Source organism: Micromys minutus (assembly GCF_963924665.1).
Source record: "Micromys minutus genome assembly, chromosome: 23".
Classification (NCBI taxonomy): domain Eukaryota; kingdom Metazoa; phylum Chordata; class Mammalia; order Rodentia; family Muridae; genus Micromys; species Micromys minutus.
The window spans coordinates 10529031-10600842 of NC_137958.1; the positions used below are offsets into that span (position 1 = coordinate 10529031).

General features: G+C 42.2%; 2 protein-coding genes and 1 pseudogene across 3 annotated transcripts; 2 read left to right on the plus strand and 1 right to left on the minus strand.

Moving 5' to 3' along the window:
* Positions 1-777: 777 nt before the first annotated feature.
* Positions 778-2486, plus strand: LOC308435594 (heat shock protein HSP 90-alpha-like). The gene has a single exon (XM_080936333.1). The coding sequence runs from the start codon at positions 913-915 to the stop codon at positions 1999-2001; it is 1089 nt and encodes a 362-aa protein (XP_080792459.1). The 5' UTR covers positions 778-912; the 3' UTR covers positions 2002-2486.
* Positions 2487-12221: 9735 nt separating this feature from the next.
* RHEB (Ras homolog, mTORC1 binding) lies at positions 12222-52834 on the plus strand. The gene is made up of 8 exons (XM_080936335.1): positions 12222-12649; positions 38015-38086; positions 42349-42416; positions 46265-46347; positions 48719-48775; positions 48870-48917; positions 49414-49495; positions 52333-52834. The coding sequence occupies exons 1-8, from the start codon at positions 12598-12600 to the stop codon at positions 52423-52425; spliced, it is 555 nt and encodes a 184-aa protein (XP_080792461.1). The 5' UTR covers positions 12222-12597; the 3' UTR covers positions 52426-52834.
* Positions 35688-36325, minus strand: LOC308435688 (eukaryotic translation initiation factor 4E-like; annotated as a pseudogene). Its single transcript has one exon. The product of its transcript is annotated as a eukaryotic translation initiation factor 4E-like (transcript).
* Positions 52835-71812: the final 18978 nt, after the last annotated feature.

The following is a 71812-nucleotide window of genomic DNA, read 5'->3' on the forward strand; positions in this document are numbered from 1 at the left end:
AGCAATGCCCAAACTCCAGTAGATGGCCTTATGACCTTGCACATGTGGACAGTACCTACCTATTGGATTCTGTGGGGTATAAAAAGAAGACACAAAATTGGGAGGGGACCAGGTCAAATGGGGGTCTGGGAGAAGCTGGAGCAGGAAGTAAAAAATATGATCAAAATACATTATATACATGTATGAAATTCTCAAGTAAATTTAAAGAATGAAAAATTAAACCTGATAGTAAAAAGCATATTTATATCCTTTAAACACCTTTAATCTTTCATAAAGCACAGTCATAAGTATAGAAGGTCACCAGTGTGTGGGAGCATCTTGCTAAAGAAGTAAGACATTAACTACAGTAAAGACCAGGGGAGGGGGGCTGGAACACTCACTGTTCTTCTGAAGGACCTAGATTCAGTTTCCTACAGCTGCATGGCTGCTCATAGTCATCTGTGACTCCAGACCTAGGGACTCTAACACCTTCTCCTGGCATCAGGCACAAACGTGGCACCCAGACGTGTGCACAGGTAAAATATCCATACATATAAAATTAAATAATATTATTAACAAATAAAATAATAATATCAGTTGCTTCAGTGTCCTGGTGTGGCTAGTCACGTTCGGTGCGCGCTCATTCAGCCAAGATGCCTGAGGAGATCCAAGAACATTGATCAAGAAGAACTCAACAAAACAAAGCCAATTTGGACCAGAAATCCTGATGACATTACTAATGAAGAATATGGAGAGTTCTACAAGAGCTTAACCAATGATTGGGAAGAACATTTGGCAGTAAAGCATTTTTCTGTTGAAGGACAGTTGGAATTCCGGGCCCTTCTTTTTGTCCCAAGACGTGCTCCTTTTGATCTGTTTGAAAACAGAAAGAAAAAGAACAACATCAAGTTGTATGTTCGCAGAGTTTTTATCATGGACAACTGTGAGGAGTTGATCCCTGAGTATCTGAATTTCATTAGAGGGGTGGTGGATTCTGAGGATCTCCCTCTAAATATTTCCCGTGAAATGCTACAACAAAGCAAAATTCTGAAAGTTATCAGAAAGAATTTGGTCAAGAAATGCTTAGAACTATTTACTGAACTGGCAGAAGACAAAGAGAACTACAAAAAATTTTATGAGCAGTTCTCAAAAAATATAAAGCTTGGAATTCATGAAGACTCCCAAAATAGGAAGAAGCTTTCAGAGCTGTTGCGATACTACACATCTGCTTCTGGGGATGAGATGGTTTCTCTGAAGGACTACTGCACCAGAATGAAGGAAAACCAGAAGCACATCTATTTTATCACAGGTGAGACCAAGGACCAGGTTGCTAACTCAGCCTTTGTGGAACGTCTCCGAAAGCACGGCTTAGAAGTAATCTATATGATTGAGCCCATTGATGAGTATTGTGTGCAACAGCTGAAGGAATTTGAGGGCAAGACCTTGGTGTCAGTTACCAAAGAAGGACTGGAACTTCCAGAAGATGAAGAGGAAAAGAAGAAACAGGAGGAGAAAAAGACAAAATTTGAGAACCTCTGCAAAATTATGAAAGATATTTTGGAGAAAAAGGTTGAAAAGGTGGTCGTGTCAAACCGATTGGTGACATCCCCATGCTGTATTGTCACAAGTACATATGGGTGGACAGCAAACATGGAGAGAATCATGAAAGCTCAAGCCCTCAGAGACAACTCAACAATGGGTTACATGGCAGCAAAGAAACACCTGGAGATAAACCCTGATCACTCCATTATTGAAACCTTAAGGCAAAAGGCAGAGGCTGACAAGAACAACAAGTCTGTGAAGGATCTGGTCATCTTGCTGTATGAAACTGCCCTCCTGTCTTCCGGCTTCAGTCTGGAAGATCCCCAGACCCATGCTAACAGGATCTACAGGATGATCAAGCTTGGTCTAGGTATTGATGAGGATGATCCTACTGTGGATGACACCAGTGCTGCTGTAACTGAAGAAATGCCACCCCTGGAAGGAGATGATGACACATCACGCATGGAAGAAGTAGACTAAGCTTCACCAGAACTATGTGTTTGAGGCTTACCTTCATTCCTTCTGATAATATATTTTCCATGATTTTGGTTTATTTTTGTTAACATTTAAAACATCTGTGTGGCATGAAAATTAAGGGGAAGATAAAATTTCTACATGTGATACTGTGATACTCTAGGTTGATAGAACGTTTGTTGTAAGACGTAACCTACTGTTAATGTTAACTTTGTGGTCTGAAGTGTTTAGCTGATGAGCTGGATTCCTTAATAGACCAAATTAAGATGGCTTAAGTTTCATCTTAATTTTTTTTTTCATTCCCTGTAGTTAATTCTGCATGTACTAGTCTCTTAGAAGTAAACACAAGTTAAAACAACTTGACAGGAATTCCCCAAGTGGCTTGTTTTCCAAAGTACCAAGAACAAAACCCTAAGTTTCCCTAGGTCTGTGACTCAGCAAGGCTTGTGAATGGATAAGTAAGTGCCCAATCACATTCTGCTTTAAACAGTAAATACAGATGAGATAAAAATAATAATAATATCAATTATTTAGAAAGAAAAAATAAGAGCACATGCTTCTCGTGCTGATCTCAACACGCATATTGTGTGAATCACAACAAATTGTAACTCAAATATAATTGTAATTCAAGTGTAACTCACGCTTCAGGTACTCCATCATTTTCTTCTGGCCTCTGCAGGCACCCACACTCACATGTACATACCCATACACAGATGTACATATATATAATTAAACAATAAAATATTTTTAAAATTAAAAATTTTTATTTGCCAGATTTAAGATCTGACTCTCCTGTCCTTAATCACATTTCAAGGCCTCCCCTCCTCTGTATGCTTGTAAAAACAATGCAAACCTGTACCAAAATTCACATAGCAATATTAAAATTATTTGAACCATGGGTTTTATATAGATAGAACCCTATTATTTGTCTTAAAATTTCCCCCTAGAAACATTCTGTGACAAATATTCTAATTAATAAAATTTCTCTTCTCAACTCTATGTTCCACCCTAGCTGCCTCCTGTTTTTCTATTCCTACTTACAACAAAACTCTCATGAACAGGTTCCTATCCTGTCTTCAAACCTTACTCCTGCCTGCCTTCTGGTCCCACCACTCAGTCAGACATCAGTGACCCCTGTATTAGACCCAGGGCCTTTGTCAATCTCTTTTCTGTTGTCTGCCAGCCTGGTCCCCCCTTGTCCTAGAACAATACTGTCTCTTTTCTTCCAGAACACTCTCTGTTTCCTCCTCCATCCTGGCCCCTCCTATTTTCTGACATCTCTCCAATTCCAGTGTCCTGCCTTAGAACCTTTCTCACTGTCTGTTATTTCTCCCGTGATGACCCTGTCTAGTTTTAGTTTGTGTCTACCAGCATAATGCTGACAATTCTAAACAATATTTAATTTCTCTGAACTCCTGGCTCCTATACCTGACATTTTTGAGCCTCTCCATTCAGATTTCAAATGGGAGTCTCAGACGTCTCCTGATCAAAATAAAACTGATATTTCCTACCCTACCCCAGCCCCCAGTTTCTGCCCCATCTGTTCTCCACTTCATAGTTTGTTTGACAATTTGATTTTAATGATTGGGTAGTATTTTTAAAGGATTATTCATAAAGATAGACATCTCAGATGGAAATTAAAGAACGCTTCTAAAAAAAAGCCATGTGTCAACAAAATCAAAGGAAATATAAGAACCATTGGGAGTTGAATGAAAATGAAAACACAGTAACTCATGCCATGCCACTGAAACAGCATCTAAAGCAACATCGGAGGTGTTTTTAGCACTAAATGCACACACAAACCTAAAGAAAGTTCCCAAACTAGTATCAGTTTTTGCTTTAAGAGAATAGAAAAGAGAGCAGATGAACCACAAAGTAACTAATAAAAAGAACAGTGCAGAAACCAATGACACAGCAATGCATGGTAAGCCCACTAGACACCAGCACAGGCTCACTCGCAAAGCCAAAAGGAAAGTCTTTATTGATGTCCAGGGGCTGCACAGAGAACTTAGCCAAATCCCGCAGCACCAAAGTTCACAGCTCTCTGTCTTTCATGCCCAAAAAACACATCTTGGTTGCTGCACCACAGTTAGTAAAAAATGGAACTACAGAAGCCAAAAAGTAATGCTAGTACATGTAGATATTTTTTATTCCGGGACCTTCCAGGAACCATGGGCTATGTCTCAGCTCCTGTTTTGGCAGGTGTTGGAGCCTACATGGGTTTTATGGCTGTAATGGTGCCTCTAACATGGCGTCAGTTTTTCTAGGTCTGAGGCCCATTACAATCTCCACTAGTTCGATGGGCATAGGTCAAATTGTGTACTTACCTATTGTATGGTCAGGTGATTATATTGTCCCCTCAGTGCTAACAATTTCACAGAATTCACTATTTGTATAGTTAAGTGGGCAGTTGAACAAGCAGAGTCCTATAGTGAGGGTTGGAAGCAAAAGTGTTAATGGCCCAGTAATGACCAGATATGCAGTAGTTAACTTAGGGGCCAGGAGAACAAGGACTGATACCAGTGTGGCTAAGAAAATAGGAGGCTTGGGTTTCTTTGGGCAATCTAGCTGGGCCGAAAGGATTTGTGTCCCCAACATGAGGGTCCAAGTCTTAAGCCAGCAGGGAACTCTGGTCAGAGTTGCAGGGGTGTGTTTGGTCACCATGTTCCAAACAGCCTGGATCATGTGGGAGTCCAGGGATCTATCACTGGGCCACCCAACCCCAAAAGAAAGCTAAACAACTTCACAGGAGGCTCAAGTTTTTTGGCTGAGAAACAGACACTGTGTTTGCCCTTGTTCATAAAACCTTCCTTAGAGTATTTAACACTCCAGTGGGGAGGGTCTTGGAACTTCTTACTCCCATCCCTATCTTAGATCTGTATCCCACAGCCAATGGAATGGACAGAAACACACAAAAAGACACAGGCAAACAAATGACAAAAACAGCCAGAGGTGAGCATCACGCACACTTAAACCATGAGTTCAAGTGACATCTCATGGAGCCCAAAAACTAGAGTTAGGACTGTATCTAGCCTTTCCTAAGGTTGTCCTTATTTCTTAAGGTGTCCTATTTGGAAGGTGCCATAAACAGACTTACCTCTGGAGGTGGCAAATTGGGGCAACTTTCTGTGGTTTCCCATTTTAGGGATGAGGCACTGGGAGCCTCTGGGACAGTAGGACTAGAGGCAGGAGAAGTTTCTGGGGTCCTGGAATATCTCAGGGTATGCATCTGATAAGAACTATGTGGTTTCCACACTATCAGCCCAGAGGCGATCTGAGAGCCCCAGTGTCCCAGTATCTCAGTTGCATTTTGGCAGGTGTCTGACCCTATGTGCTGGGGTTGAAGGTCATAATGTTGCTTTTAACATGGCATCAGCAGAGGTAAGATCTTAGGGATTATTACAACAGAAACTATAAAAACAAAGATCTGTGAAACCAAAAGTTAAAGTTTTTTGGAAGGTTAATAAGTTTGTTAAAGTCTAGATGGCCCAAATGAAGAAAAAAAAAAGAACTAAGAGGGTTCAATTCCTAATCCCTTTAGTGAGACAGATGCTACCAGCATGACTACAGTTCAAAGGGTAAGAAGGAGATAATCATAACTGAAGAAGAAGAAGAAGAAGAAGAAGAAGAAGAAGAAGAAGAAGAAGAAGAAGAAGAAGAAGAAGAAGAAGAAGAAGAAGAAGAAGAAGAAGAAACACTTTCCAATTCATTCCGTCAGCCCAGGATGACCCAGATACAAAACCAGACCAAAACAATTACAAGGAGAAAGCTGAGGAGAAGACTCAGTTGATAAAGTGCTGGTAGACACAGTGTGAGGACCTGTGTTCAGCTCCCCAGGCCCACATGAAAACTAGGTACAACACCACACTGTGACCCCAGCAACAGACAAGGAGTGGGAATGGAGACAGGTGGATCCCTGAGTTTGATAGCCAGCAAATTTAGCTCCAGGTTGGGTCAAAGACCCTTTATCAAAAAGTCAGGTAGCAAATGATTGACCTCTGGCCTCCACACCTACATACAGGAATACAAGCACACATCACAGAAAGAGGGAGTACATAAAGAGAAACAATAGCTAGATTAACAAAGGCAGATGCAGAAAACAGTAACAAATTGTAACAAACCTAACCCAACAAAAACAGCGTGTAAAAAACCAACAGACAAAACCAAATGAGGTCATAGAGGGAGAAAGATTAGATTCACTCAATCAGTGAAATCCAGGGGGAAACTGGGGTGGGAAAACCACACCATGGGATAATCTTGGTAACCTCTGAAAAACTCAGAAAATCTGTCATCTGTATAGAAATGAAACTAACTTATCTGTACACCAAAACCCAGTAGCTACCATTGTACAAAGTCATGAAATTTGGCCTTTTCTCACCCAGGATCCAGGGACGAAGAGGAAGTCTGCATTCATCCCTTGTTTCCAGTGTCATGGTGGAGTAAGTGAAAGTTGTATTCAGAGCATCCAAAATGAAAATCAGTAAGTAAAACCTATGTGATATCTACGAAGAAGGAATGAACAAAGGAGTAAAATAAATGAGCTTGAACAAACAAATTTTACTAAGTTGCCAGATTAAAAAAACGGTTATGTTTCGAGGTGCCAGTAAGGAATCAAAAAAATTTTAAAACTTAACTCTCATTCAAAATAGCATAAAATATTAAGTGCACATATACATATCCATGTAAAGTTCTAAGTAGTGCTGAGAAAAATTAAAGAAAATTAAACAAGTAGATGATTGTTATATGTTTATGAATAAGAAGATTTACGATTAGTACATTTAACTTTTTCCAAAAAATTGATTTGTAGGTTCAAATTAATTGTTGCAGTAAATATTAAAAAGGGCAGTCACATTTTGGTTAAGCCAGGCTGCAGATGCGACTCAATAGGTGAGAGTACCTGTGGGTCGTCCAGAGGACACAGACTCCATTCCCAGCATCACGTGGTGGCTCACAACCAACTGAAACTCCAGTTCAGGGGATCCAATGTCCTCTTCTAACTTCCAACAGCTCCAAGTTCACATGTGGTGCGCAGCATAAATGTAGACAAACACTCATATATAAAATCTTTTTCAAAAAATTCCTGGCAAGCATTTTCCTCCCAAATAAAATCCTAAAATTCATATGGGAGTGCAAAGGACCTAGGTTCAGCTAAAACATCTCTGGAGAAAAAAGGTTGGGGTCCTGGGTTTGATCCCTGACCACCAAAAAGAAAAAAAAAAAAAGATAAACTTATTTTTTTGTTTTCAATGTTCACTATGACTATAGTAATCTTTAGACACTGTATAAAGCAGACAAATGATCAATATTTCAGAAGAGCAGACAGAAACAGACCTGTTCATATTGAGCAATAATTATTTGTTCGTTTGAGGCAGGGTCTCCCGATATGGCCCAGGTGGGCCTTGATTTAAGCACCATTTTTATTTAAACCTCCACAGGCTGTAATTATGTTTTTTTTTTAATTATGGCTTTTGGTTTTGAAATAGTAACTGGAAATTTTTCCAGATCACATAAAACCAACAATTCAAAACGATGGAACCATGGACATTTAGCAAACATGGAGGTTAAGTACTCACTTTGTTTTACAAAGGGACAGTTAGGAAGTAAGATAGGGCTTTTCAGTGTTTAACCTGTGTTCTTAGACTTCCTCTGCTGCCAGAGATCTTGAAACTCCACTGAGGAGATCTCCAGCCATGTACCCAGAAGTCAAAGCAGAAGGGAAAAGACTGAAAACCATCAGCACTGGAGTTCAAGAGTCAAGAATATGTCAAAAAAGAGAGAAAGAAACTCCTAGAACACCAAAGAATCTTCTGTAGAAGACACCAAAGCAAAAATGTAAGCAAGTGTAGAAAAGGGTGGCTGGCTTCTCAGTGGGGAAGCTGGGAGTGCATCCTATTAACCATGGAGCCAGACCTCCAGACCTGAGGAGAAGACCTTCTGAAGAAAAAACAAAAGGCTAAGACTCTCTATATCTGAACTGTGGGTATGGTTCTATGGATCTACACCTATAGTAAGACTGAAAAAAGCATACACACACACACACACACACACACACACACAGGCACACACAGCAGAATGTAAAGCTAATGAGTTCTAAATATGACATAAGGAACTCAATCTTGATATTACCTATACTTAAACAATATGTGACATAAAGACACATACAGCCTTCCTGTGCTATTTCTTAGATTATATGTGAATCTATAACCTTATAAATGAAAGTCAAAGAAATAAAAGAAGATGCTTCCAGATAGAGAATATGTATCCAGGAGACTAAAAGAAACTCTAAAGGAAATTCTCCGGCAGAAGGAAATAACATAACAGCTTAGTTCCTGCCCCTTAAGAGAGGTTAAGCATGAGGCTCCCTTCTAAATAGTAAGAAAGAAAGAAACCGACTTTGTGCCTCAAGTGTTCCTTATAGTTTTCAATGGCTTATGAATAACTCCAACTAAATTCTACATTTAAGTCACATTTGAAGGATCTGGACCACAAGCTACCACCCGATTTACTGCAAGAAATCACTTCCTGACTTTTCCTGAACATTCCTAGTTCTTAGGAATAAGCTATGCCTTCTGTTCCAGTCATCTGACCTTCCATTGACCCAACAACCTCCATAGTTTACAGTGACTGCACAGCCTGTACCTGTCCCATGGTCCCTTGGTAAGACAGTGTTCTCTGGCACATGTGTCTTCCTCCAAGGACTTGGAACTCTGAGGCCCTGGTAAGAGAGGGTCAGATGAAAGTGACAGGACATGTCTTCTCCAAGATGACACTCATCCTGAAATGCTGAAGATAGGACCTTTTTTTTTTTTTTTCCCTGCTGAGGAGGCCTCTCTCTGGCCACAAGATAAGAGCTGACCCTCTGACTTCAACATTTTGTCCACATAATAGACTGGAGTGGAATGTTTCCCCAAATCTGCACTGCTTGATTTTGAACACTGTGGTGGTTTGAATATGCTTGGCCCATGGGAAGTGGCCTTCATATTAGAGGGGTTGCAACCTTGTTAGAGGAAGTGTGTCACTGTGGAGGCAGGTTTTGAGGTCTCTTATGTATGTTCAAGCTAGGACTAGTATGATCCAGAGCTTCCTCCTGGCTGTCCCCAGATGGGATCAAGATGTAGAACTCTCAGTTCCTTTTCTAGCACCATGTCTGCCTGGATGCTGCCATGCTCCCCACTGTGATGATAATAGACTGAATCTCTAAAACTCTAAGCCAGCCCCAGTTAAATGTTTTCCTTTATGAGAGTTACCTTGATCGGGCTGTTCCTTCACAGCAATGAAACCTGAAGACAGACACCTCTGAGACATGACAAAATAGTCAGATTTGACTTTGGCAAGATTAAGACAAATCTAGTTAATCTTCTCTCATCAAATATTTAAAACAAAACAATAAAACTTTTAGATACTTCAATTAAGGTCAAGATTTTCCATAAGAAACAATTTCACAATATTTTTTTTAATAAACAAGGAATTTTGTCTTCTTTTGATCCAATAATGGGGGTGGAGAGAGGTCACAGGAAGTCAAAAAATTACACTGTAGGCTGGTGAGATGGCTCCAGGAGTTGCAGTACTTGCTACCAAGCCTGATGACTTGAGTTTAAGTCTCAGGAATCCAGATGGTGGAAGGAGAGAAAGAGACTCCCAAAAGTTGTCCTCTAGCTTCCAAATTTACATTGTTATGTATACACACACATAAACACACATAAAAATAAATAAAGTATAAGAAAACTGTGTCACAACTGTAAGTCTGGTACTTTGCAAATGTTCAGAAAAAGTCAATGAGAGATATTACACTATAAGGCTGGTTGTTTTAAATAATAGCCACAAACCCCAGAAATACCAGCAAAGACTATCTGCCCAAGTCATGTGTTTGGCATGAGCTCCTCAAGGAACAATGATCATTAACTGAACTAATTATATTCTCTCTCTAGAGATTGAAATGAAAGACTTCAGAGTTTTAGGACTCGTAGGAAATGAACAATGTAAAAACATGAAGAAAAGGGACAGAATACTGAAACTGTATTAGCAGAACTTTGGGATGCTGACTGGAGACAGCTGCTCTTCCAGCTGCTTAAATAAGTTAAAGAGCTTTCTCAGCTGGTTGTGCCACTTTCGAGTCAAGCATTTCCCCTGGTGCTCCTGTCTGGTTATAGGCATTTCTATGAGTGCATACCAGTGGTATCTTAGGTAATCAGAGCCATGTTTGTCCTCACATGTATGTGTCTGTGTACCATGTGCCATGTAGTGCCCACAGAAGCCAGAAGTGGGTTCATATCCCCTAGAACTGGAGTTACAGCTGGTTATCAGCCATTATGTGGGTGCTAGAAAACAAACTGCCCTCTGAAAGAGCAGTGTGTGCTCTTAACCACTAAGACATCTCTCTAGGCCCCTGAGCCATCGTTGAAAGTGAATTCAATCCACTCTGGAATAACAGAATCTTCTAAATGTTCGAATCTGACATCTAAGAGCTTCAAGTCAGCAACTAGAAAGTCCTTGAACGTTATAACTACTTCTTTGATTACTAATATTCATAGCCTCAAGCAGTATTTTTAAACTTTTTGGGGGAACTCAAAGGAAGCTATTTCTGAGCAGATATCAGAACACAATACAGTAACATAAATGTATAAATATACCCAACACACATATAGACCTTCACTATGCATAGTATGTTGTTTGTATCCTGTTCTATTTAGTAGTAGTAGTAGTAGTAGTAGTGGTAGTAGTAGTAGTGTGCATAAAATAGGACGGATGTATTAGTCAAAGAACGAGTCAGTTCTTTTTCCATCTTGGTATACAGGGATCAAAGTCAGGCTGTGAGGCTTGTGTAGCAAGTGCTTTTACTGGCTGACACAACGTGTTGATCCCCCCTCCCCCGCCCTCCAAGGTAACCCTATACTACATTCACTGAGGAATTTAGTGCTATGGGCTCAAGATCAGTGGTGGATTGGGGGAATCTGCTGCATATACATTTACCTGAGTCTGTTTTAAAATACTTAAGATAGTACTAAGGGTAAGGCTCAGTTGTCTGAGTACTTCCCCAATGTTCATCCAATCCCTAGCACCGAATATACATGGTCTGGAGGCCGGTAATACCATCACTTGGACAAAGACCTGAGAATTGAAAGATCAAGGTAGCAGGAGAGCATTTAATCCCAGGACTTTGGAGGCAGAGGCGGGTGGATCTCTAAGAATTCCAGGCCAGCCTGGACTACATGAGATCCTATAAAAATAAGTCTACTGGGAAGGACAAAAAAATTAAGGACAAGCATGCTGTCCTCTCTTGGGATCTTTATTTCCAGGCCTAGCTTTTAACTTGGGCTTCCATTAACTAAACCTAGGGGCCGGCTTTCCTTCCTGTTCTTCAATATGAGGACATCCCAGCTCCTCTAGTTCTCGGAAACAAGGGTTCTCTGCCAGTACGCCTGTTGTAGAAAATATGACAGTCTTCCCTTTTCAGGCGTGGCCCGCCCACACCAGACAGCGAAGCCGCCTGCTTTTTCTCAGCGTTCTTGACAATGGCTGACTTTCACGTTTCTCCAGAAATAACCTCTCAAGGGTTCAGTATGAAAAGACGCGCTGATCCGGCTGCAGGATTCCCACGCGTGCGCCTTTCGGTGAGAGGTGCGCGCTACCCAGCGTGTTGCCTCTGAGTCCGCACCAGGACTGGCCAGCTCGCGCTGCTTTTAATGGGGTTTCTGACATTTGCGATCTGCACAGATTCCATTCTTCCCACAGTTCCTCAGCCACGAATAAAGCTTAGCCACCACCCACATTAAGCCCAGACTAAACCTAACATAGCAGGACGGTATTTAAAGTATAGACAAGAGGGAAGAGAGGTGACAGCCAACCTACAGTCAGTCAGCTAGGGCCACGCGCCTCGCGCCTTTTAAGGGCCGGTAGGCGCAAATCGGCCAACGGCTCGTCACTTCACCAATCACCGCGCTCCTCTCCTCTGGTTCCGCCTCCGCACATCACATCAGCCAATCACTGGGGTGTTGCTCGCCCGCCCACCTGCCGGTAGGACCACACTTTTGGACCACGCAGGCGCCCGGCGGTGCAAAAGAAGCTAGAATGTATTTTTAGCTCCTCGCTGAGCAGCACCCCTTCTAGGCTCCACCCCCTCCTGACCCCCAATAGAAGACGGAGTTTCCATTGCGTCATCGCGCGGCAGTCTGGAAGCCCTCCAGTCAGAGCTCGGGAAGGCGTGTCGTAATTAAAAAGCGGCGGAAGTAGGTGGGAGGGTCATGACGCAGCGAGTTTTGGTCGTGACTTTTCCGGGGGCTTTGGGGCGTCTCCGCTTTTTCCCTTTAAAGTAAAACGTTCCCCCGACGCACCCCCGCGCGTTCCGGGCCGGGAGGCGGTGGCGGGAGGCGACGCAGACTCGGCCGCGCGCGGTCACGTGGTTGTGTTGTTGGGGGAGGGCCCGCGCGTTCGGTTCCGGGCGGTTGAGCGAGCTTGAGAACGAGCGAGCGAGAGGCAGCCGCGCCCGCCGCCGCGCTCTGTATGCCGCGTTCCCCCGGCGCACCCGCCGCCGATAGTCTGAGCCGGAGGAGCCGCCGCCGCTGCGGTTGATGTGGTTGGGCCGGGGCTGAGCAGGCCACCAAGATGCCTCAGTCCAAGTCCCGGAAGATCGCCATCCTGGGCTACCGGTCTGTGGGTGAGTGGCGGCCCCGGCGATGCCTGGGTCTGAGCCCCTGGACGCGGACGCGCCTGCGAAGTTTGTGGCGGCGCGGCCATGTGGCGGGCGGGCGGGCGGCGCGCGTTTCATAACCTCCATTTTGAGTGGAGGCGGTGGCGCCTTCCCCTGTCCCCGGGCGCGGCGGACAGGTGGCGGGGCCGCAGGCCGAGGCGGCCGCGTCCTTTCTCGGCATGGGAGCCGTGGGCCACTGCACCGGAGTCCTGCGGCTCGGAGCAGTCTTTCGGATACCCGCATCTGTCCCGACTTCTCTGAGCACTGTCTGTCCCCACCCGTCTCCTCAATCCCACAAACCCTGAGCATTTCAACAAAGGAAACCTCTCCTTGTGACCTTTATCTGTAAAGAAGTTAAACCTTATAAAAAAAAAACGGGGAAACTTCCAAGACGTTTGGCCACCAAGTTTTCCGCCTCCAAGAAACCTAGACTGGACCCTTCGTGTGCCCGCTAGGTAGCAGCTGGAGGCCAGCACAGGGAAGGCGAGAAAGACATCTCCGAAGTCTCTTCGCTGTCCTATTTTCCCCCACTTTGAGGAGAAACAAGGCCAAGCACTTGGAACGAGGCTGTTAAAGTAATTCAAAAGCCCCTTTGTTTCCCCAACACCACCACGGAGCGATTGACATACATTTTAAGCTGCTCCTACTAGTCACCTTTTTGCCGAATAGAGGTGGGGTGGGGTGGGGAGGGAGCACGATGTCGAGACAGTATTCAGTCCATCCTGTGAAACAGGATGTATGAACTTAACCACGTTGCAGGGTGGGTGAGGCTTTGTTGTCTTTGACACACCGGAACCTGAGAGAATATCATGTTCATCTTTAAGTGCTGTTTGAAAGATGTAACTGTCTCCAGAAAATGTGCTATTGACAGAGGGACCACTGAGATGTGGTGAAGCTAGTGGGAGGTGGAGAAGGAGGTGGCAGTAGAAAGCTTTCCCCTCTGGACAGACTCCTTTTAGGCTTTTCATTCTGCGTTCTCGCCCCTGCTTTCCACTGCTGGTGCCAGGGTCTGTGCTCTTTGACCGAGATCAGTCTGGGCCTGCTTACTCATCCTTTTCACCATCTCTCCTCGAGAGCTGGTGCAAACCTTCAGGAAGGGAATGGAAGATCGGAGACAGTGTGAGAGGTGAAGGTGCCTAGGTAACACGTGCAGAGTGCACTGCTAAGTGAGGCGTTTATATTAGGAAAGTGTAGGTGCTTTTACAATTGCAACTCTAGAGTTAACATGCACAAAATTACCGTTTCAGTGTCTGTGACCATTTACTAAACACCAATATGGAACTCCTGGTGTAATCGGTGTTGGTTGTCTGGATCATCTGAATTCCCTCCAAATTTGGAGAATGAGACCATGATGTAACCTGGCTGTTGATTGAGTACCTTCTAATCAGATAAATAAACAGTGCTAACTAGTTGAAGATGGTAATCGTGAGTGTGAAAGGCATAAATAAGTCATAAGTAGGAAGGCTACCTATTTACAATCCAAGAGAATATTCTACAGGTCTGGACTTTACTCTTTTCTAATTTTTGAAATGGGTCTAGTGTTATGTCTCCTTTGCTAAAGAGCTTCTATCAATAGAAACCCATCTTGATTGTTTAGGCAAGGTCTTATGTAACCCAGGTAGTCCTGGACTCACTGTATAGCCTAGACTGGTCTTCCTGTGACAGCCCCACTAGAGCTGGGATAGGTGTGCCTGGCTACTCCTATCCTCACAGACATACACTCTAGGCTGCTGGTTGTAAGTGTAGTGCTAGCCAGCGGAGGGACACAGGATTATAGATCTATTTTCAGTGCCCCCAGTGTGCCACAGCCTGTTTCTCCATAGTTGTTTCCAAGTGTAATGCCTAAAGTAAGATACTGTGTTACTACTAATGTTGCATTTGCTTTCATTTGAGTAGAAGTATTTTATAGTTTATGAATTCTTTGCAGAGGAGTGGTTTGGTCTTTTGCCAGCATGATTGCATGCACTAGCCACTCTTCCGAGAATTACCTACTTCTCAGAACTTAAGAGATATGTGTGGTGCCAACATATAGAAATTTCAATGTTTCTAGATGTATGTGTGTGTGCACAGATGACATGGATTGGGGGAGAAGGAGAGATTTATTCGAAACTATGTCTTTTATATTCTCTTGAGTAAATGCTGTTTTTTTGTTTTGACTGGACTGCTGGGCATTGTTACTTGATCATGCCACAGACTTTTGTTTGCCTCCAGCAGAAACTGAAATGTGATTGTTTTATTAGGCTTTCAAGTTTTCATTTGCTTTTGAGACATTGATAAACCTATCAAAAGAGTTTAAAATGGTACAGTAAAATTTCCTTCTGCAGTACTCTCCCGATATTTGCAGTAGGGAAGCTTTTATGGACCTGTCACCTCAGTGTCACCTGTAATTCAGTCTGGCTTTTATAGAGGTCCTTTTTGTTCATTTTGGTGGTGGCCATATGCAGCAGCTTCCTAATGGTGCACTGTTGTTACTACAGCTGAGGATTCCTTAGTAAGGACTCCTCCAGTCAGAACTGTCAGAAAGTAAACTGTCTTCCATCTGGTAGTCTCTCTGGAATATCTTCCAGGGTGTTGGTAATCTAGTTTGCCATTAGATCATCTTTCAAAAAGCTTATTTGTGCGTAATCCTTATATTGCTAAAAGGGATGGGAATCACAGGAATTCGGAAGTTTATAAAATGAAATGGTTTGGTAAATGGCAGTTCAGCAAGAATAGATAAATTAAACCTTTTCAGAACACAGGTGATGCTGTTGGATTATTGATAGGTGTATGACATTTTTGATTGTTCCCAATAGAACATAATCACATTGGATTCTGACCCTTTCAGTTATCCTGTTCTTTCTGACATGATTTGTTTGAGAAATGTGAGGAATAGGAGGGAAGCTCAGTGAGTAGGGTGCTTTCTGTTTAACTGTGAATACCTGAGTTCCAGTGCCCAGAACCCACGTAAAGCTGTGCAAGGCAGTGTGGTGATGGGGACAGAGAAGTGGGGCTTGTTAACCACCTGCCTGTCTAGAAATGGAGATCTTCAGTCTCAAGGGAATCAGGTAGAGAGTGACAGAACACCAGACACCTCTTTCTGGTCTCTGCATGCCAACACACACCTGTACACATGTGAGTATTCCACACTCAAAAGAAGTTTAGTGCCTCTGTGTGTGTGTCTTTTTAAGAAATTTAAAAATTTTAAACATGACTTGCCATGTACTTCCCTACTAGTGTATGAAATTAGTGTGTGCTTAGTAGCATGCGCTATGTTACCTACCTCAGCAGAGTAGTTCAGTAGTGGCTATTTTTGTGAATCTTTACCAATCCTATTCATTGTTCTGTATAAGATTAAGCAGAGCTTCTTGTAACTTCACTGTATGATTACAGTCTTAGTGCATGTGCTGCTGAAATGAACATTACTATTTTATTAATTTGCTGGAAAGTTATGCATATCAGGCATGTGGCGGTCAGGACAGCTTTTGGGGATTGGTTACTTTCTTCCACCACATGGGTACTGGGAATTCAATTTTGATGTCCATGTGTACCAAAAAGAAGATCTGTGCTCATAGGTAGTTGTTACCAGTCAGACCCTGGCAACCACTATTTTGCCTTCTGTTTTTTATTGATTTACTTACTCTGAACATTTCATGTAAAGGCATCACACCTTGTTCCTGTTTGTGGCTAGATTAATATTTCATTAATGTGAGCTTATACTACATTTTCTTCTTAGATATATGAATTGTTTATACTAATTGTCTATTAAAAATAATGGTGCTATAAACATCCCTGTACAGACATTCCTTTGTTTTCATTTCTCTTGATTATTCCCTAGGAATGGAATTGCTGAGACATGAGGTACTCCTGTTTTTGACATTTTAAGGAACTGTCAAACTTTCTACAACCTCTCCCTTTATGTTTCTAATAACAATGTATTAGGCTTGGAATTGTCTCCATCTTTGCCAACTCTGTCTGCTTGGCTTTAGCCATCCTAGTAGGCTTCAAGGATATATCTGACTTATAAACAGTTTCTTCCATCTATGGTGGTGAAGTTGTGCTTCCATTTTTCTTAGCTTGGTACTCAGGATTCACTGTAGGGCTTTGCTTGAGGTCTAGTTTAATTGTTTCCCTTTTGCATTTTGTGCTTTTAGCATCATGTCCAGGGCACTCACAGCCTAGTGAGAAACAGTGTAGCTTTACTGCTGGTTCTTCTGAGTGTTTTATAGTCCGCTCTTATCTTTAGGGTACAACTTATACCCTAAATTATTTAGATTGATTTATTTTGTATAAGTGTTTTGCATGAGTACATACAAGTCTTTAAGATAAAAAGAGGCCATTCCTCTGGAACTGTAGTTACAGGTGATTAAGAACTACTGTGTGGGTGCTTGAAAATGAACCTGGGTCCTCTGCAAGAGCAGCAAATGCTCTCTACTGAGCCATCTCTTTACTCTAGCCCCCAGCAAAGAATCGCTTAATAATTGATTTTTAAAAGCAGTTAATTTTCATCTTCCATTCCAGTATAAGGCAAAAAATGGCCTTTATTGGATGAACGATTTGAAATGGGTGGTGGGAATAGTGGTGTTAGTTTTGCTTAGGTTTTCAAGCCAGGATTTGTAAGAGAGTAAAGGGGTGTGTTCTATGGAAGTGTGGTGAGGTGTGGGGGCAACAGGGATGCCTCTGGCAGAGCCATGTTGGGCATCCCTTCCCCCTGAGGGACCAGCCACAGGATGGTATAGTATAGAATAGAGTTTATTCAGGGCATGGGAGGGGAGTGAGGGTAGTAGGAGGGAGAGAGAAAGTAGAGGCCGGCTATGAGCACATGGAGAGGGGAAAGGGAATGGAGAGAGGAGAGGAACAAAGGGCTAAGAGCAAGAGAGTTAGGAGGGGGCAAGCAGCCCCTTTTATAGTGTCAAGTAACTGTACGGTGAAGTTTACAGAATCTTAACAGGCCTAGAATTCACAGAGATCCGCCTGCCTCTTGCCTCCTGAGTGCTGGAATTAAAGATGTGTACCACCACAACAAGATGGATTTTTAATAGCTCTTTGAGGTGGTGGCATGTTTTTGGTGTGCACTGACCTTTTCTAAGTAGTAATCATAGTCTTTTATTAGTATATTTGAGACAATCAGTTATGTACATGGGTTTGAGGACAATCTTATGCAAGTTGGTTCTCCTGTGTGCAGTCTGCAGTCTTGTTATCTGTCCCTTTGAATTAAACCACATTGTTCTGCTTTACACTCTCAATAGCTCTTATACCTGACTGATTCCATCCTGTGGAACTTAGGTCATCGGTCCCCTGTTACACAGATCATCCATATGTTGGTACATTTAATGTGCAGATACTTAAACATTACATTTGCTGCTGGGCAAGGTGATGCACACCTATAATCACAGCACTCAGGAGGCAAGAGGCAGGTGGATCTCTGTGAGTTTCAGAACTCAGAGCCAGAGCTGTTGATACACAGAGAAACTATCTCAGAAAAGAAAAGGAAAAAAAAATTAGATTTACCAACCTCAGAAAAATCTTAAGTATTGATGTGTTGTTAAAAGCTTTTCCAGGGGCTAGAGGGATGGGTCAGTGCCTGAGCTTCAGGTTCAAGCATCTATGTGCAGCTCAGAACAGGCTCTAATTCCAATTCTAAGGGAATTTAATGCCCTCTTATGGCTTACTTAGTACACACCTATAATACAAAAATTCATGCAGGCAAAACACTCGTGTTAAAAAACATTTTTAGTTTAAAAAATATTGGTTAACACTTTTCCAGGCTGAGTCTGAGAGAGTAAGCCCATAATCCTAGCTACTTGGGAGTCTAAGAGAGGAAGATCGCAAGTTCAAGGCTGGCCACAGTAACTCCAGAATAAAAACAGAGGCCAGCAATATAGCTCATGAGTATTGCATCTGCCTTCCATGTTCTGGGCCCTATTAATTCCCAGTACCACTAAAAGGGAATGGAGGTGCTTTTCAAAATTCTGATTTCTTCCTTGATAGATGTAGTTCTGACATTGTACTAACGGTTTATACTTGACTTGGTGACCTCCTTTCTCCACTCAGAAGGGTGGAAGGACAGTAAGGGAAATAGGGCCAGCTCAGTCAATAGGTTCTCCAGGGCAGAGTGAGGATTAAAAGGGAAAAAAAAGACAATTAGACAACACTGTAGCATGACTGCAGCCAATTTTCAGGCTGAAGCAGCATTTATTATTTTCCAATCTGCTTTTAAACTACTTTAAGTACATGCTGACTTAAAATAATAAGATCAGTTCTGAGTCAAGGAACAAGCAAGGCAATAAGCAAAATCTTGTAAACACTTTTCTAGGGGCTAAGCAGGATGAACAAGACAAAAGGACTGCCACTTATGCTTCCGCTGAGCCCTCTCTGAGCTTCAAATGTAAATGTTCTTAATCCAGGCCTGTTTCCTGAGCCCAGGCCCAGAGTCCGATTCCTGCCTTGAGCTTATTTCTTTTGTCCTGGCCTGTCAGATTCCCACCAAGCAGCCCCAAATAGCTTTCCACAAGGGTCTTAGCCTAGGCTAGCCTAAAACTGAGTAAATTTCCCTGCTTCTGCCTATTAGTGTTGAAATTATGTGAACATGGTTGTGCCCACTTGAGATCTGTTTCTTTAGTGTCTTAAAAAAACCATCTGCCAGAATTGAGCTAAGTAAAAAAGATGTGCTGATGTGGCTGGTGCAGACTCTCGGTTACTCTGTGTTGTATTTCTGTGTGTAGCAGCAGTGCTTATTCAGACATGCCATCTCATCCTGCAGAATGGCTTCTTGTGCTTTTTTTCGGTTTGTTTGCTGTGTGTGGCAGTGCTCCTGCCGTGGTGCCTCTGTCAGGGTCAAAGAGCAACTTTCAGACATCTCTTTCTACTGTCTGCAGACTTGCACAGCAAGCACCTTTAACTGTTGAGCCACCATGTTGGCCCTGTTGGAGAATACTAAAAGATGTGCAATGGTCAAGACCCAGTAAACTTAATCACTCTTACTGTGTTCTTAAGGCTGTTGGCAAATGAACGTGGCTTATCCCTCTGTGAGTGTGGTGATAGAATGAAATGATTCGCCACTTGGTTTGTACCTACTGTCTTGGTTCTTGCTGAAGGGAAGCCCACACAAGCATTACCACTGCATTTGCATCTTTTGTACAAATATGAACATAATGCAGTGGCTGACGTAGTGATGTTTCCACTCTGAGTCCTGGAGAAGATCTAGAAGTCCAAAGACCACAGCCTCTCACTGTTGTATAAAATTGAATCAAAAGTGGGTGCACTGTAGGTACGATTAGCAAGAATATGTGTAAGCTTCCTAGGCAAGATTCCCTAGTATTCAAGAGGCAAGGAGAGTTTTAGCGAGGCAAGAAAGATCTTGGCATGATTGAGAACGGAAGGAAACTGGGGGTGGTGGTAAAGCATAATGAGGTGAGAGTAAAAAATGAAGTTGGAAAGGCAGGCACAAGCTACAGAGCCTCAAAGGAACTTTGGAAAGTCATTCATGCTGAGTAGGAAGCTGTGAGTTGCAAAAGGAACTTTGTATGCATCTCCCGTGGCCTCGTGTGATGCTTGTTGGACGTGTTGCCTTTGTACTTAATAATGGTGAGGTTTCCAAAGATTAAATAAAATTGCCAGTGGCAGCATGCCACCAGTATGCTAAAACGGGTGTGTATTACCAGCATCACTGAAAGCTGGGGGAGTTACATAAATTAACAGCAGCTGGATCACAAAATGAGAACCATCTGCCTCTACGTATTGTAGTATAGGAAGTTATTATTGTGCAGTGTTTTTCTTAATTGAAGGTACAAAATAATGAGCTGTTAATGTCTAATACTGTCCATAAGTGGATTGTTACCTAGTTCACTAAATGGAAATTGAATGTGGTCATGGTTGTGGGGTGGGAAGCATTGTGAAACCTTTGGTTTGTTTGGAAGTGTCACATTAACTCTTAACACTTGATAAAGTGCTCCCAGGATTCCTAATCAAACTAACTGAAGCAAAATGCTCAGTACTTTTATGTTGCATGAATTGTTTCATTGATAATGCAGAACACAAAGAGCTTTAAATATCATTATTACATTTCAAAATTGTAAATTTTCTTCAGCTTCTGAAGTTTCCTATAGGGCATGGGAGCTTTTATTATTATTATTGTTGTTGTTGTTGTTGTTGTTGTTGTTATTATTATTATTATTAATGTCTCTCTACATAGCCCTGGTTGTCCTGGAACTCACTACATATAGACCAGTCTGTCTTCCAACTTACAGAGATCTGCTTGCCTCTGCCTCTTGAGTGCTGGGAACAAAGGTGTATGCCACCATATCCGGCTGGGAATTTTAATCTAAATTGATATTAGTTCAGAGCAGGAGGCTTCTAGCCTTTGTATTTTCCTGTGGCTAGAGCAGAGTGATGAGCTCTTGATGAAATGAACTCCCAAGAGTCCTGATGGCTTTGTTTCTTAACTGTAACATCTCCCTGTAATGAGTCTAAGCTACCATTTCTCTTTGTGCTTGTCTGCAGAAAGACTCCTGATGGATTTTAAAACATAAATTTTTAAATACTTTTGTTAAATTCGGTTTTTCTTTCAAAGTTAGAGTTGAATATTAACTGCATTGATAGCATAATAAATCATTTGTAAACAGTATGCAAGTACTGGCTTTTACCATTAGTTTTTCTAAGTTTATGTCTTTAAATGTGCTCAGCTGTGTGTGTGTGTGTGTGTGTGTGTGTGTGTGTGTGTGTGTGTGTGTGTACACATGTACACATGTACCTGCAGACAGTATGGTGAGTTGTCAGAAGACAACCTAAGGAAATCGGGTTTTTTTTTTCCCTTCCCTTCTATCATGTAGGTTCCAGTGGTGAAACTTGGGCAAATTGGGTTGTTGCAGGCACTCTTACCTGCTGAGCCCTGTCTTGCTAGCCCCTATTTGGCTGGTTTTAAAATCTAAATTACATATGAAACCTACTGCAAAGATACCAAACTATGGTTTCTCTTTGTTGGCTACAGTTTTTATAAGTGACTGATTTAAAATATACAATGTAGGCATGCTTATGCATGCCTTGAATCCTGTAAACTGGAGACATAGGCTGGTTGACCTAGTGAGTTCAAGGCCAGCCTGGTCTACAAGTGACCAAGCCAGAGCTACACAGTGAGAGCCTGCCAGAAAACACACAAACACACTTGCTAAAGTTCACTCATGGTAGCTAATCTCCATGGCATGAGTGGCAGTGGGAAAATAATCTGCATTTTCCAATTCCTCTTTTGAGAACAGAGGCAGGAAAATTTCTTCGTGGATGGACCAGACTTCATTTCTAGATAATTTCTTTCTTGGTCTCTAAGGCATAGATGGGTGAATGACTGATTAGATATTTTAGTTTTAGGATAGTTACACTAGACCTCTCTAAAGGTATTAATTTATCCCTGGTGCTTAACTTATATAAGTTTAGTTTATACAAATAGGATACTTCTGTTACAGTAAAGTTTAATTTAGCTCAATATATCTAAAATACTTTAATTTCAACATATATTTTAAAAATATCTTTATACTAAATCTCCAGACTCTTGTGTATACATGTCACCTGTAATTTATTAAAATCTGTTCTTGACTTTCACCTTGGCTTATCTTCTGTTAGTCATCCTAGAAAAATGAGTATTCTATTTTGGAAATCAATTCCCAAACCACTGACATTTAATAAAACTCCTCATTTATGTAATTTAGTCATTCATTCTTGTTTGTAGCATAGTGCTTGGCAGTAGTAGGTACACAATGATATTTGAATGAATAATTGTTTGAACCAGTTTTACTTAGTTTCCCTTGTATTTATCATTTAAAATAACTATACTTTCACTCTTCTACTCTCTGCCAGTATCTTAAGGTTGGGAATGGGTGTGAGAAAATGCAAGATGATGTCACCCCTGCTTAACTCCTAGAAACAAGTGAGATGGCGCATGTTTTCAAACTCTAATGAAAGTGTCTCTCAGACAGTTTTCTGTTAACAGTTTTCTGTTAAACAATTTGGACTAAGGATGTAGTTGTTATAGTACTTGCCCGCCAGCGTGAAGCCCTGGGCTCTAACCCCTAGCATCGTGTAAAATCTGATGTGCTGGTGCATGCCTATAATCCAGGATGTGGGAGGTAGAGGCAGAAGAATCAGGTGTTCAAGGTCATCCTCAGCTTCCTAGCAAGTTTGAGATGAGACTAACATTAGACCTCATCCTTAAAAGAAGCAGGAGGAGGGACAGCAAGCCACTCATGGTGGCACACAATTTAACCCGAGGCAATGTGCCCGAGAATTTAAGGACAGTCAGAGCAAAAAATAAGGGGAACAATTTTGCACTGTTGGGATCCATGCCCTCCTCAGACCCTGTGCTGACAATGGTGTTCATGTTAACAGTCATTAGCACTTTCCCAGAGTATACATGAGTTCTTGTGTGGCTCCTTTGAAATGGGGGTGCTGACATAGGTATATAGTCTCTAGCCTCATATGTACACCTTCAACTCAAGATAACAGGACTAGCCAGACAGCTTAGTGTGTAAAGGTGCTTTCCAGAAGCCTGGTGATCTGAGGTCAAGCCCCAAAACCTACATAGAGAAAGAATATACTGAGGAATTATGTTGGTTTATTAAGGTGGTGGTTGTAGGTTCTCCTTCAAAATTCATAACTTCACTAGCCAGTATTAGACATAGTTTCCTTCTTGTCAAGATGGTCTTAAGTCCAATTAGAGAGCTGTTGGTTACTGCCAAATAACTTTTGTCAGTACTTAGTGTTATGGTGCCTTGTTGGTCATTGTTGTGGTTCATAGGCATCATAGCTGAGTAGGACTCTTGGTTATTTCCTTTCTTGAAAGCTTGCTCTGTGCCTGGTATCATGAAAGATTGCCCTCGGGGAGGAGGCCTTCAGATTAGATCCGTGGTGGTGCCTCTGAACTCTTATCTGAAGTTCAAGGTTTCTTCAGCAATAAGGACTGACCTTCCACCTCCAGGGGGCAATTCTGACTAATAATTTTAAAAAGGACTTTCAAGGGGTGGCGCAAAAGTTAAGAACACTAGTTCTTCTAGAGGTCCTAAGCTCAATTCCCAGCAACCACGTGGTGGCTCACAACCATCTGCAGTAGGATCTGATGCCCTCTTCTGGTATGAAGATAGTTAAAGTGTACTCATACATAAAATAAATATTTTTTAAAAAAGGTTTTCAAGTGCTGGGTGTTAGGGTTTTGTTCTGTGCTCTATGAATCTTTGTGGCAGCATTGTTACCTCAGATGGGAATTTTTAATTTAAATCATATATGTGTATTTATGCACAACTCACATACTTTATGCATTTTCAGGTATTTAATAGTATAATTCCTTATTACTTTCTTAATACCTTTTGAGACATTCTAATTGTTAATTTGCCCTCCTCCCTGCTTCATTTATCTCCTTCTACCTCCCTCGCCCTTTCCCCTCCCCCACTTTTGCCTTTTTTTCCCCCTCAGACCACGTGTGCCATGCTGTTCCCTTTATTGTCCCTGTCCCAACAATGGTCCCTTTTTACTTTGCTGGTTTCTGCAGTTACTCCACATGTTTTGAACATACTTATCTGCAGGTCCGTCCATAGCTTATATTTTCATTCACTTAATTCATTAAGGGAATGACTTAATTAAGTCATAGAGCAGTTTTTGTATCTGTATATGCATGGTTCGGGTATGCAGGTAGGGGCCAGAAGTTTATGTTCAGTGTCTTCCTTGATTGCCCTCAACCTCATTTTGCAGCAGGGTCTCTGAACTCAACCAGTTCATCTAGTCTAGTCACCAATAAGCCCCAGGGATCATATTGTCTCTACTTCCACAGTGCTAAAATTATAGCTCTGAGCCACCATCCCCAGCTTTGGATCCTAGGTGTTAGACTCAGACCTTAAGCTTGGGCGGTATGTATTTTGCTAACCAAACCACCTTCCCCGTCCCACAGTTCTTACTTTTGGTAAGTTCAAGTTGGTTTCCTTTGGAAAATCTTTTATGGGTTGTGCTTTTAGTTATATACAGAAAAAAAATTTTTCTCAACTTATGTCACAGAGATTTTCTTGAATGTGTTCTTCTAGAAGTTTCATAATTGTCATTTTAGGTTTTAATTTATGATCTGGTTTTGATCATTTGCTTTTTAAATAAGGTACTAACTAGGAATAGCGAGGGTTTCTCTGTCTCTTACAGTCTCTGTGAGTGTGTCAGTATGAATGTCCAGTTATTTGAGCATCATGTACTGAAAATACTGTACTTTTCCCCTGACTTGCCTTTACACTTCTGCCATATACCTGTATATGGATCTTTTTCTAGACTCTTTGCTTGTTGAATCTAATGCCTGTCTATACCAATACTACTCTTGATTTGATAGCTGTGGGTTCTTGGAATACAGACTCCTTCCTCTCCCAAATTTGTATTGATCATAATTTGGGGAAAAGGTTAGCTGATTCAGGGAATATTGTACTAGAATTTAATAGCCATTTATTGAATCTGTGGTAGGTACTATTTTCTTTATATGTGATACTACCATGTTGTGATGAGCTTCACATTCATCTCATGGGATTCATAATCTTGAGTTCAAGTCCTGAGTGCACCCACTGTTCTCTTTCTACTAAATAAAATGTTTCCAGTCAGGATGTTTTAGAAACCTTATTCATCAGTGTACCCGAATCCTGCCTACCGTCGAGTTGCCACTAGCAGGTGCTATATAGTGAAGTGAATGGATTCCTAGAAATGGGAAGGATGGTTGCCATAGAGTTGGTTTTGTTTGTTTTGCTCTGGAAATTGCCAAAACTATTCCATTTTTACTTGAAACTCACATTGATATTCACTTGTGTTTCCCTCCCCCATCTTCTCCCCACTGTTTGTTTGTTTGAACAGGGTCTCTATGTAATCCTGGCTGTCCTAGAACTTGCTATATATAAGTAAACCAGCCTGGCCTTGAATTCACAGAAATCTGCCTGAGTGCTAGGATTAAAGGAGTATGCCAGTGTTCCTGGCTGTTTCTTCATAGGTTTTCTTTTTCATTGTATTCATTGATACTTTATTACCTATGTAGTACAGAATAACCAGGCTACATTCTCCATACCCAAAGAAGTTGAACAAGAAGAAAGGCCCAAGCAGGGATGCTTGAATAACACTTAGAAGGGGAAACAAAATCATAGGATACAGAGGGAGGGAAGGAACTGAAGGAGAGAGGAAAGGGAGAATTAAATGTGTAGGTAGAATCACTGTCAGCTCATCTTCATTTTTTTTCTTTCTTTTTTCTTTTTGTGTCAGTACTTAATTCTTTTAGAGGTTCAATAGCATGCATTGAAATCTTACTAGTTACCATAAGCATAAAGCTCATGTAGAACAGAACGAAACAGAATAAACATAATGATCTTTGAATACCAAAAATTGCCACAAGGCTATATTCTTAGCTCTTGGATTATTAATGATTTAAGGTCTAGGTGTACCACACTCTGAGAGGGAGCTATACACTTATTTTTTTTCCTAAGAAGGACTGAATCTTTCACTTTTTGGCCTCTGTTTTTCTTGAGCTTCATATGGCCTATGAGTTGTTTCTGGGGTCTTCAGAGCTTTCTGGGGCTAGTATCCAATTATCAGTGACTGCATATTATGTCTGTTCTTTGTGACTGGGTTACCTCACACAGGATAATATTCTCTAGATGCATCCATTTTCCTAGGAATTTCATAAAGTCATTGTTTCTAATAGCCAGTACTCCATTGTGTATCTTCATAGGTTTTTTTTTTTTTAATTAAAGCAATGCTTTTGATAATTGTGTTGGAAACTCAACTATTTGAGGTTTGCTTGTTTGTTTTTAGTCAAGTTCCTTTTGTCTATTTTAATAATTTTAGAGGCATTAGTTATTTTTCTTGATACTGTGACTAAATACCTGACAAAAAGCAGCTTGAGAAATGAAGGGTTTATTTTGGCTCGCAATTTCAGGACACAGTCTGTTGTGGAACAAGGGGGAAAGAATGTAAGACCGCTGGTCACATGATCTGTGCTTGGGAAGCAGGAATAGGTGAGTGTTGATGGGGCTCAGGGCTTTGCTCTTTTTTCCTTTTACTCTTTCAGGACCCCAGCCCATAGGATGGTGCCGCACACATGCGGGGTGAGCATTTCATTCTCAGTTAACCCTCTCCAGCACCCTCCTGAGTGTAACCAGTGCTATGTCTTAAAGGTGACTGAAATGCCATCTAATTGACCACCACACTGTTTTGTCTCATTAGTGGAGTCTCCATATGTCTGGGAATGTAACTTGAGGTTCATAATGTTTAGGTTTTTCTTGCTTCGTCCAGATGAGTCCATCTCACTTACTTTCTCCTCGGTCTTTATCTCTCCCTAGTGGAGAACTTGGTTCCTGTGGTCTGACTTGTCACCTCAAACACTCAGAGAATGTTCCCCTTTGGGTTTCTGACTGTCCTCTTCCTTATAAGAGTCACTCAAGCCCATTATGAGTAGGCACTGTCAGTTCCTATTCCTTTTACAAAGACTTAAAGATTTACTGAGGGATGAAATGTACCCAAGCTTGGAACTACAGAAATGCAGCTAGTAGGAGAAGTGGGATGAAGATAGATGGCGTGCAAGGTGACTGTGGCTGCAACTGCATGTGGAAACCAAGAGTGAAAGCTGAAGTGTGTGCATAAGGGAAGAACAAGCAGAATTGCAGTCTTATAGGACTGTCAGTCCCTCAGACACACAGACGTCTCAGCTCACCGTTGGCTGGTAGTGTTGGGTGTGGGGGGGTGTTTCTCAATAATTTTTCAGTTGCATGCTTTTGATGAGCTTTTATTCTTTCAATCTGATCTGCAGGTTTTGTCTTGCTGATCAATTTCTTTTTGGAAGTTATAATTCCCCTCCTTAATTGCCTCTGTATTTTGATCTCTGTCTGATCTTTTTCTTCGAGGCTGTTCAGAATCTGTACACCTTTTTATTATGGCTGGAGGATACAGATGAACATACAACTCCATGAGTTCGTTGAACTTGGGTTAGTGGAGTGAAGTTTTAAGTAGCTAAGATTCTTTTCTGTTGTCTGCACTATTCTGTTACTCGTGGTCAAGCATGCAGCCTCCTGCTGCTGCACTCTCCTAGCAAGGTATTTGCCTGATAGACAGAACCACAAATAGGTGTGCTCCTTGGGATTTTGAAATATTCCAGAGACAGATGTGGAACAAGCTCTGTGGCATAGAGTGAACCAGGAGGAAATCTGTCTAGAGCTGTTTTAAGGAGAAAGGTTAGAGGTGGCTGAGAGGAACTAGATAAGAGAACAGGGACATAGAACAGCTTCTGTTAGAAAGATGGTGTGTGAAGGTGATGTTAAGATGGACAGGTGTGCTTTCACAGGCTGCGTGTACAGTGCTTAATGTTCACCTTGGTACCTCAAGGGTTGTGGCACATAATAACCATGGCTGTACCAACAGGGCTTAAATGCTTATGCTCTGAGCTGCTGGTGGGAATTAGAGTGTTGGAGAATTCCTTGGATGGTAGGTCGGGGTCATAGTTCAACTTGTGCAATGGTGGGACACTTGCTGATATATCCTCCTGTACTAGAGCTTCCTGTCAAGGGGGTTTGGGTAGACTTAATAACAAGTACCCTGTGGTGCTAGGTTGCTAGGGGTACCCGACCACTTAAAACTGCTAGTGCAGAAGAAGAAAAGGGAGCTACAGTGACAGGGCCTAGAGAAGACCTAACTTGTAAATGCTAAGGCCCAAAGATGCTGAACAGGTTCACAATAGCAGTTCATTAGATTAGGATCACAGATGTATCAGAAGGCTCACAGAAAGGAAATGGGAGGCTCCTGACAAAGGAGATTTAGGAAATGATTTATCTTGGAAGTGAAGTAAACGTGCGGAGGTTAGAGATTGAGAGTCAGAGTTACAGTAGTATATCTCTGAGTTAGAGTGCTAATCATTACAACATGGAACACCCTTCTGTAAAGTATATGCCTACCCTTTTCAACTGCAACCTATAGTAATAAACATCATATGGTCACCCAGTTACAAATGTGTTCAGAACTGAAGTTTCCCAACACCTTTATTTGCATTCCAGCCAAGTGTTCCTATTTCTTAAACATGTGGGCCATGGCTCAGTAAGTGAGTCTCATGGCCCAGTGGTTCATTGCCCTCACTTTGAGAACTTTGCTTCAGAGTTGGTCTGGATGGGATGATGACTGACTGGTCCGCAGCAGGTGCTGAGGTACAGGGATGGTAGTTTGGGTCATGGTGACCAGCCCTCACTTACTGGCATGCCTAGAAGACAGTTAACCAAAGTGCTGTAGAGGAGAACTTACAGGTAATAGATACTACTGGGTTTTGCTGCAGTGTTAGGCTGTACACAAGACATCAGTGTCCCTGTATGTTGAGTTAGGGATAGAGCAAGGTTGTCACATGGTGTCTTAGTCAGGGTTTCTATTTCTGCACAAAATATCAGGACCAAGAAGCAAGTTGGGGAGGAAAGGGTTTATTCAGCTTACACTTCCATATCGCTGTTCATCACCAGAGGAAGTCAGGACTGGAACTCAAGCAGGTCAGGAAGCAGGAGCTGGTGCAGAGGCCATGGAGGGATGCCACTTAACTGGCTTGCTTCCCCTGGCTTGCTCAGCCTGCTTTCTTATAGAACCCAGGTCTACCAGCCCAGGGATGGCTCCACCCACAATGGGCTGGGCCCTCCTCCCTTGATGACTAGTTGAGAAAATGTCTTACAGCTGGATCTCATGGAGGCATTTCCTCAACTGAGGCTCCTTTCTCTGTGATAACTCCAGCTTGTGTCAAGTTGACACAAAACCAGCCAGTACACATGGTGTTAGGGTTTCTTCTTAGTGTGCTTAAGTCCCTGGGTTCATCCTCCAGCACTTCAAAGAAGAGGAGTCATTGGAATGGTTGTGCCTGCCCCAGATTTAGCACAATAGTTGTAATGGATACCCCCTACTGCCTGATAACTTGATCACCTAGTTAGTAGAGCAAGACCCTGCTCTACCCATTTTAGCCCAATGAACCAGAAACAAAAACTAAACTGTTTTAGTACAGAGAATGCTGGGTATAAGGACAGAGGTATGAAAGTAGGTATATGTTTTCAGGAGAAGAAACAAGTTGAGAATTAATCTGAAAACAGCTAAGTGGTTATATAAGTGATGCACTTTTTTTGGTAATCACAAAGCATGGGAATCAATAACCTTGAAAGTACAGAGAAAATAGAGTGGAATACTTACCATGCTATTTTATCATGGCAAAACAAATGAACCAGTGTGATGCACTCTTAGCTAGTGAAAGTTGAGAGATTAAAAAATAGTTTTCTGTGGTTTTGTGTTTGTTTGTTTTTAAAGATTCATTTATATTTATGTGAGTACACTGTAACTATTCTCAGACACACCAGAAGAGGGCATCAGTTCCCATTACAGATGGTTGTGAGCCACCATGTGGCTGCTGGGGATTGAACTCAGGACCTCTGGAAAAGCAGTTTAACTCTTAACTGCGGAGCCATCTCTTCAGCCCACCTCTTCTGTTTAATTTAAGCTCACTCTTGGGTTGTTTTCCTATAACATTTCTCAGACCCACCCACCCAATGAGTTTTACTTTCTCTTCAGTACAAATTTAGAGCATAGCCATCTTTGCAGACTCATCTTTGACAAGTTGCTAGTGTTTTGAGAGGTTATATTTGCTAGAGACAAAAGCCAAAGTAAATGTCAGACATTGTGAGGGGGAGTCATAAAGGTTGGCAATAATGAAGAATACAATTTGATTTTAGTAGCTGCCAGCATAGCACACGCAGAACTTGAACTTTCCGCAAGAGCTGGACTGCTGTTGGTGTTCCTGGAAGCTACAGTACAGTAGCAGGGCTGAGAGCGCTGGAGCACAGGGTGATTGTCTGTGCTGACTGGTAGGTCCCACTGACACTTGTTTAGTGCTCCAATCTAATGGAGACAGCACAGCAGCTAAGTGGAACCTTCCCCTTAGGAGGAAAGTCCAATAAGGGAGTAGAGACCCAAGGGAGACTCAGATGCTCACAGCCTCATTTCTCCTAATGAATAATACCTTTCCTCCTGGGGCCAGTCGGAAGGACATATTCAATTAGCATCCTAAAGAGTAAGAGTTTAAATTCTGTTACCCAGCTGACTTCTCAGGATGACAGTAATTGACTGTTCTTTGTTGGGATTTAGGCTAGACTACCTAATGTGCTTTTACCAGATGACTTGTTACTGTATCAGGTTAACTTTTCTTTTTAGAATACAAATGGGCACTTCTAAATGTTCAACAAGAAGTGTATTTTTTTAATAGAGTATCTCTTCACAACTGGTCAAGATGCTAAAGATAAGTGTCTTTAGAGCGTTCAGCCATAAATGGTATATCTGTATCATACTGTGTGTCTCCACAAGGCTCAAGGAACATCTTAAAGAGAAGGCAGAAAGACTTAAAAGCCAGAGGCCAGAGAAGGCTGGTATAAAATTGTACCTTCATGGACTCAGAGCTTCTATGGTTGCCCCAATAAGACCTGGATCAAGCAAGTCAACAGCTCCTGACGGGTAGGGTGGGGTTAGGGTGTTTTTTGTTTGGTTTTATGTATGTGGTCCTGTGAGTGACCTCATACCCATACATATATGGGCAGCACTAATTGGACTCTGTTTTTGTTTGTTTGTTTGTTTGTTTTTTTAAGGATGTATTTTTTTTTCCACTTCTGTCTCCTTTTTCCCCTCTTTCCTCAACCCCTAGAATGCTGATTACAGATGTGCATAACCACAGCTGGCGTTTTTTCACTATTTTAATTTAGACCTACATTGACAGTTGCAACAAAACTTTGTAATTCTTTAAGTTTTAAGTTTTAATTCTTGATCATTTAACTTTATACATAGAAAAAAAATATCCCCTACCTTCTTTCCATTTGTTAGGAAACATGTGAACTAATCCTTTCTCCCATTTCCTTGGATATTTAAAGTACCCTTCAAAGACTTAAGAAGTGTCTTGAGCAGAGGTGATGGCTCAGTAGGTAGAGGCACTTTTCCACCAAGCCTGAGAATCAGAGTTCCATTCCTGAGACCCACATGGTGGAAGGAGAGAACCGGCTGACTCAGGTTGTCCTCTGACCTCCATACAAGCACTTCGGCATATGCCTGCCTGTACTCGAGTACATGTGTGCAAATAAATAAATGTAATTATCTTTTTTTTTTTTTTTTTACAAAGAACTTTTTTTCCTCTTGATTCTTTTTAATTAAACTTCTCTGATACCAAGTAGTTGTGTTAGATGTGTATATATGTAAGAATTTTCTTTTGGGAGGAATGTTGGGGTAGTGGTTCAGTGGTTAAGAGCACTAATTGTGGGCTAGAGAGATGGCTCAGCAGTTAAGAACACTGACTGTTCTTCCAGAGGTCCTAAGTTCAGTTCCCAGCAACCACATGGTGGCTCACAACCATCTGTAATGAGACCTGATGCCCTCTTCTGGTGTGTCTAAAGACAGCTACAGTGTACTCACATACATAAAATAAATAAATCTGTAAGGGAAAAAAAAGCACTAATTGCTCTTCCAGAGGAAGAGTTTGATTGCAAGCACCCATGTAGCAGCTCACCTACTATCTAACTCCAGTTCCAGAGGACTCAACATCCTCTTCACCTCTGCAATCATAGACAGGCACATAGACAAAACATTCATATGTAAAATAAGGAAGTAATTTTTTGAAAATATTTTTCCCAATTTCTCAGTTTTACTAATATAAGAGGAATTTTTTCCCCTTTGCTGTCTTTGTTCCTGGAAATAGTACCTAACCTTTGCATTAAATTCTCCTTTATTGATAACATGACTAACCTGGATGCATTTGGATAGAGTCCACTTAACTTTGTGTAGTTCCTGAACTATTGTATCCTGGTCAGACCCATGATTGGTGCTAATAAATGCTAATGAAATTATTCTGTTAAACTGTCTAAATAGAAGAGATGAGAACTAAGCTTTGGTTTTATTAATTTAGAAATGGATGTCTGTGGTGTTTCAAGCTGACCTCACTGGGCTAATGGTGATTGTGCAAAATGGGGAGAAGAAATGACAGATGGCTGCAGGACTGTTAGGGGACAGGTACTCTCTTAGGTAGGGTGGTTTGGGGATAGGTTTCCTGCAGAACTGACATTTGTACTCGACAGAATGACAGGAATGAGTCATACACTCAGAAATCCGGCAGTGGTGGCTGGCTGGCAGTGGCAGCTAGGGTAGAGAGGTCACTGCAGGGGGTTGGCAGAAGCAGGGTGGTGGTGACTGGACCTGAGAAGGCCCAGACAAGTGGGTCAGTTAGCAGGTCTGGTTGTGTGAGCCATGGTGGAATTGGGAGTCCATGCTGATGGTAGTAAGGTCTGAGCTGCTGGTGAGGAGTGAATGGGTGCAACTGGGAGGCTGTCTGTCTTCAGTGGGTGGTGCTGCTTTCCATGAACTAATTTCAAGTTAGGCCTCCTTGGTGTGAAGGCATTCCTCAGCCTGTGAGCTGTGCAAATCAGAGTTTGATTCAGGGAGCATGAACTACACCCTGCCTGCTGTATAGGGTGGAGTAGAAATACCTTTCACAGCAGGAGTTAAGCCCAGCAGGCCTGTAAAACACATGTAGTAATATCTGAGGACATGAAAGAGAGGAGTTTGGCAGTGATATGATCAAGATGCAGTTTGTTTCCTGACAACAATAATTGATCTTTCCTTTTTGTCTTCACAAGTTAGGGACCCTGTTCTAACATTTTCAGGAGACATTAAGGAAGCAAATTAGGGGAGTAAGAAGGTAGGGTTCTAGTTCTAGCTCTGTACTGTGAAATTCTGATCCTACTTTAAATAAAATGCTTGTGTGACAGGGTATTAGTTTTTTTTTTTTCTTTTCCGCCTTCAGATTACTCTTTAAAACCTGATAATCTAACACCGTGAGAGCTGACTGAGAAAGCACACAGGAAGATAATGCATTAAGGCGGCAGGTGTCGAGGGCAACATGGGAAATTACCTTGACTCAGCTTCCTTTAAGAATTTACTTTTGGATGTGAGGGCCATCTGGCTTTGACATGTGTCACTCCATTGGTTTGGCTGATCTGGCTGACTAGGCAGATGTCTTTTTCCACACTACTAGAGTATTTGTCCCTCCTTTTCTGTCAAGGATATAGAGTAGCTACGCTCCCCTGCTAGAGCCTCTAAACAAGCTCTCAAGAATTTATTTTCAGTTCCAGGACAACCAGAGCTACACAAAGAAACCCTGACACAAAAACTTTTTTTTAAACTTTCTTGGCCTGAGCAGTGGTGCATACCTTTATGTAAGCATCCCAAAGGCAGGGCAGCAGAAGTAGACAGAGCTCTGTGCATTCTAGGCTGGCCTGGTGTGAGTTCCATCAGGCCAGTCAAGGTCTGAGAAACAGTTCTTCCAACTTAACTAAAATAAAGAAAAAATTAAGTCGTTTCTCTTATATGCAGAATATAGATTTTTTAAATAGACATGAAGCTAGTGGTGTCAGTGTACACCTTTAATCCCAGCACTCAGGAGGCAGAGGCAGGTGAATCTCTATGAGTTAGTTCTAAGCCAACCTGGTCTACAAAGTGAGTTTCAGGTCAGCCAGGGCCACTAGAAACCTTGTCTTCAAAAACGGGAGGGAGTGAGGGATGGATGGATGGATGGATGGACGGACGGATGGACAGACTGTACTGCTGTAAACAGATGCCATGATCAAGGCAACTCTCTTAAGGACACTATTTAATTGGGGTTAGGGCTGCCTTACAGTTTCCGTCCATTATCATTAAGGCAGGAAAACATGGCACATTCATACAGGCATGTCACTGAAGTGTAGAGCTAAGAGTTCTACGTCTTGTTCCAAAGGGAACCAGGAGAAGACTGGCTTCCAGGCAGCTTAGACAAGGGTCTTAAAGCCCACACCGACAGTGACACACTTTCTCCAACAAGGCCTCCTAATAGCGCCACTCCCTGGGTGAAACATATTCAAACCATCACAGATAGAAAGAAATGAAAATAGAAGGGGGCTAAGAGGAAGGGGACCACCAAAAGGTAGGGAGGGGACAAGAGAGAGATAAAACATGTGCATATGATCAAAATACATTGTTTTTTTGTTTTGTTTTGTTTTTTTTAAGACAATTCACTGTACACATTTTATTTACAGTTTTGTACACTGTCTTAATATGGATGGGACCGCTTTTCTGCTTTTCTACTTGAGACATTGTAACCAAAGCAAAATAACCTAAGTGATACAAAGTGTTAAAGTACAGCATAAAAATACAAAAGCAGACATACTAATTCTAATTAGGAATGTAATTATGGTGTTACATTTTTGTAGTCCACAATTATGTTTAGGGATCACACAGACATAGATCACTGATTTGAATGAAATGCATAAGTTTGTAGCAAAGCTTTGTAGTTACAAAAAACAAAAAAAATTACCAAAGAATGCAAAATTTTAATGTTTATTCCACCTTTCTGTCGTATTCCTGTATCCTTCACCAGTGTTACATGAGGAAAAAAACAAAAGCAAAACAAATGAAAAACTGAAATCAGAATCACTAATGTTATCAAGGAGGGAAGCAAATAAATTAACATCTAGCAGCCATCAGCAAGAGGACAGCAGGGACAAGGCTGTGACAGGAAACAGAAGGTTGCTAGACAGCTGTACTCGGACTCTCACACCAGCAAAGCCCGCTCCTGTGTGGAGTGGAACAGAACCAGATCTCTTCCTGCTAAGGTGATAGAAATGCAAGTTCTTTCTGGAATACTGTGGAAAGCCAGATGTGTATGTCGTGGTGATGCTAACCGGCTGTTACAGAGCAGGCCAAGAACACATCTGTACGTTCTGGGGTGACGTATACTGCAATTCTTTGATTGGGATAGTGGACACACTAGCAAACATTGGGGGTGGGGGAGGAGAATGGACACAGAAGTAAAGACAAAGGCGAATGAGACTTCTCTTATATCTTAGCAACACTTGGATGGAATCAACTTCAGCACAGTCCACTCTGATTCAGTGAGGCTTTGGTTCAGCTCCCAATCTCGATTGCCTGACGCAGTCTCCTGTGAGAATACTTAAGTGACTTAAACAACAAACCTATTTTTAGTGGTGGAGCCGCTCTTTGTAGCTATGTCTTCATGGGACTGATAACCAATCACTATCTTCAGAGGAAGTCCTAATCTTTCCTTGTATACCCTCCCTATGTGTGTGACTGCTTCTGTTTTCACATTCAGTCCATATTGCTATCTTATCACCTTTAGCTCTAACATTGACAACAGCTCCACACACGTCATCACTGTAGTCATCAAAAGATTCTCCAATAGTGTCTCTAGCCAAAAGCGGTCGAGGCCACTTCGTCTCTGCTGCTTGTTCAATGTGATTAGCCATCGTCCTCCCCGTTTGTTTTTCTCATCTTCCCACATAGGCTCAATGCCATCCTTAAAAAGTGAGTAGTCACAGCCAGGCATTGAATTACTAGACAACTAGATATGGTTGTATAGAGCCCAAAAGTCTTCAACAATATCAAACTTAGAGATCAGTCGAAGGTTTGCTTGCCAAGTTTTGCTTTTATCATTTTTAAAAAACTAGAGTGCCCACCTGTTCTGTAGAGGGTGTTTAATACAGTGCTCTGGGTTAGCAACCTCCTGATTAGACGCTGTTTTTTCCTCTTCACAGGTGGGGGATTAGTGGTAGGGGTGGTTTCCAGTTCCACAGTGGCCATCTTAGATCGATCTGATCACACAACCGCTCTTGAAGGGCTAAAATACATTGTAAACACAGTAACATAAATGTGATTTTGTGTAATCTCTGTACTTTTTTTTTTTAGTTAATATGTACTAATAAAAATATAATTGGAGGTGCTGGAGAGATAGATGGCTCAGTGGTTAAGAAAAACACTGCTCTTCCAGAGGTCCTGAGTTCAGTTCCCAGCAACTACATGGTGGCTCACAACCATCTGTAATGGGATCTGATATCTTCTGGTGTGTCTGAAGACAGTGACAGTGTACTCACATACATAAAATAAATCTATAATTGGGAAGACACCTCAGTTGGTAATGTGCTTCCCTTGAAATCTAGCCCATAGCACCCACAGTTCGTATTTTGTTTTAATTTAAGGTAGCTGTGATTACAGGCACTCGAAATCCTGGGCATGGAGAAGTGGAAGGCTGGTAGAGCCTGTGAGCTCAGTGTCCAGCCAATAAGAGCAGCTATTATGTAAGAAGGGGAAAGATGGGCAGCACCTGAAGGAGGACTGACATTGAAGACTGTCCTTTGGCTTCCATAGGCCATGTACGAGTGCACCGACACAAAACCCAAACTGTTAGTTACTGAAATGGAGGAAACGTTTACAGGAATTGCACCTGCCCTCTCCCACCCTTTCCCTTTTTTTTTTTTTTTTTTTTTTTTTTTTTTTGTGTGTGTTTATTTGGTTCTTTATTTAGGTTTATATTTTCACATGTATGAGTGTTTTACATATGTGTGTAATATGTATGTATATGTACCATATGTCTGCTTAGTGCCTCCCCATAGAGGTCAAAAGAGAGTGTCTGTCTTAGTTGGGCTTTACTACTGTTAACAGACACCATGACTAAGCAACTCTTATAAGGATAGCATTTAATTGGGGCCGGCTTACAGGTTCAGAGATTCAGTCCATTATCATCAAGGTGGGAGCAAGGCAGCATCCAGGCAGAGCTGAGAGCTCTACATCTTCATCTGAAGGCTGCTAGCAGAAGACTGGCTTCCAGGCAGCTAGGATGAGGGTCTTAAAGCCCACACCCACAGTGACACACCTACTCCAACAAGGCCACACCTTTTAGTAGTGCCACTCTCTTGACCAAGCGTACAAACCATCAAAGTGTCCAATCTCCAGGATTGGATTCCCAATAGTTATAAGCCAATAAGTGGGTGCTGGAAATGAAACCTGGATCCTCTGGTAAAGCAGTCAGTGCTCTTTGCCATGGAACCTTCTCTCTAGCCCCTGCTCTTTTGTTTTAAAGGATTTCTCTTAACTGTCCCATATGCTTGTTGGTCAATAACACTTTTTAATGTCACAAAAAATGTTTACATGGTTGTAGCTTAATTGATTGTATTCTCATATAAAGCAAATTAATTAAATATATTTCATCTTTGAAATTACTTACACAGGTGGCAAACCCTGATGATACCGTCAGTTTCTTCATCTACTAGAGTGGGTTTTTGCTATGGGTTTTGTTTTTAATTGTCAACATTTACTTTTTTAATACATGTGTGGAAGCGGAGTGAGCTGTCTTGACATGTATACTGGGAGTCAAACTTGGTTTCTCTTCATACGGCTCTTAGTCACTGAGCCTCTAGTCCTACAGTAGCTTTCTTGTAAAGCAGTTATTTTTATCCAGATGTACCAGTAATTCTAAACTCTTCTCTTTTACAGGAAAGTCCTCATTGACAATTCAGTTTGTTGAAGGCCAATTTGTTGATTCCTATGATCCAACCATAGAAAACAGTGAGTATTGTTTTCAGCTACTTAGGAACTGAGAAAGCATTTTTTTGTACACAAATACTATTTGTATAGTCTTGAAAGTTTGGTTGCAGGAGGTAATCTTAAATTTTTCCGGGGGGGGAGTTAAACCAACAGAAATTTTACTCCGTGTACCCTGAAATTTTTTTTATTCAGGGCCCATGTCTTCTGACATGAAGAAAGTGATATCTCAATCAATAGAACTCTGCTCCTACACTGGAACCTTCATACACAAAGTTGGCTTCAAGAAAAAGGAATTGAGAGCAGTCTTATTTTTATCCCCACCCCCTCCGCTCAGCAGGAGCCCTTTGTATATGTGTCAAGTTTGAAAAGAATGAAAACTCTCTAAATCTCTGTACCTTGAGGAGAGAGCCCCATGCTCTATGAGTCCTAAAGACTTGAAAGAGGCTGCTGGCAAACATGCTATTCTGGGATCACAGCAGGTGCTGCAGCATTGGAAAGAAGTTGTTCTAAGTCTGTTGGATTTCATATCACATGCAGGAAAGGGCATGTGCAGCCTGAAGCAGCATGACCTTTGTTTTGTTGTCTTAGGGACCCCTACAGATGTTCAGGTGGGATGCAGCACTTTCAGAGCACCTGCTTTTTGGGGAGCTCAGCCCTTTTCACTATTTTAGAGTCCTTGGTTGACTCCGGAGCCAAGGTGTGAAGCTCTTGAGACCAGGACTGATGGAGAAGGGTTTGCTGTCAGGAGCATACAGATTGGGCATATTAGGTGGGAGCAGATTCAGTGGCTAGGTTCATAATAACAAGCATGTTAGCTTTCACGTCCTGAGCTTACAGTGGAAACACTGCTGGACTTTGACTCCAGTGAGAGTCTATAGGTCAAAAGGGCCTGGTATGGAGAGAGTGTATGAATCAAAATCTCAGCATCTGGAAACATGGGGGTTTGGATGGGTTTGTGGGAACTGGAGTTTGTGGAGGGGTATGAGGGGGATGGCTCTCAGTGTGTGCTGCCAGAGTTCAGATTGATCTGTGCCTCCTGGCTTGATTGCATTCCACATGTGCTTCTCTGAGCAGTTAGGAATAGAGGCACATGGCTGTCAAGCCCAGTTTGACTGGTTTAATGTTGTCAGTATCGCTCTTTATTGTGCCTTTGTGTTTTTCCTATTTTTGTGTTCAGCATTATCATAAAGATAGATTGATAGTGTTTAATTCAGTAAACTCTGCAGACAATAACAAAAATGATTATCAAAACAAATATCCCTTGAGACTTCACAGGGACATATTTTGTCACCAGGTTCTATTTCCTATTCTTTCATATTCTTACTAGGGTAGAAGCCTTTATTTTGTTCCTCCACTATTTGGTAAGAAAATAATGTTTGGTGATAAAGTTTGGGGCTCTGTCATTTTCAGTAGTTATAGGATAATAGAATTCAACAAAGAAAACCATGTGTTTCCTAGTGTTAGAAAATAGACCAGAAGTACTACTTTCACGGATATGGTTTATTATCTTTTCTGTAGTGTTAACAACCTAATGTGCACTAAACTTGGAGGTTGTGGTTTATAAGCAAGAACAGGAGCCATTTATAACCTGTGCCATCTCAGGGTTGGTTGGCACTATGATTTGTGGTTAGGATTTTTGGTTGGTTGCTTGATTGTGGGGGCAGGGGGTGGTGTTTCGGTTTTTAATCAAGGTTTCTTTGTGTAGCAGCCCTGCCTGGCTGCCTTAGAACTCACTTTGTAGACGGGCTGCTTCTCCCTCTAGAGCTGGAATCGGTTATCACCACCTGTCTGTGGTTAAGAAAGTCTGATGAAGAGTCTCACAGTGGTCCTAATCATGGCTTGCTCATAGACCTCTTGGTGAATATGAATTACAGATGCTTAGTGATACCATCTTACTTTGTAAATGCTAGAGTTTCAGAAATCTGTTACTTTTGTTTGTACAAGACTTCACCAGTACTCATCTTGCAGACTTCACCTAGTACTCATCTTTGGGTCAAGGGGCAGGAGGTGGAGACAGTCTAGCTATGTAGCCTAGCCTGGTCTAGAACTCTTGATCCTCCTGCTCTGCTTTCTGAGTGCTTGGACAGGTGGTTACCATTTTCTTTTTTGTTGATTTCATAAATGTATAGAATGTACTTTGGTCATTTTCATCTCTATTATCTGTTGATTATCTGCTCTACTCTCCACGGCGGCGGCAGAGGCTACAAGAACACTGTAGTTTCTCAAATGAAAGACGCACGCGCGTGCGCGCGCGCACGCGCACACACACACACACACACACACACACACACACACACACAGCCATATTTAATATGCATTGATCAGTTCAGTGGCTTCACCACCTCTAAATTTACATGTTGCTAATGCCTCCCCTTCAATACTCCTGAATTATTACTTACTAAAGTCTGTAGTCCATCTTTGTTACCCTAGATCCAATAGGAGGAAAGCCTGGGGACCACTCTTTCCAGCTCTTAACATGATTGGTACTGTGTCTTCTACAGCTCTCAAGCCTGCATCATCTTCCCTTCCTGGCATTGGCATTTCTCTGCCTCTTTGGTCCCCTTGCCCATGAACCCTAAAGTCCTGCTTCTGTCTCCCTGCCCAGTCATTAGCTGCTGGCAGCTTTATTTGCACAGAACCAACCAGCTGGGGGCAGGGACCCTCAGCGTCTCATATACTGGATTCTCATGCAGTTTTCAAATAACATAATGCTAGCAATAAATCAAATCCACAAACAATTATCCTCTCTCCTCCTTGACTTTCATGATTTGTTTTGTTTTTCACTAAATATAATTTCTGCCTGTGCCCATTTTCCTAGACACAATACCAAGTTCTGTGGTAGCTATATGAGTTTTCTGTCTTCAGTCAGCTCAGAGTCAGGGAGTTAGAGCACCCCAGGCACTCAGAACAGCACTGCTGGTACAGTGGTACCCAGGAAGTAATTGTAAATAAATGAACCATTGTCTCAGTAACCTGACCAAAACAGTTGTGTCGTGCATTGCAACAACTACAGTTATTTAGTTCTAAGTACGTATAGCTGTTTTTCTGCTCACTGATCAAAAGTTCCTGCAGTGTTAGGTGATGCCAAGTGAGAGTCGAAGTAAAACTCTTTTATAGAATAAGAGAATCTTCACTGTTTTGAATCAGAATCTCACTGTGTAGCTCTAGCGGACCTGAAACTTGCTATGTAGACCAGGCTGGTCTTAAACCTGCCTGCCTCTGCCTCTCAAGTGTTGAGTTTTTAAACATGTGGCACCTTTGCCAGCTATCAGTGGATTTATATTGATTATTTTCCATCTTGAATTATTCTTGTTCAGTTTTCATCTGGTTGTCTTTTGAACCTGCCCAACAGCCTTGCTTGCATTTAGAACAGGGTAACACTAGCTAGTAGGGTTCTCTCCCTCGACACCTATGATTCTCATGGTGTCCTCTGCCTTTCTCTTTGTTGCTTAGTTTTCTGAATAGGTTCTGTTTGTTACTTGGGTGGTGAAACACATCGGGACCACTTTCTGCTGCAGAAGGAATAGCTTCTGTTGCTGGGCCTGTGTTGTACCAGACAGCCAGCCAGGAGAGTGGCTGGAGCCACCAACACAAAAGAAATGTGTTCCACTTTCTTGTGGGTCTTCAGATCTACTTGCTAAGGTTATGGCTGTGAGAAGCCTCTCTTTTGTGTTTGGAAGCCCATCCCCTTGAAATTCTGAAATGATTTTTCTCATCCTTTCTGGAGAAAGACTGTCACAAATTGCTTGGCTCTTTAAGCTGAGAAGGAATGGTAGTTTCATCCCAGAACATGCTTCATTGTTACACTATCTCAGTAAAGTTGTTTTGTTTGCTTGTTTTTCAATGTACTGAAGCTTCTTAGCACTTAATACTAGTCCTTTGTGCTCTGGCATTAGACTTCCTGTGAATTAGGGAAGATCTTTTGTGGTTTTGGTTCATTCTAGACTTCTGCCTTTATATAGTGTATTTCACTTGTTCATAAGAGGAAGTGTTCTCCACAGAGCAGTCAGATTGTTTTTATAGGATTTGAATTATTGCTTGACTACACTTTCTTTGGAAACCATTCAAGGTTTCCCCGAGCTTGATTTTCATCAGCAATTCCTAGTAGGCTGATGAAGGAAGGAGATATTCTGTACAGTTTGAGGTTTGTTCATTTTACATTAATGGCAACTTGTGACAAGACTGTTAAGGACTTGGTTTGGTCACTTGTCATTGTTCAAACTTTTAAGTGATCCAAGAGTTAATTTATTTAAACTAGTATTTTGTTCTCTTTTTCCTTGTAGCATTCACTAAGCTGATCACAGTAAATGGGCAAGAGTATCATCTTCAGCTTGTAGACACAGCAGGGCAGGTAAGTGACCCTCAGTTTTCTGTAATGGGTCTGACAGTCCTTATACACACACCTGGGGTCTCAGACTGTGTGGGTACCACAGAATGTTAATACTGTCTGCCTAATCTTCTGTTAAACACATTGTAGATCTCTAAGGAGTTTATTTTTCTACTTCAGAGCTATTCTAACTATATATATATATTGTTAGCAGAATGAGGGTTGACAGTCACTACAGAATAATGAACTTTAATTCTATATTAAAGAATCATCATCTTCTTCCCTCTGGCCCTCCATAATCATTTTCTTACATTACAAATATTTCTCAGAAAACTGGCAAGAGCGGACTTGAGTCAGGAAACACCAGATTGATTAGATTGTGTGATGGTCAGATTTAACTGGGTTTTATTCAATGAACAGTTACCAAAAGTTAAGTTTTTCCATATCCCTCTGCACACAAAAAGGAGAGAGTGAGGTTAATGAGTGCAGCAGTGATGTATGGAATGGACTGCTGGGGCTGCAGACTGGGGACAGAGGAGAAAGAGGTAAGAGCACTCAGGGAACAGAAGAGCCCTTTGACAGCTTAGCTGCCTTGTTTCCATAGCACCCAGTGCTGCCTTTCCTAGAAACCATTTTGTTAGACTGAGTCTGTCCCTGTTCACTGGAGGACAGCCAGTGTGAAGAGCTGGATTTCCAGCTCTGCCTCTTCCTGCCCTTGCAGTGCAGTCACAAAGGGTCACGTTAGCTGGCGGCGGGCAAGTGGTCTAGCCTCTGCAGTGCTGAATGGAGGCATTTGTATGGGACCTGGGCTTATTGAAATTGACCTAAAATAATGAGATGTGTTCTGTACTTAGAAATTAATTCCTTCTGTTTTGTTGTAAAGTAAGCACAGAAGGAAGGATAAAGCAGGAAACAGCTGAGCAGAGTGGTGTTAGCACATGGGCGAGGTCTGGAGCTCTTGTTCTGGAAGCAAATAAACCCTGACTGTGTGAGACCTCTCGAGCTTCTAGAGCACTGTGGCCTGTGCCTTCTTCACCGGCCTATGGAGTCATGACACCAGCAGCTCTATTCCCAGAGACCCAGTCTAGTCTCAGAAAGAATGTCAGCAGGGCTCATTACAGCAAGAGACTGTAACAGCCCCTGGCAGTGGCATAGAGACAGAAAACTTGAAGAGAATTAATCTCCTACCTGTGGCTTCAGATTGATCAGTTCCAGGGGGTGAGGCCGGTAGTAAATAGTAAGGGCTGGTGATTATAGGGACATTCTTTCTATTTTATTTATGGGTGTTTTGCCTACATGAATGTCTGTGCACTACACACAGAGGCCAGAAGAGGGCATCGGATGTGCTAGAACTGGGGTTTCAGACAGTTGTGAGTTTTCTGAAGGGCTGAGGCAAAAGGATCACTAGAGTTAAGGATCAGCTTAAACAGTATAAAAGACCATATCTCAAAATCATCATCATCTAATAAATTTATGCAGTAGCCTGCATGTTTTAGAAAATGTGCACCATAAATATTCATAATAAATTGCAAGTACTTTTTACTTTGTAGTTTATATCAGCACAAACATGAGCATGTTTTACTCAAGGACATTCTGAAAAGTAGGACTTTAGGAGATTTCACCAAGGTTAGTATTGGGGGCTAGAGAGGTGGCTTAGTACTTAAGAGCACTTATTGCTCCTCAGAAGATCTGAATTTTATGGCCACTCTGGATGGCTTACAATGCCCATAACTTCTGTTCAGAGGATCACCGTCTTCTGACTTCCGCAGGTACCTGCACACATATGATGCATTTAAACTCATGTGGGCACACAAACATGCACAATATACACAAACATAATAAATCAGCATTTTAAAAAAAGAATTATGTTTCTAACAGGACATAGGTGGTACATACCACACCTGTAATCTCAGCATTCTGGGGGCTGAAACTGACATTGAATCTAGTGTCTAAATAAAATAAATGTGTTGTCAAGCATCTCTGTCAGTTCAAGGCCACCTAGAGATACCTAGAGAAACCTTGTCTTGAAAAATCAAAATAATAAAATAAATGTGCATGTAGTACATATGCCACTCAACTACTAGTCCAACTGTAGCACTGCTACAGACATTAATGCATTGTGCTGCAGTGGTAAGATCCCGGTGCAACAGTGATACCACTAGGCAATTAGGATTTTCCAGCTCCGCTATAATTCCATGGGACCACCGTGGTCGTTGTTGGCCAGATCATCACTGTAGTACAGTGAGTACACTGCAGGACTGTCCTTGCGGCTCAGTTGCCCAGCTGAAGAGAACGAGGAACATGGTTAATATAACTTGCTTAGTTTACATTTGCATGAAACATTATGGGTTGGCCTAATTTTGAGGTGAGATGTTTTAGAAAATATAAACTATAAGCCTATACTCCTGACCCTAAAGAAGAAAGGGCTGTGGAAGATCAGGAGTTCAAATTAAACCTTGACAACATAGCATATTTGGATGAGGCCAGCCTGGGCTGCATTGAAACCCTGTCTCAAAAACAAGACCTTTAGAAAAATATATTTTAAAACTATAGATAGATCCAGTCAACAGTTTTATAATATAACCGATTTTGTCATTAAAAATTGTGCTTTATCAGGCTGTGGGGGCACACACTTTTAATTCCAGTACTCAGGAGGCAGAAGCAGGCATATCTCTGTGAGTTCAAGGTCAGCGAGGGCTACATGGGGAAACTGTTTTGAACCATCCTAAAATATTGTGCTTTAAATATTTCTAGTTTAAAAATTAAATTTTACTAGAATAAAGTAAATAATAATGATTAAGGCATAACACTGTATTACACCATTACAACATACAATGAGTATATAAATACAGTATTATTGTTTTTTTCTATCTTTTGTGGAGGGTGGGGGAGATCTCTACCAGGGAACTTATTTCATAATCACATAACCTCTGGTGACTTCGTGGCAAGCAGCTGTAGGCTATATCATAATTATTGATGTATTATGTTGTCAGTATTGCTTCTACAGCAGTGCTGCCATGAACACCCTGTTCGTCATTGTAGCTGATGACTATTATATATGCTGCTGTCAGTGTGTGGGTTAGTAGGTGTGAGCACAGGTAAAGACCAGAAGTTCCTCAATTGCCCTTGACTTTGTCCTTTTAGACGGGGTCTCTTGGATTTGGCTTGACAGACTGGCCGGTAAGCTAGTGATCTACCTGTCTGCTCACACAGGCCAGCACTGCTTATCTTCCCCACTGGCCTTTGGGGATCTCACCTCAGTTCCTCTGCTTTACAAGGCTAGCGGAGCCATTTCCATCTTTAAGTCTTTGATTCCTGTATAGAGTACAAGTTTGCTAGAGTACAAATTCAGAGATCACTGGGAATCCTTAAAAGGCTCTGTGCTTGTATCTGCACATTTTGTGTTACTTTTTATCCTTGCTGTTTTTATGGGCACTGTTAGTTTGTACATCATTCTCATACATAACTGCATCTTTTAACATTTTTCCAATCAATTCATTCATGAGCCAGTACAAACTAATTACTATAGCTTTATTGGTTCATTCAAATGCCTGCAGCATTGTTTCTTTAAAAATTCATTTTTATTAGACTGTTTACATGTTGCCTTAGCATTAATTATTGACTATCTCATGACTGCATATTTTTATTTAAGACCTTGACACGGTCTTTTGGGAATGTTAAAATTTTCTTCATACATCAAACACATCCCCAACACTCTTTTCTTTCTAGGCAGGTTCTTACATACTTCTATCTGGCATAAAATTTTTTCTCTGATTTAATCTCTTTAAGTAATACATGAAAAACTTAAGATAAAGATTGTTTACTCTGCTTTATGAAGACTACTCAGATGTAATTAATTTCTTCCCCCACAGGATGAATATTCCATTTTTCCTCAGACATACTCCATAGATATTAATGGTTATATTCTTGTGTATTCTGTTACATCAATCAAAAGGTAAGACTCTAACAGCTTGCTTCAGTCTTTACTATACATAGACCCTTTTAAAAGATTATGCTAGAATTAATAGTAACAGAATTGGCTACTCCACTAAATGTTTTCAGTGTTTTTTCTTGTGAAGCAATCGGTTTATTATAGGCAGTAGAGTTCTCAGTAAATTCCATTACACTGATAGAACAAAATCCCTTTTCTTACTTGGTGGTAACAGTGTGAACTGAGCTTTTCTGATACGTAAGTGGGAAGTAGTAAATTGGTTTTAGGGTTTGTGTATTTTGCTATATTAATATGGAATAGACTTACCAATATAATTTAGGGACTGAGTTTGTTTGAATGCTTTGTCCTGTGGGCTTATGGAGCGGTACTTTTGAATAATAAGGTTTCACTGACTAAAATGCAGCCACTGCTTGTTAATGAGAATTGATTCTGTTTTCTTTAAGCAACACATTTGTAAAAAGGAGTGGTCTGTTGCAGCAGACAAAGCAGATGTGGCTGAGTATATCAGGAGAACTCGTGATAATAGAAAGATTTGCAGAAATACCAGTGTTGGAAGAAGTTTGATGGCTAGCTGGCATCTTTTCAGTGTGTGAAATGTCAGTGTGTCACCCTGTCTGCCTTTTTAATGATGTGTTACTGATGCTAGGGAGGTGGCTCCATTGAGAAAGTATTTTTAACTGTCCAAGTATGAGAACCTGATTTTGGCTCAGCAGCACCCATGTAAAAGCCAAGCATGATAGCATGTACCTACAATCTCTACTTCAAGATAGAAGGATCCTTGAGGCTTGATAGCCAGTCAGTCGAGTCAGTCAGCAAGCTCCAGACCCCGTCTCAAAGAATCAGAGTGACCAAGGAATGCACCTTAGGTCAACCATACTGCATGCCTACCCATGCACACACAAAAAAATAATGTGGGGCTGGAGAGATGGCTCAGTGGTTAAGAGCACTGACTCCTCTTCCAGAGGTCCTGAGTTCAAATCCCAGCAACCACATGGTGGCTCACAACCATCTGTAATGGGATAAGTCTTTTTTTAAAAAGAAAAGAAAAGAATGTGCACCATTGACTGTTTTCATAAGGAATTCTCTTCAGATGCCTTGTTCTCACCTCTGTAGAGAGAAACTAAACACACAGGTGCTAAAGGAACTTGTCCAGGGTTGTATGTGACACTGACTGGTTGCCCGCCTCACGGCTCCACAGTCAAGGCCAGCTGTCTAGTTGAGCTTGACTGCAGTGATGGAATTGTTCTGTCCTTGCCAAATGTGGCTATTAACAACATCAGCTCAAATTTAACAAAATGTAAAGTTCAGTTCCTTACTGGCCCTAGCTAGCTACATTTCACCTACTTACTTAGCCTCATGAGGCTGGTGGCTGCCTTATGGGGCAGTATCTGGTTCTTAACCACTCACTGCACACTGTTGGTAACAGAAATTTGTTTCCTCCTCCGTGTGCATGTCTGCCTCCCTGCCTGCATCTATGGCAGGGAGCTCTTACCTTGAAGTGTTGGTGTATAACTGGAAACCAGGTACTCTGAACAGACTCTTTGCTAAGTAGAGTCTCGCTCTGTTGCTCTGACATTCCCAAAACACACTGTATAGACCAGTGTAGTCTCAGACTCAAAGAGATCCACCATGTCCAGCTGATAAATGGTCTCACCATATAGCTCTGGCCCTCCTGAAACTCATGTAGAATGGGCTCAAGGAGACCGTAGAAAAGAGCGTCAGGCTCTGGGCAGCTTCACTAGTAATGCAGTGTGAGCTGATTGATGCTCACATCAGACTAAGTGAGGTTGGGAATGGTTTGTGTCTGTTTGCCAGTGCTCAGCGGTATGAAGGATCTCACTGTGGCAGGTCTGTAGGTTAATCTTTGTGACATGTTCAGTGATCATCCATGTGATCATATCCAGGATGATACGATTCTGCTGTGGGAGCAGATGGAGGTTGATACTGTATTTAGAGTATATACAAAGCAGTCACATTTCTGATGTAGACGATAGTGAAAATCAGGGGATTGGCATCACCCAAGAATGATGGTACTGTGGAGATAGGGCAGTCGGAACTGGCTAAGCCAGCCAGGGCTATACCTTAAGACTGCCTCAAAAAAGGCGGGTGGGACAGGGCTGATCACTAGGGCATACCACCTCAGAAACCGTCCTTCTGATTTGTATTTAAACATTCAGTTTAAACACAGTTTGAGGGTGTGTTAGGTGTGGTAAGATGACACAGAGTAGAGTGGAATCCTGAGTGTTACATGTGAAGACTTAATCATTCTTTGTTCAAGCTCAAATGATGAATCTGTGGGATATTTTTTCCTGCTGTAAATGTAAGATTTTTAATTTCTCCATTAAAATGATGCTTCATGCTTTTTGTCTTGTAGTTTTGAAGTAATTAAAGTTATCCATGGCAAGTTGTTGGATATGGTGGGGAAAGTGCAGTAAGTACCACAGTCTGTCTTGTCTAGAAGTGTTTGTTAGCATCTCCTAAAGTGGGAATGCTGGGTCTCACCTCTTCCTCTTGTTCTCTCATAGGATACCCATTATGTTGGTTGGAAATAAGAAAGACCTGCATATGGAAAGGTATGTAGCTCTTAAGTCCAAGATTTAGTCACCAAAATACCAAAACTTCTGTTCTCGTGGCTGCCATTATGTACAACAGAAACAGCATGCAGTGTAAATGCCACACTTGTTTAGAACAAAGAGCAAACTGGGGAATTCTCTTGGGGTTAGTTACCATGACAGATATTATTCAGTTTTCACACAGTGCCCTGGTGGGACTTTCCCCGGCCCTGAGCTGCTTAAAACCTTGCTGTGGCGGCGGCTGGAGGTTGATCCTACAGTAGTGGGAAGTCGTCTCGTTTCTGAACCTGCAGACTTGTCAGCACAGATGACTCAAGACTTTGTTCCCTTCTATCCCAGCCACGTGGAATCCGTGCTCCTGCGTTGCTTCCTGACAGTGTAGAGCTCATGGTTCTGCTTATAGGAAAGTTGATCAAAGCAGGGCCTGTCTGCTAAATTAGTCAGAGCTTTTTAAATGACAGAGGACAAAAGAACCAGAACTTTCTTCTCTCTTTAGGGTGATCAGTTATGAAGAAGGGAAGGCTCTGGCAGAATCTTGGAATGCAGCTTTTTTGGAATCTTCTGCTAAAGAAAATCAGGTATGTAGTTTCTAAAATTAACTTTGTCCTTCTCATTAGTTAGAAGCATACACTCCTTCAGTTGGCATCTTCCCTGTCATTTTTAATTCTGCTTATTTAACTTTTATTTAACCTTCTCCCATTTCTAACACCAATTTTGGAATGTTTTAGAAAGATGCTAAGTAATTTCTAAATCTTATAAATACTCTGCTCTGGTAGACCGAGAAGGGCGTATTTGTTGAGAACACATTGCTCCTGTGGCTGTGTCCATAGGCAGGAACAGAAATAAGACGTAGACAAGGAGACTTAACTGTATTGCTATGTCCCTTTTCAGTACAAAGTGGGTCAGATACATGGTTTTGTTTTTTTATAAATGGTCCCTTATTGTAAGTGACACACTGGCCTAACTGTTGACTCCTTTGCACAATCCACAGTTTAGACACAAACGGGGGGGAGGGGGGCAGGAAGGTAGCAGCATGCACCCAGGACTTGGCAAAAGCAGATAAATCCTATGGAATGAAGAATAAATGAGGTATAGCATCTTTGCACAGCAGGCAGAGGGCTATTAGCAGACCGTCCTGCAGAACCTTTGGGTCTAAGCCATTCTAGGATGGATTTATCAGTAAGAAAAAATAAGTTAACAGCTTGGCCCTGAGGCTGCTGAGCCAGCATGTCCACAGTTTTTAGTACAAAGGGGGTATTTATTTCTTTGGAGTGTAGGATTTGTTGGCTTTTAAATTCATTTTAGAAACATTCCCTATGACATAAGACACCCCACCTCCATGGAAGGGCGGGGACAGGGAGCTGGCTTTGTAAGTTTGAACCTGTGACAAGCAGAGTCATCTTACAACTTGTCAGCCCACCAAGCTCTTGGGGTTGCATGGTCATTTTAATGCAGAAATTAAGTATTGTTTTGTTCTCTGTTTCAGCCCTGTGACTGTCCCTTTAAGGGGTTTGTCATCTCCATACTAGAGAGTATCACTGAACTGCTGCTTTTTATTCATAGCTTCAGTTTAAACTTTTGCTCAGACTAGTGGTACTTATTCCTCCTCCAGTCCCTTCCTTTCTTCCTCTTTGCTGCCTGACTTCCTTGGGCTGCAGACCACGCTTTAGCCTCCTTTAGAGCATGCTCAAGTCCTTAGCACGTGCTCTGCTTTCCAGTCACTATGTACATCTCGGCTGCTTCTTTAAGCACAGGGAGGAAGGACATTGCTTAAGCTTAAAATGTCTCCTTGCATCCTCTGGTAGTTCCTAAGAGTCTGCCCAAACCCTTTCTGTGGTACTCTGCTTTTCCCATGAGGAAATTCCTCGGCCTCAGGGTCTACACTCAGGTTTCACTCCTCCTGAGCCCCTCCTTGATGCATCCAGCTGAATTGAATGGTCTGATCTTCCCTCTGAAGCACTCATTGATCTCTGGGGTGGGCTCTGGGGTGATGTTGGAGTCCTCTGTCTGAATCAGCTCAGCTGGGAATAGGCAGTGAAGTGCAGGTAGCAGGAAAGGTGGTTAGCACTAATGGTACCTGAACTTGTAATTGAATTCGATATTATTGCTTGTCCCCTCTGTTCTCAAAAGTATCTGCTGAACTATCTCATTTTAGAAGAAAATTAAAATCCAAAAACATTGAGAACTCGAGGATCTCTGACTTGTGGTATAGGCAGTAGAACTAGTTTCAGACCCATCCACAGCCTGGACTTTCTCAGGATCACATTCTGATAAGCAGGGAAGCTAAGCCAGTGAGAGAGATGAGCGCTGTGCTGGCCTGTACTTAGTCAGATGATAGATAGGCTTAATCACTGAGCGGGATAGAAGCAGAGGGTACGAGTGGGTGTGATGGTGAGCATGGTGTTCTCTTGTGAAGGCAGCTTCTGTTTTCCAGTGAATTATAGAACAAGTGACTAACCATGAGCCCGGGTCAGTGAGGTGGGAGGGCCAAGACTCAGCACCTCTCTGGTGAGGACTGGAGCTAGGTAACCTGATTCAAATCAAGGGTCCTGTCATGCTTCTGCTACAGGTCCAAAGTGAACAGCTGCAACACAGCTCCCTGGGCTGAGGGTGTTGACATGCTGATGGATGCTTGCTGAGTAAGTGGGTTCAGTACAGTGAGACCAAGAGCTGACCTAGAGAAGACAACAGTGGTTAGCCTTAGGACGGGAGGACTAGACACCAGCTCTGCCACATTGAGCCTTTAGGACTCTATAAGCTAATAAATAACATAAAATAGATACTAGAGTGAGTTGATTCCTGATAACGAGATGGCCTGAGCCAGGTCCTGCCTTCTAAAAACAATAACCTTTAATTTCCATGATCATGGTTCCTATATTTAAAGGACAGAGACTGACAGTTCTCGTCACTCTTCTGAAAAGATCTTTCTAAGGTGGCCAGAGGAGTTTGACTACAGGACTAAGATTGGGATGACAGTCACTAGAGAAGAGACCAAGACTGTAGAAGCAGCCCAGAGAAACAGAGAACTTGAACTGGAAGTTTGGGGGTGCCGAAAGAAGGGTGGGTGTGCAGGAGCAGGAAGAGCAAGAAGAGCACCTCACCTGTTGGAGGCCTGGGGTAACAGAAGTCCTTTGGAGAAAGGGACTCTTTAGGAGCTGTAGAGGGTACAAGAGAAAATGAAGCCAAGGTAGAGCTGAATCCCAACTGTCCAGAGAGTGTGGGGCAAAGCAGAGTGGAGCGGGTGCTAGTTGCTATAACAGAGGCCCTTGAGCTTGTGTGGCTTCTAAGGACCTTCCAGCCCCCATATGGCCCTGAGGAACAGGTGGGTGCCTGCCCTCCTCAGTCTTGTTGGTCGTGAACAGCTATCTGAGTATACAGAGAACTAACCCTGTCACTGTTTTTAACTTCCCTTCAGACTGCTGTTGATGTTTTTAAAAGGATAATTTTGGAAGCAGAAAAGATTGATGGAGCAGCTTCACAAGGAAAGTCTTCATGCTCAGTGATGTGACATATCTGCTGCAGTACCTGAGGACACTGGGGATATATTCCACCTGAGGAAGCAAACTGCCCGTCATCCTTGAAGATAAAACTATGCTTTTTTTTTTTCTTCTGTTAACCTGAAAGATGTCATTTGGGTCAGAGGTCCTCCCCTTTCAGATTATGTTAACGTCTGACTCTGTCCAAATGAGTTCATTTCCATTTTCAAATTTTAAACAATCATATTTTCAATTTATATATTGTATTTCTTAATATTATGACCAAGAATTTTATCGGCATTAATTTTTCAGTGTAGTTTGTTGTTTAAAATAATGTAATCATCAATGATACACATGTTACACTACTACTAACTAGGCTTCAATATATCAGTGTTTATTTCATTGTGTTAAATGTATACTTGTAAATAAAATAGCTGCAAACCTTAATCCTTCATGCTGCTTGATGTAGTTTTTAAACCAGGAACCGTGTTGGGATGGGGTATGGTGGTGCGCATCATTTGTTTTTGTTTTGTTTGCTTTTTCAAGACAGAGTTTCTCTGTGTGGCCCTGGCTGTCCTGGCACTCTCTCTGTAGACCAGGCTGGCCTCACTCGAGAGATCCACCTGCCTCTGCCTCCACTGCCTGGCTATACAGTGTTTCCTGACTCTTAACCCCAACTCTTTTTCCCACTTGGCCCCAGACACTTCTAACATCCCTCTTATGTCTTCATGTTCTCTTCCTGCATCCAGTTACTGCCTCCTATTGGATCATCTTGTCTTTATTTTCTGTGGTCACTGGAGCTGCATTGAGTTTATGAGTGCAGCGGCCATGTTGCGCCCAGTAGACGTATTTCACAGCGCTCCCGTCTTCTAGCTCCTATGACCTGTCTGCCCCCTTTTCACAGTTTTCTCTTGAGAGTCTTTTTCAGGGAAGGTGAGCTTGCTTTGTAAATGGAACCCCTTCCTAGTTAAAATTTCACAGAGCCATTTCTAATACCAAGCAAATGCTACAGCCGACCTAAGGAATCTTTTAAAGGGTGATGACCAGGCCTGCTGGCACTGCCCAAGGAGTAAGAGGTGATGGAGTCCTTCCTCTTCCATCTACCATCGTGGCCAGTAAACACTGCCACAGATACATATATATAGCACGGACTGGGGAGATACTCAGTTGGGAAAGTGTTAGTGTAAACATGACCTAAGATCAGAGTCCCAGTATTTTTATAAAGCCCTTACTGGGGAGGTGAGACATGAGGCTTCCTGGAGCTTGCAGCCAGCCACTTTAGCTAAAGTGGGGAACACTAGATAATGTGTCATAAAAGGAATGTTTATCTTGGCACATGAAACTAATAAATTCATTGAGCTACAGGAAGCACACATGTAACATGTAAAACTAGGTTATGTTTAAAAGTTGTTTACAGCTTGAAATTGAATCTTAAAGTACGAGGTAAGATTCCCATGGAACTTTGCTAAAGCAGCTATCAGCTCTGCTCTCTCCGGTCTGACATCTCACCAGCTACCTATATAGGCTTTCCTAAAAGATGGTAATGGCCTCATAGTCCCCAGTTACCTCTTGTGTTTTCTGCTCTTTCCAGCCACAGTCCACACACCCGGCTGCTATGTTTGGGGTTTCCTGCTGTCTTCCAGTAGCTTAACACATTAGTCTTGGACCTTTAATTTTATTCATTCATAGCTTTAACTGGGATGCCTCAGAGGCAGGAAGATTAGATCTGAGGTGGAGGAGATGGGAGAAGGAAAGAATTTTAGGGGCTAGAGAGATGTCTTGGTGGTTAAGAGCACTGACTGCTCTTCCAGAGGTTCTGAGTTCAATTCCCACCACCCACATGGTGGCTCACAACCATCTTTAGTAGGATCTGATGCCCTCTTCTAGTGTGTCTGAAAAGATAGTGTCCTCGTATACATAAAAAGTTTTTAAAATGAAATATATGAACTCTGATGAATTTTCTGTCCCCACCTTATTCCTGGGCTCCAGCTTATCTACTTGGATTTTCTCATGGGTGTTTCTAGTGTGGTTTGTTGTTGGTTTTTTGTTTTGTTTTTTTTTGGGGGGGGTGTAAGGAAAAGATGATGGGGCACCAATGAAAGGAAAAAGTCACTGAAAGGAAGAGTCACAGGGCACCAATGTTGGGGGAAGGATAAAGAGAGTGGGGGGCATATGGCCCATGGAGGTGTGGTGAGGCCTGGGGGCAAGGAAGATGCCTCTGGGGGGTCCATGTTGGGAATCCCCTCCTTGAGGGACCAGCCACACAAGGGTATAGTACAGAATAGAGTTTATTCAGGTCATGGAAGGATGAGGAGAATTAAGAGGGTGGTAGAGGCAGAGAGAGAGAGAGAAGTAGAGGAGTAGAGGCTGGCCATGAGCACGTGGGAGAGGGGGAAGGGAAAGGGAAGTGGAGGGGTAGGAGTGGGAGAGCAAGGCTGCAAGAGCAAGAGAGGCCAAGAGAGAGAGGAGGGGTCAAGCAGCCCCTTTTATAGTGTCAGGTCACTGGGGCGGAGCATACCTGGCTACTGCCAGGTAATTGAGGGGTGGGGTATACCTGGCTGTTACTAGGTAACTGAGAGGTGGGGTTTACAGAATCCCAACAGGGGGTGTCTTGCTATGCCATCCAGGCTGGTTTCAAACTCAGTCACTGTGCCACAGTCTCCTGAGTTCTGGTACAGCAGGTATCTGTCACCATACCCCAGCTCCAACATGTGATTACTGATTTTACTCAAAACTGGTCTACCTCTAGGATTTCAGCTTATCTGCAGGGGCTTGACTAGCATGTGTTTCCCCTTCTCTGATACATCCCATCCAGATCTGCATTTGCACATCCTCCGACTTAAGATACCTCAGCCAGTGCTATGTGGGTAAAACAGACTTCCTCCATTGAGTAAAACCCTGCACCAGTAATTATGCTAAGTCCAGACTAAGCCCCGCCTAGGCCAAGTGTGGTTTTGCTGATGCCTCCAAGCCCTAAAACTCAGGCCTGTAACCTGTGTCTGCCCTTCCCTCAGCCTTCAGTGACCTCAAGCCCTGGTGCTTCGTCCAGAGCAGCAGATGTCAGAGCTGATCATTGTCAGGGTTCTGGGCCTTGAAAGTATGTGCTTTGTTGCCAAAGGACTGCAGGGTCTTTGGTCCTCCCATAGGTCACACTTGGAGCTGTGAAACAGACTTAGTACTGAACTGCTTCAAGTTCTTATGATTTTTTTTTTTTTTTAGTTCTGCTTACCCTGAGAATTTGCAACATCTTAATTCTTAACACTCCTAATCAGATCAATACCAAGTTGATTTCAGTAACTAGTTAGTGAGCTATTGTGTGTATAACTCCATTCACTTGCCTTGTTTCATCTGCTACTGCCAAGAAATGACACTCATGCTGAATGCCTCTACCAGACTTGTAACTGCTTATTAAAAGTACAAGAGATGAAAGAGATGTGTTGGGACACACCTTTAGTCCCAGCACTCAGGAGGCAGAGATATGCAGATCCCTGAGTTCAAGGCCAGCCTAGTCTATAGAGTGAGTTCCAAGAAAACCAGAATTACACAGAGAATCTCTGTCTTAGAAAAACAAAACTATGGGAGTGGGACAGAGCTCCCTGTGCAGATGGCCTAGATTCAGGCCCAGCCCTGAAAAGGGAAGGGGAAGTGACCCAGTGGTCATGTTTGTACATGCTCTTTAGTTCCATTTTTAATTATGTGTCTAGGTATGTGCATGTGTGTGATGGCCCATAGAGGCCAGAAACATTGGATGCCCTGGAGATGTAGTTACAGAAGACTGAGTTGGCAAGTCTAAGTGCTGGGAATCAAACTCGTGTCCTTTGCAAAAGCAATACATGCTCTTAACTGCTAAGCTGTCTCTTAGCCCCTGTACTTCTGTCTTAGACCTCAGATGCCCTTTGGCTTTTTGTATAGATTAGTTTTGTCTTGTGTCAGTCTGAAGGGTACTTTTAATATTTCCTGTACATAAAATATAATAAAAGGTTATACTATATATTATAATGTATTATATAATTATTAATATAGATATAATTTCCTCTGGTGGTCTCAAGTTTTTGTTCATATGGAACAGTTTTCACTTCTTAAGAGTAGTTGTGTTAGCTCACAGACTGGAGAGTCCTGCTGGCAGCGTTTGCTCAGCCTTTAATGCTCTGCACAGCTAGAGATGTCTTGCTCATTTCAGAGTTCTAGGAAGGTTACCTTCTTGGCAGCCTTCCCCTTGGGTATGTTGTAAGACCCCGAGGAGTCTTAGCTCAGGAGCGGGACCCACAGAGCATAATTACACAATAGACCACTGTAATAACGAGATTTTTATTCCATGTGCATGGGGTTGCTCATTCTCACACGGATAGTCAACTCCAAAGTTGCCTATCAACTTCGTAGTCAAAAAGAACACATCTTTTATACTTTTTTGTGAGGGGGTGAACTATTTTACCACTGGTCAGCAGTATAATTTTCAGAAAGAGGAGAGGAAGAGGGAAGGAAAGGGGGGAGAAACTTTGACCGTAAGGTTGTTGACAATTTTCATTCTCTTTGGAATTCAGTACAGGGAGGAGTTGGGGAGTTGTTCCTAAAGCCGTCATTTTTGTTTTGTCTTAACTCAGCTTGGTCAGTATAGCTTGACCTGTCCACTAAAACTTTGTTTTTACATTTTCAGAACCTTGTTTATGTATTTCAAAACTTTGAGGGGGTTTGTCCTTGTTTTGTTTCTCAGAATTGGGTGATTAGGGCATGAGTTAACTATGACATGCGTCAGGACCCTATCTAGGGCTTTCTAGAAAGCCAGGTAGCTATCAGTCAGTATATTCTGTGTTTTTGTGTTTTTTTGTTTTGTCTGAGAATTACTCTGGGCCATTGTTTTTATTTGTCAGGCACAGGCAGGATCTCAGGCTGGGATGACTGGAAAGTCTCTGAGTCTGACTTTAACCATTTCTGTGTCTTTAGGGTCCCACATTCTAAGAATTGGGTGTTTTGGAAAGGTCTCAGAGCCCCTAAAAACTTTGTTTTCTACAAGTACTAAGACTAGTCATGGCCAATGGCCTCCCACCTGTGGGATGTACACACACATCTCTGTGGCCTGCCTCCCACATGTTCTGGGAGCCTCGCCTGCTGCAGTGAGCGGTTAGATGCCCTGCTATTTGTCCCCGGTACGGCAATGCCAGGCCTTCAGTTATCAGTCCCTCTCCTAGCACAAGTAGAAAGATTTCTCTACCCTTGGTGCCTACTGCCCTGCCGTGGGTGATGCAGACTTGGAGTGCAGCAGTAGTGATCTGGAGTTATGCAGGGGACTCCACACTCTCCCCCTCCTAAAAATCTGTAGTGCCTGTGGGCCTGAGAAGTAAGTGACTCAGCCCAAACTATTTCCAGAGGAGAAGACTGTTGTGTGCCTTCAAGGCTGAATGCCTTCTAAAGCAGTCCTCAGAAAATTCCTCAGATAGCTCCTTTCCATCCCCCAAGGGGAAATTTTTGAATGAAGTAAAATGGTGTTCTTTCTTGCACTGTCTCCCCACTTTTAACAACTTGAAGGCTAACAGCACAGCTGAGAAGGCTCTGATGTGAACCAGGCTGAAAGAAGCCTAGGGCTCCTTATGGATAAAGGGGAGACTGGCAGACAGCTCTCCTAGCCCATATTTTTTACTGAATTATGTTTAAACACGGCTGAGTCTGATACCCTCAGTTTAGAATCAGGACTAAATAAGACTCCGAGTACCCCAATTCTGCACCTAGGCAACTCCTTTGGGTTCTGCTTTCTCCATAAAACTCTGCTGAGGATTAAATCAAGGCTGCAAGTGGGATTGGAGAGATGGCTCAGAGGTTAAGAGCACTGTCTGCTCTTCCAAAGGACCTGGGTTCAATTCCTAGCACATGACTGCTTACAATTGTAACTCCAGTTCCAAGGGATCCAGAGCCAAGGGAGTGATATGCTCACACCAGTGCACATATATATTTTTTTTTAATCTGCAAGCTTGGATGTTTCCAGAGCCTTTGACAAACACATTTATAGTTCCGAGGTGACTGTTGATGACCACCTTGAGGGCTCATCAGAACTCAGTCCTTTCTACGTTGTAAAGCTTTCTGCTTCCATAGCAGCCACCAGCATGGTAGATGGCCTCAGACTTACTCCTTCAGCAATGTGAGCTCACCCCCAAGTTCCACATCCATCCAGGCAGGGTGGATGATAAACGGCCTCTGCACACAAGCTTTCAAAGCCTGAGTTTGACCTGTGGCATCGGGAACACAGGACTCTGCTGTCATGGTATTGGAAATTCAAGTCTGCCATGATTCATTCTTCAGGAGACCTGCTGCTCAATGTCTGTGTCTCTAGCTGGGCCTTCAGAGCTTGGTCCCCAACTACTATTACAATGCAGAAGATGTGTCCCAGCCAACAGTCCGGGAGGCTGTCATGATAAAACCTTGGCTTATCATCAGAAGAACAGAAGCTCGGGATGATGCTGAAAGTCCCATGTCAGCTCCCACAAGTTTGATTGGTTTATCAAGAGGCTAGCCTGGAGCTAAGCTCTGATTGAGCCTCCTAACTAGCTGGGAGGGCGTCAGAACATACCACTGATCCTGCTACGTTTAGTGTACACTTTTTTATTACATTTTTATTTACTTTGTATGTGGAGGCCAGAGGACAGTTTTTCAGAGTCAGATCTCTCCACTGTGAGGCTTCTAGGGATCAAACCCTGGTCCTCAGGTTTGGTGGGGAGCACTTTTAGACCCACTGAGCCATCTCATTGGCTCTTGGGGCCTATGATTTTTTATGGTATGTACTCTCAAAACAGACCGTATAGATTCCAAATACTGTGGTCTCAGTAATTTAGGCTTTTACACAGTTCTTTCTGCTGCCCAAAAGCCTGGGCAGGACCAACCTATTCCCAGCAGGGAGCAGTTCTGCACCGAGACACCTGGTTACATGAGATCTGTCTTTTCATCCCTACTGCCTATGGACTGGCAGAGCCAGGTAAGTCAGCAACCTTTTCATGATGGTGAAGCAAGCATCCTGAATTTCATCCTAAAATGAGCAGCAGCCTGGTGTGGAGGCCAGACAGCTGAAGGCCTGCCTTTCCATGCTGATGTCCCCATCTCTTAGACTGTGAAGGAGCCTGCCTGGCACAGCCTTCTCTGCATCTGTGACTGTGGTGCAGAAGGTGCTCAAGTGATGCTCAGAGCTGCCCTGGCTGCCTGCATCCTGGGAGCACCTGGTGTGAAGCCAGGAAGGAAGGAGCAACCTGGGCCAGCTGTGGCCCGCTGCAGCCAGCTGCTGCCAGCTGTGCAATCTGCTTCCCTGGGCTTCCCCACCTGTGAAATGAAGCCCAGGTGGTCTCAGATGTCTCTTGAGCTGGATTAAAATATCCCCCTGCAGAAACTAGAAGTAAGTCCTCAATTTTTATGAGAACATTTTGTTCTCTTTAAATTTCAAAGGGGTTTCCTTTGAGCTATTCTTGACACGTGGCATCTATAGCCTCTTGTCCATCTGCTTCCAGCCAGGCAAGGTGGGTGTGCGCTCTGCCACTCCTACTGTTGGAGAAAGACACAGTACGCCAATTTCTCTACATCCATGAACTCCTGCACGTGTGTCATCTGCAGAAAGTGTTGGGTAACCTCCATGGAAAGAGAAAAGATAAACACATTTTGTACCCTTTCCTTCAGCTACCAAAGTTGAAACAATGAACCTCAAACAATTAAAGTTTTTAGCTAGTGGAGACACATGCTTTTCCATGCCAGCATTAGAGAGGCAGAGGCAAAACAGATCTGTGAGTTCAAGATGATCGATCTTGGTCTATGATTTCAAGCTCCAGGCCAGCCAATGATGTTCTGTCTCGAAAAGCAAACTAGTAAAATAAAATATTCTCCAGAAATCCATTCAGGGGAAAGGGGGAAAGCTAAGGCCTGGGTGCAGCCAAAAAAGGAACTTGTCTCCCAATAAAATCTACAACACAGTTCCAACAATGTATAGGACCACCTTGCACGAGAGACCAGGAGAAGACAATGATGTGCCAGTGATTGACAGGACTATACTTAAATCAGGACTTCTTGGTTACACATACCATGTAACCCTCCCTTTCAGCCTGTTAAACCTCACATCTGTACCCAAAGATGGTCGTGGGAGTCTGTACCCTTTGTCTCCTTAGTGAGATGTTAAACATGTCTCCTTCTCTGTGCTTTATTACAACTTGGCTCTTTTACTGACATGCTGGAGATGAGGGGCCCCAACCAGAGGTTCAGTTTCTACCCTGAATTCTGCAGTAACCAATAGCTTCTCATTAAAGAGCAAGGTGACATAGTATCACGTGGTGTGTGTGAGGATCTCCTCACAGGCCAGTATTTAGCATTAGAATGCATGGCAACAGACCAAACCTCAACAATTCCTATTTTTTGTCTAAATAAAAAGGCCCATTCTCTTATAATAAACAACATACAGTAGGAGCAGTTATGAAACAAATACAAAAAATGATTAGGTAAGAGTTACATTTTAAAAGTCTAGTTTGTTTGTACTCTGTAACTCAGAAGAAAGTATTTTGTTATCTATCCTATCCTGGTAAGTTCAGGGTTCTGCATTTAAATCAATTTCTATGGTAATTTGCATTATTAACTTAAAAATATTTTCTTAGATGTTAAACATTTTCCTAAATGCTAAACAACTTAAGTTTAATTGTGAGACTATAACTATCTAATCTTCAACCTCATCAGAGACCCGAGAAGGAATAAATATTACCTGAGTATGCAGGAAGCACAGAAACACAGCTTCCAAAAAATATTAAAATGACCAAGACTGTTAAATGCCTGGACAGTCCCCAATACTCTTCATAATGTTGCAGCATCTGTCTTCAGCCTTCTGAACATCTGACAGATCTCATGTGAAGCAGGAATTATGAATGACTTGCGTACCCTGTCTTGGCAGTCAACTTCCTGTGTCTGTTCTTTCTGGACAGCATATTATTGTGCATATCAGGTTAAGGCATTTTCTCTGCCAGTGGCTAGCTTACCACAACTGAAGCAACGCCATATGGAGGTTCTGATGCTCATCATCCTTTCCTCAGTTGAATGGGTACTGCCAGGAGTTGACATGCCTCAGTGTCAAAAAAGATCTTAAATTCTGTGAGTCTCGGAGGTTTCTCTCTCTCTCTCTCTCTCTCTCTCTCTCTCTCTCTCTCTCTCTCTCTCTCTCTCTCTCTCTCTCTCAATTAGATATTCTCTGTATTTACATTTCAGGTGTTATCCCCTTTCCACCAATCCCCTTCCCTCCCCCTCCCATTGCCTCCATGAAGGTGCTCCCTCTCCCAACATCCCTCTCCCACCTCAGCACCTTGGCATTCCCCTACCCTGGGAAAAGGAGCCTTTGCTAGATCAAAGTCCCCCCATTGATGCCAGAGAATGCTATCCTCTGCTGCATATGCACCTGGAGCCATGGGTCTCTCCATAAAAACTCAGTGGTTAGTGTTTTAGTCCCTGGGAGCTGTGGTGGGTTTGGTTGGTTGATAATGTTGTTCTTCCCATGGGGTTGCAGACCCTTTCAGCTCCTTCAGTCCTTTCTCTAGCTCTTTCATTGAGGTCCCTGTGTTCAGTCCAATGGTTAGCTGCAAACATCCTCCTCTGTATCAGTATGGCTCTGGCACAGCCTCTGAGGAGGCATCCATATCAGATTCCTGCCAATAAGTACTACTTGGCATCAGCAATAGTGCTTGGGTTTAGTGGCTGCATATGGGGTATATCCCCAGGTGAGGCAGTCTCTGGATGATCTTTTCTCCAAACCCTTCTCCTCTATTTGTCCCATTATATCTTCCCATAAGTGTTTTGTTCTCCCCTCTAAGAAGGACTGAGACATCCACCTTTTGGCTTTCCTTCTCTTTGAGCTTCATTTCTGTGAATTGTTTCTTGGGTATTCTGAGCTTTTTGGGCTAGTATCAACTTATCAGTGAGTGACTACCATGAGTGATCTTTTGTGATTGGGATACCCCACTCAGGATGATAGCTTCAAGTTCCATCCATTTGCCTGGAAATTTCATGAACTCGTTTTTAATAGCTGAGTAGTACTCCATTGTATAAATGTACCACAATTTCTGTATCCATTCTACTATTGAAGGACATCTGGGTTCTTTCTAGCTTCTGGTTATTATAAATAAGGCTGCTATGAACATGGTGGAACATGTGTCCTTCTCAGATGTTGGAGCTTCTTTTGGGTATATGCCTAGGAGTGGAATAGTTGGGTTTTCAAGTAGTGCTATGTCCAATTTTCTGAGGAACCACCTGATTGATTTCCAGAGTCCTTGTACCAACTTACAACCCAACCAACAGGGAAGAAGTGGTCCTCTTTCTCCACATCCTCACCAGCATCTGCTGTCACCTAAGTTTTTGATCTTAGCCATTCTGACTGGTGTGAGGTAGAATCTCAGGGTTGTTTTGATTTGCATTTCCCCGATGACTAGGGATGTTGAACATTTCTTTAGGTGCTTCTCAGCCATTCAGTATTCCTCAGTTGAGAAATCTTTGTTTAGCTCTGTACACCTTTTTTAATAGGATTATTTGATTCTCTAGAGTCTAACTTTTCGAGTTCTTTGTATATATTAAAATACTAGCCCTCTATCAGATATAGAATTGGTAAATATTTTTCCCAATCTGTTGGTTACCATTTTGTCCTTTTGACAGTGTCCTTTGCCTTACAGAAGCTTTGCAATTTCATGAGGTCCCATTTGTTGATTCTTTATCTTAGAGCATAAGCCATTGGTGTTCTGTTCAGGAAATTTTCCCCTGTTCTAAGCTCTTCCACACTTTCTGTTCTATTGGTTTCAGTGTACCTGGTTTTATGTGGAGGTCTTTGATTCACTTGGACTTGAGCTTTGTACAAGGAGATAAGAAAGGATCGATTTACATTCTTCTGCATGCTGACTGTCAGTTGAACCAGCACCATTTGTTGAAGAGACTATCCTTTTTCCATTGAATGTTTTTTGCTCCTTTGTCAAAGATCAAGTGACCATAGATGTGTGGGTTCATTTCTGGGTCTTCAATTCTATTCTGTTGATCTACCTGCCTGTCTCAGTACCAATACCATGCAGTTTTTTAAAAAATCACAATTGATCTGTAATGAGGTCAGGGAGGGTGATTCCCCTGGAAGTTTTTTTATTGTTGAGAATAGTTTTTGCTATCCTGGGTTTTTTATTATTACAATATGAATTTGAAATTTGCTCTATCTAACTCTATGAAGAATTGAATTGGTATTTTGATGGAGATTGCATTGAACTTGTAGATTGCTTTAGGCAAGATGGCCATTTTTACTATGTTGATTCTTTCAATCCATGAGCATGGGAGATCTTTCCAACTTCTGAGGTCTTTTTCGATTTTCTTCTTCAGAGACTTGAAGTTCTTGTCGTACATATCATTCACTTGCTTGGTCAGGGTCACACCAAGGTATTTTATATTCTTTGTGACTATTGTGAAGGGTGTCAATTCTCTAATTTCTTTCTCAGACTATTTATCTTTTGAGTAGAGAAAGGCTACTAATTTGTTCAAGTTAATTTTATATCTAGCAACTTTGCTAAAGTTATTAGCTGTAGAAATTCTCTAGTGGAATTTTTGGGGTCACTTAAGTACACTATCATGTCATCTGCAAATAGTGATATTTTCACTTCTTCCTTTCCAATTTGTATCCCTTTGACCTCTTTTTGCTGTCTGATTGCTCTGGCTACTACTTCAAGTACTATATTGAATAGGTAGGGGGAGAGTGGGCATCCTCGCCTAGTCTCTGATTTTAGTGGGATTGCTTCAAGTTTCTCATCATTTAGTTTGATGTTGGCTACTGGTTTGCTGTATATTGCTTTTACTATGTTTAAATATGGGCCTTGAATTCCTGATCTTTCCAAGACTTTTAACATGAAAGGGTGTTGAATTTTGTCAAATGCTTTCTACGAATCTAAAGAGACGAGCATGTGGTTTTTTTCTTTGAGTTTGTTTATATATTGGATTATGCTGATAGATTTTCATATATTGAACCATCCTTGCATCCCTGGAATGAAGCCTACTTGATCATGGTGAATAATCATTTTGATGTATTCTTGGATTTAGCTTGCAAGAATTTTATTGAGTATTTTTACATCCATGTTCATGAGGGAAATTCGTCTAAAGTTCTCTTTCTTTGTAGGGTCTTTGTGTGATTTAGGAATAAGCGTAATTGTGGCTTCAAAGAATGATTTAGGTAGTGTTCCTTTTGTTTCTATTTTGTGGAATAGTTTGAAGAGTATTGGTATTAGGCCTTCTATGAAGATATGATAGAGTTCAGCACTAAACCCATCTGGCTTTCTTTGATTGGGAGGCTTTTGATGACTACTTCTATTTCTTTAGGTGTTATGGGGTTGTTTAGATGGTTTATCTGATCCTGATTTAACTTTGGTACCTGGTATCTGTCTGGAATATTGTCCATTTCCTCTAGATTTCCAAGTTTTGTAGTAGGATCTAATGACTTCTTGAAATTCTTCAGTTTCTGTTTTTATGTCTCCCTTTTCATTTCTGATTTTGTTAATTTGGATACTCTCTCTGCGTCCTCTCATTAGTCTGGCTAAGGGTTTATCAATCTTGTTGATTTTCTCAAAGAACCAGCTTTTGGTTTTGTTGATTCTGTTTCTAGTTCTTTTTATTTCTATTTGGTTGATTTCAGTTCTGAGTTTGATTATTTCCTGCCGTCTACTCCTCTTGGGTATATATATCTGCTTCTTTTTGTTCTAAACCTTTCAGATATACTGTCAAGCTGTTAATGTATGCTTTCTCCAGTTTCTTTTTTGGAGGTGCTCAGAGCTATGAGTTTTCCTCTTAGCACTGCTTTCATTGTGTTCCATTATTTTGGGTATGTTGTGCCTTCATTTTCATTAACTTCTAAAAAGTCTTTGATTTCTTTCTTTATTTTTTCCTCGACCAAGCTATTGTTGAGTAGAGCATTGTTTAGCTTCCATGTGTATGTGGGCTTTTGGTTGTATTTGTTGTTATTGAAGACCAGCCTTAGTCCATGGTTATCTGATAGGATGTATGGGATTATTTTGATGTTCTTTTATCTGTTGAGGCCTGTTTTGTGACCAACTATATGGTCAGTGTTGGAGGAGGTGCAATGAGGTGCTGAGAAGAAGGTATATTCTTTTGTATTTGGATGAAATATTCTATAGATGTCTGTTAAATTCATTTGGTTCATAACTTCTGTTAGTTTCACTGTGTCTCTGTTCAGTTTCTGCTTCCATGATCTGCCAATTGATGAGAGTGGGGTGTTGAAGTCTCCCACTGTTATTGTGTGTAGTGTAATATATGCTTTGAGCTTTAGTAGAGGTTTTTTTTTTTTTTTTTTATGAATGTGGACGTCCTTGTATTTGGAGTATAGATGTTCAAGACTGAGAGTTCATCTTGATTTTACCTTTGATGAGTAAAAAGTGTCTTTCCTTTTTTTTTTTTTTTTTTTTTTTTTTTTTTTTTTTGATGACTTTTGGTTAAAAATCTATTTTATTAGATATTACGATGGCTACTCCAGCTTGTTTCTTGGAACCATTTGCTTGGAAAGATTTTTCCCAACCTTTTACTCTGAGGTAGTGCCTGTCTTTGTTTCTGAGATGAGTTTCCTGTATGCAGCAAAGTGCTTGTTCTGCTTACATATCCAGTCTGATAGTCTATGACTTTTTATTGGGGAGTTGAGTCCATTGATTTTAAGAGATATTAAGGACTCTGACTGTTTCCATGTTATGTTCTGTTCTACATGTACTTTATGCTTATGGTAACTAGTAGATTTCAATGCATACTATCAAACTTCTAAAAGAATTAAGTACTGACAAAATATATGCATGTAGTGTTATGCCAAAATGCCTTTAAAAATCTGTACATCTCTCTCTCTCTCTTTTTAAAAAAAGTTGAAAGAGAAAAAAAAATAACCTAAAAAAAAAAAAAGAGTCAGGAACTGTGTCATCACTTATGGTATTTTGTTTTTGATAATGTAATTATAGTTGTTTTTAAAAAGAGATGCTGTAATAAATTTTAAAATCTAAAAAAAAGGAGATATTAAGGAATAAAGATTATTGTTTCCTGTTATTTTTGTTGTTAGAGGTAGAATTGTGTTTGTATGCCTTTCTTCTTTTGATTTTTGTTGCAAGAGAATTATTTTCTTGTTATCCTAGGGTGTAGTTTCCCTTCATGTGTTGGAGTTTTCCATCTATTATCCTTTGTAGTGCTGGATTTGTGGACAGATGTTATATAAATTTGGTCTTGTCCTGGAATATCTTCATTTCTTCATCTATAGTAAGTGATAGTTTTCCTGCATATAGTAACCTAGGTTGTCATTTGTGTTCTCTTAGGGTCTATATGACGTCTGTCCAGGATCTTCTAGCTTTCATATTTTCTGTTGAGAAGTCTGGTGTAATTCTGATCAGTCTGCCTTTATATGTTACTTGTCCTTTTTCCCTTACAGCTTTTAGTATTCTTTCTTTGTTTTGAACATTTGCTGTTTTGACTATTATGTGTCAGGAGGAATTTTTTTTGTTTGTTTCAATTAATTTGGAGCTCTGTAGGCTTCTTGTATCTTCATGGGTATCTCTTTCTTTAGGTTAGGGAAGTTTTCCTCTATAATTTTGTTGAAGATATTTACTGGCCCTTTCAGTTGGGAGTCTTTGCTCACTTCTACACCTATTATCTTTAGGTTTGGTCTTCTCATTGTGTCCTGGGTTTTCTGGATGTTTTGGGTTAGGAGCTTTTTAATTTTTACATTTTCTCTGACTGTTGTATCAATGTTTTCTATGTTATCTTCTGCTACTGAGATTTTCTCTTCCATCTCTTGTATTCTGTTAGTGATCTATGACTCCTGACCTCTTTCCTAGGTTTTCTATCTCTAGGGTTGTCTCTCTTTGTGTTTTCTTTATTGTTTCTATTTCTGTTTTTAGATCCTGGATTGTTTTGTTCAATCTCTAAAATCAGTTCAGCCTAGGTCCAAGTACTGTGTCTGTGCCTCACAAAGCAGGATCCTACCTCCACACACTGCCAGCAGTGACACTGAGTGCCCCCTGTTTGCTGCTGATGGTAACACTGGGTGGGATGCCCTGAGCTGAAATGGGCTGTCTTAGTTAGAATTTTATTGCTGTGAAGAGTCACCATGACCAAGAACAACATTTAGTTGGGGCTGGCTTACAGTTTCCGTGGTTCAGTTCATTATCATCATGGTGGGAATCATGGCAGCATGCAGGTAGACATGGTGCTGGAGGAGCCAAGTTCTACCTCTTGATCTGCAACTTCCACAGGCAGCCAGGAGGAGAGTCTCTTCTGCACTGGGAAGAACTTAAGCATAGGACCTCAAAGCCACCCCCACAGTGATGTACTTCTAACAAGGTCACACCTCCTTAATAGTACCACTTCCCATGGGCCAAGCACATCAAACTACCACACAGGGTCTCATAGACGGTCTCTCCTCCTCACCCACACATAGCCCAGATGGTGAGCATCGACTAGAGGTCCCAGGGTACACGGCTGCTTTACCTCCTACAGGATTCACACTGGTCCTGTGGCTTATTCAAGAAGGATGCCTGGGCTGGAGAAATGTCTTAGCTGTTAAGAACACTGACTCTTCCAGAGGTCCTGAGTTCAATTCTTAGAAACCACATGGTAGCTCACAACCATCTGTAGTGGGATCTGATACCCTCTTCTGGTGTGTCTGAAGACGGTGACAGTGTATTCATATACATAAATAAACAAAATTTTTGGAAAAAAAAAAAAAAGGATACCCTAGCAAGCCAGCCCATCCATTGACCAGGGTATAGGTCATCCAAGAACGGGCCACCAAGGTGATACTGTTATGCTGACTTAAATTGTTCATTTAGAGTAAAACATTTGCTCAGGCTATACATACCTTGGGGATGTCCCTGCACGGAATCCTTGACATCCCAACAACTCACTCATGGGCCTAAAGCATCCTTGTGATAAATTTATGGGGTGCTCTGTGAGGTTTCAGCTTCCACATACAAAAACCAAAGGGATTGCTTACTAAGTGGAAACCCTCTTGCTTCTAAGTCTCCTTCACCTGCTTGAGGAACTATGAGGAACCATGAACAAGCCCTCCAGCATCTTGTTTTCAGTCAGAGGCCACACAGTCTCCCACTGGCTTAGCCTCCAGGGCCACAGCTTGATGACAACAGACTCCCATGTTACTTCTCAGGGATTTGCAGACAGCTTTTGTTAAAAATGTTTAGTTCTTTTACCTGGGCCTCTATGACTTCATAACAGCCAGGGGGCCAAAAGTCCACCCCAGATCAGGGCCCACCATGATGCTCTGAGCCTGCTCCCCATGGTGGGCTAAGCAGATAATGCAGGCCTGCATCACTCACCGGTCCCCCTCCCTGTCTTGGCACCTTCCCAGGTCTGACAGCTTCCTACTTCTCCATCCTGGAACTGCAGCTACGGGCTGAGTGTAGGCGGGCAGAGCTGAGGCTTGCCTTCCTGAACACGCAGAGCCACACTGGCTAACACTCTGGAAACCTCATTGTTTCTGAGATCTCGGTGGGCAGATTGAATGGCACCCGCAGCTGTGGTGCTCCAGTCCTGCACACACATGCTGAGTGCACATAATCACTGCTGGGCCTTCCTCCTTCTATGAAGCCTCAGTATAGACTCAGGGTTGAGAGGTTCTTATGCCCCTTCCCAGGCAGCTGAGGCTCAGGGTGCGAGACAGGCACTTAGTGGCTCACAGTAGGACAGGGATTATGGCACGTCAGGATGACCTCAGATCCAGGGGTCAGTGATGTTGGAGACCCTGCAAGGACAAAATCAGGGTGTGGCACAGAACTGTCTGACACCACCCCTGCCCCTGAGTGTTCGGGGGAATTTCTTGGTGACATGAATCTGCCAGCTAGCACGAGGAAGGCCAACGCTGCTTCTTTTGGGAAGCATGGCATGAGGGACCAAACAATGAATTCTCACCAGGCCTCGCACTCCCTGGCTGATGCTGAGGTAGTGGGAGAAGAGAGAAAGAAGGCAGACATGGGAAGCTGTCCTGGGATCCTAAGAGTCTGAGAAGCAGTTTGCAGACCCCAGTGTTCGTCAGTGCATTCCCCTCTACACCTCCCATCCCAGTCCAGGGGCCAAAACCTTCCAAAGTTGGTCATCTTTTCCTGCCACAATGATGCATGCCTTTAATCTCAGCACCGATCATCTCTATTGAATCTGAGGCCAACCTGGTCTACACAGTGAATTCCAGGGCTACACGGTGAGACTATGTAAAGAACACATTTTACTTGTCTTTCTAGTACATCTTAACCTTTGTGTGTCTGGGGTGCCCCTGTGGCAGTCAGACAAGGAGGCAGTTTTCCCCTTCCACCATGTAGGTCTCAGAGATTGAAGTGCTTTGTTATTGCTGTGATAAGACACCATGACAAAGAAACTTAGAAAAGTAAGTGTTTGTTTGGGGCTTACGGTTTCAGAATGTTAGCTAGGTTATCCATGACCATCATAGCAGGGGACATGGCAGCAGACAGGAGGGCAGGTGTGGCGCTGGATCAGTAGCTGAGAGCTGACATCTTATTCCACAGCCACGAGGTAGAGAGAGTTAAACGGGACTGTTATTAGCTTTTGAAACCTCAAAGCACACCCCCAGTGACACACCTCCTCCAACAAGACCACGCCTCCTAATCCTTCCCAAGCAGTTCTAACACCCAAGAACCAAGTATTAAGCATATGAACCTGTGGGGATCAGACTCATTCAATCCACCACAGGTGGTCTGGCGTGGGGGCAGGCTCCTCTCCTGTGGCACCATTCATTGGCCCTGGGGTCTGCTGTTTGTTTGTTTGCTTGCTTTTACTGTTTCCTCTTCCTAGCATTCTATTTGGCTGATGAAGGCATCTTTAAAGTCTCCTTTCCTTCTGAACATTTGGAATCCAGTCCATGCTGTGGAAACCCTCAAATTTCCATCATTCACAGTTAACTGTGCATTTAAAAGCAGTTATTGTAGAGGCTGGGCTTGTAGCTCAGGGGGGAACATGGCCTCGCTCACACATAACCCTGAGTTTCACACTCCAAGCACCAGACACTAAAAAAAGAGCTTCTTCCTGTATTTATTAAGCTTCATGGTTTTAATTTTTCCTTTTATAAGAACACACTATTCTTTTTTTAGAGAGACTGCCACCAGCCGGTTGTGACCAGCATATTTTATCACTGTCTGAGCTATTGTCTTTCAAATCCCACTTCTTCCATCTGGGCTCCCTCGTGCGTACTTCTTTCTCTGAAGCATTTAGTGACAGTCTGGGGGCACTAAATGAGAAGTGGTGTTGCAATCTGGAATAGTGTTATTCTGCTGTCACTCTTGTTTGATGCTCCACAGTTTCACAGGGCTCCCTGAGATGGCCACACAGGACATCAGACCTGAGAGCCACCTAGAGCCACCTACAATGGCTCATCTTAGTCAACTTGATGCACCTAGGAAGAGGGACTCTCATTTGAGGAATTGTTCCCAGCCCGTAGGCATGCCTATGGAATATGTCTTTGATGGCTAGTAGATGTAGTACAGCCCAGCCCACTCTGGGTGTCACTGTTCCTAGGCAGGTGGGCCTGGGCTGTAAGGAAGACAGCTGAAGGTGAGCAAGCATGTGAACAAACCAGTAAGTAGCATTCCTCTGTGGGTTTCTGCCTCTGAATCCTGCCTTGGCTTTTCTCATGGCATGTGAAAAGGATGTGATATCTACATATGTGGAATACTAATCAGTCTTCAAAAACAGAAACTGTGGATTAACTTAATCTGGAAGATAGTGTCTGTCCTCTGTGAAATAAACCAGCCACAAGCCTAGTGGTCGATGCCTTTAATTCCAACACCTTTGTGGGAGGCGGATCTCTTGAGTCTGAGGTCAGCCTGGTTTACAGAGAGAGTTCTAGGACAGTCAGGGCTACACAGAGAGACCCTGTTTTAGAAAATCAAGAGAGAAAGAAAGGAAGGAAGGAAGGAAAGAAAGGAAGGAAGGAGGAAAGAAGGAGGCCAGATATGGTGGCTTATGCTTTTAATCCCAGCACTCAGAAGGCAGAGGCAGGTGGATCTCTGGTCATCTTGCTCTACAGATTACCCTCCAAGACAGCCAGGGCTACACAGAGAAACTATGTCTCAAAAAGAAAATGAAAAATGAAAATGTGGGGCAGGGGCAGGGTAGGAAGGGTTAGTGGAGACTTCATGTTGAATGGTACAGTTTCAGTTTCGGTGTAGATGCCAGTTAAGTATAATGAGTGAATGTGTGTGTGCGCGCATGTGTGCATGTGTGTATATGTGTGCATGTGTGTATATGTATGTATGTGTGTATGTGTGTATGTGTGTGCATATGTGTTTGCGAACACATGTATGTGTATATGTGTGTATATGTATGTGTGCATGTGTGTGTGCATGTGTGTATTGTGTGAGCATGTGTGTATGTGTGTATATGTGTGTGTGTGTG

Coding starts and splice junctions, on each gene's coding strand:
- RHEB (XM_080936335.1), top strand. CDS start 12,598: ATGCCTCAGTCCAAGTCCCGGAAGATCGCCATCCTGGGCTACCGGTCT. Junction 46,348..48,718: donor TCTGTTACATCAATCAAAAG/GTAAGACTCTAA, acceptor TTTGTCTTGTAG/TTTTGAAGTAATTAAAGTTA. Junction 48,918..49,413: donor AAAGACCTGCATATGGAAAG/GTATGTAGCTCT, acceptor TTCTCTCTTTAG/GGTGATCAGTTATGAAGAAG.
- LOC308435594 (XM_080936333.1), top strand. CDS start 913: ATGGACAACTGTGAGGAGTTGATCCCTGAGTATCTGAATTTCATTAGA.